Below are 70,183 nucleotides of genomic sequence, written 5' to 3' on the forward strand. Positions count from 1 at the left end.
GGGCGCGGTGGCTCACACCTGTAATCCCAGCACTTTGGGAGTCTGAGGTAGGTGGATTGCTTGAGGTCAGAAGTTTGAGACCAGCCTGGCCAACATGGTGAAACCCCGTCTCTACTAAAAGTACAAAAATTAGCCAGGCATGATGGCTTGTGCCTGTACTCCCAGCTACTTGTGGGGCTGAGGCAGGAGGATCACTCGAGCCCAGAAGGCAGAGGTTGCAGTGAGCCGAGACGGTGCCAGTGCACTCCAGCCTGGGTAACAGAGTGAGACCCTGTCTCAAAAAAAAAAAAAAAATCTTGAGATGGAAAGATTATCTTGGATTATTCAGGTGGGCCCAATGGAATCACAAAGTCCTTATAAGAGGGAGGCAGGACATTGGGAGGCCGAGGCGGGCAGATCATGAGGTCAGGAAATTGAGACCAGCCTGGCTAACACGGAGAAACCCCGTCTCTACTAAAAATACAAAAAATTAGCCGGGAGTGGTGGCGGGTGCCTGTAGTCCTGGCTACTTGGGAGGCTGAGGCAGGAGAATGGCATGAACCTGGGAGGCAGAGCTTGCAGTGAGCCGAGATCACAGCACTGCACTCCAGCCTGGGGAACAGAGCAAGATTCTGTCTCAAAAAGAAAAAAAAAAGAGGGAGGCAGGAGGGTCAGAGTCAAAGAAGGTGTGACAATGATGAAAGCAGAGGTCAGAGTGATGTGGCTATGAGTCAAGGAATGTAGGTAGTCTCTAGATAATGAAAAAGGCTGCCCTGGAGCCTCCAGAAGGAACACATCTCTGCCTACTGCTTGATTTTAGCTCTGTGAGACCCATTTCAGTTGTGTGTGTGTGTGTGTGTGTGTGTGTGTGTGTGTGTGTGTGTGTGTGTTTTAACTAAATTCCAGACTTCAAGGAGACCATTTCAGATTTTTAACCTCCAGAGCTCTAAGATACTAAATTTGCAGCCGGGCGCAGTAGCTCATGACTGTAATCCCGGCACTTTGGGAGGCTGAGGTGGGTGGATCACCTGAGGTCAGGAGTTTGAGACCAGCCTGACCAACATGGTGAAACCCCGTCTCTACTAAAAATACAAAAATTAGCTGGCCGTGGTGGCAGGCACCTGTAATCCCAGCTACTTGGGAGGCTAAGGCAGAAGAATCGCTTGAACCGGGGAGGCAGAGGTTGCAGTGAGCTGAGATCATGCCACTACACTCCAGCCTGGGCGACAGAGTGAAACTCCATCTCAAAAAAAACGATACTAAATTTGTGTTGTTTTTAAGTCGGTTTTAGTTACAGCAGCAACAGAAAACTAATACAAGCACCAACGCACTGAGCTTCATATTGTGGGAGATACAAAGATTAATAAAACATAACCTACCCTCTCAAGGTGGATACAATTTAGTAGAAGAGATGAAACACATTACTAAATATGCTAGAACATATCATAAAAGCAGCAAAAAGAATGGCTATGGGAGTCCAAAGGAAAGAAGTCACTCTGCTTCTAGGGTTATTCATACTGGAGGAGGAGGTTTTTGAGCTGATCTTAAAAGGATAATGTAGATTTTCTTTTTCTTTTTGGAGACATGGTCTCGCTATGTCACCCAAGCTGAAGTGCAGTGGCGCGATCTCAGCGCACTGCAGCCTCCGCCTCCTGGGCTCAAGTTACACATCCACCTCAGCCTCCTGAGAAGTTTGGACTACAAGCGTGAGCCACTGCACACCGCACCCAGGCGGGATAAGTAAATTTTTTTTTTTTTTTACATGGAGTCTCTGTAGCCCAGGCTGGAGCAAAGTGGCGCCATCTCGGCTCACCGCAACCTCCGCCTCCTGGGTTCAAGCAATTCTTCTGCCTCAGCCTCCTGAGTAGCTGGGACTACAGGCACGCACCACCATGCCCAGCTAATTTTTGTATTTTTAGTAGAGATGGGGTTTCACCATGTTGGCCAGGATGGTCTCGATCTCTTGACCTAGTGATCCACCCGCCTCAGCCTCCCAAAGTGCTGGGATTACAGGCGTGAGCCACCCTGCCCTGCCAGGATAAGTAAATTTTAAGAGACGAATAAAAAAAGGTGGGGAAAGTGGCACACTTTTACAAATTAAATCACAATATAAGGCATTTTAAAATAAACTTATTATTAGTCATTTGATAAAGGAAATACTCCTATAATAAAAAACAATCATGCCCTAACATATCTTTTGTTTTAAGGAAGACACGATTAGATTTGCCCAAACCTAAATAATGACAGCATTGTAATTACAGTTTTAAAAATTATAAATGTCACTGGGTCTAGTGGCTCATGCCTGTAATCCCAGCACTTTGGGAGGCTGAGGCGAGAGGATTACTTGAGGCCAAGAGTTCAAGACCAACCTGGGCGACAGAGCAAGGCCCTATCTCTACAAAAATAAAAATTAAAAAATCGCTGGGCATGGTGGCACCTGCCTGTAATCCCAGCTACTTGGGAAGCTACGGTGGAAGGATGGTTTGAGCCCAGGAATTTGAGGTTGCAGTGAGCTATGATTGAGCCACTGTACTTCAGCCTGGCAACAGAGGGCGACCCCGTCTAAAAAAAAAAAAATTATAGTTGTAATATATGCTCATGGTACTAAAAAAACATAAACTGAACAGTAATGTGTCAAGCAAAAAGTAAGTTTTCTGGCCGGGTGCGGTGGCTCACATCTGTAATCCAGCACTTTGGGAGGCCAAGTGGGGGCGGATCACCTGAGGTCAGGAGTTCAAGACCAGCCTGGCCGACATGGTGAAACCCTGTCTCTACTAAAAATACAAAAATCAGCCAGGCATGGTGGCACACGCTTGTAATTCCAGCTACTTGGGAGGCTGAGGCAGGAGAATAGCTGGAACCTGGGAGGCAGAGATTGCAGTGAGCCAAGAGCGTGCCAATGCGCTCCAACCTGAGTGACAGAGCGAGTCTGTCTCAAAAAAAAAGTAAGGTTTTCCTGTCTGTTTCCCATTTGCACTCCCTATTAGAGGAAATCACTGTTTCCTTCTAGAAAAGTTTGATTGAAATAATTATGTATAATACATATTTCTCTGCATAAACCTACGCATGTAGCCATCCATTTTTTTTTTTAATACAGAGATGGGGTCTTACTATGTTACCCAGGCTGGTCTCAAACTCCTGGGCTGAAGCAATCCTCCCACCTCGGCCTCTCAAAGTGCTGGGATTACAGATGTGAGCCACCATGCCCTGCTTATCCATCCATTTTTTTTTAATTATTACTATTTTTGAGACAGAGTCTAGCTCTGTTGCCCAGGCTGGACTGCAGTGGCACAATCTTGGCTCACTGCATCCTCCGCCTCCCGGGTTCAAGCGATTCTCCGACCTCAGCCTCCTGAGTAGCTGGGATTACAGGTTTGTGCCACCATGTCCAGCTCATTTTTGTATTTTTAGTAGAGATAGGGTTTTGACACATTAGCCAGGCTGGTCTCGAACTCCTGAGCTCAGGTGATCCGCCTGCCTTGCCTTCCCAAAGTGCTGGGATTACAGGCATGAGCCACTGCACCCGGCTTACCCCTCCATTTTTTCACACAAACAGGACCTTGCAAATTATAATGATCTTTGAGAATCTACAATATATAAACATCTTTGTATACTGGTGCACAGAGATCTAGAGACTTCATTGTTATTGCTGTTTTTCACTAATGTCATTTTGTTACAGGAAGGGGGTCCCGATCCAGACCCCAGGAGAGGGTTCTTGGATCTCACACAAGAAAGAATTCAGGGTGAGTTTGCAGTGCAAAGTAGAAGCAAGTTCATTAAGAAAGTAAAGTAGTGAAAGTACAGCTATTCCATAGACAGAGTAGAACGTTCCCGAAAGTAAGAGGAAGAACGCGTCCACCCTAGGTACAACACTTGTATATATAGAATAAAAAGAGATCATGGGAAGATGTGCTGTGCTCAAGGGTTTGTGATAAAGGATTAATTTTCTTAATTACTGTATTTTGCAAGAATCGATATTATTATCTTTAAAGCAAAATTAGGAATGCCTTTGTTCTCAAGATACCGGGATAATCAGGACACTCCCAAGTCTGGGTCTGTTTAGTAAACATTATCAGTTTGTTCCCTTAGTAAACATCTGTACCTTTCTGGTACAGCAGCCCAGCAAGTTCCAGCCTCATTTTCCTAGCCCTCACTCAAGATGGAGTCTGTCTGGTTAGAATGCCTCTGGCAATTCTATTGTACCAGTATTCACTCTAGGAGGCCATATTACATTTAACAATCATTCTCTCTCTTTATTTTATTTTTTTGGAGACAGAGTCTCTCACTCTGTCACCCAGGCTGGAGTGCAGTGGCACGATCACAGCTCACTGCAGCCTCGGACTCCTGGGTTCAATCAATCCTCCCACCTTGGCTTCCTGAGAAACTGGGACTACAGGCGTGCACTACTATACCCAGATAATTTATTTTTAAATTTTTATTTATTAACTTTTATTTATTATTTTTTATTTTTTATTTTTTGAGATGGAGTCTTGCTCTGTCGCCCAGGCTGGAGTGCAGTGATGTGATCTCGGCTCCCTGCAAACTCCCCATCCTGGGTTCAAGTGACTCTCCTGCCTCGGCCTCCCGAGTAGCTGGAATTACAGGTGCACATCACCATGCCCAGCTATTTCTTATATTTTTTAACCCCTGACAATCACTACTGTTTTCTATTTCTATAATTTTGTCTTTTCAAAAATGTTATATCATGCAGGAGGTAACTATTTATTTATTTATTTGAGACAGAGTCTCACTCTATCACCCGGCTGGAGTGCAGTGGTATGATCTCAGCTCACTGCAACCTCCGCCTCCTGGGTTCAAGTAACTCCCCTGCCTCAGCCTGTCAAATAGCTGAGATTACAGGTGTGCATCACGAAGCCCATCTAATTTTTGTATTTTTAGTAGAAATGGGGTTTCCCCATGCTGGCCAGGCTGGTCTCGAGCTCTTGACCTCAAGTGATCCACCTGCCTAGGCCTCCCAAAGTGCTGCGATTACAGGCATGAGCCACCGCGCCTGGCCAGGGGGTAACTTTTTAGCATTGACTTAAAATTCAGCATAATAATCTGGAGATTCATGCAGGTTGTGATATGTAATAATAAATAGACCCTTTCTTTTTATTACCAAGTAGTATTCCACAGTATGAATATATCACAGTTTACCCATTCATCCATTGAAAGACATCTGGATTGTTTTCAGTTTCTGCCTATTATAAATAAAGCTGCTATGAACATTCATATCAGAGTCTTTGTGTGAACATAAGTCTTCATTTCTCTCAGCTAAATGCCCAAGAGTGAAATTGCTGGATCACATGGTATGGTGGTGGTTACCTGTTTAGCTTTTTAAGAAACTATTACTGCAACCAGGCATAGTGGCTCACGCCTGTAATCCCAGCACTTTGGGAGGCCAAGGCGGGCGGATCACCTGAGGTCAGGAGTTCGAGACCAGCCTGGCCAACATGGTGAAACTCTGTCTCTAAGAAAAATACAAAAATTAGTCAGGCATGCTGTCGGGTTCCTGTAATCCCAGCTACTTGGGAGGCTGAGGCAGGAGAATCGCTTGAGCCTGGGAGGCAGAGGTTGTAATGAGCTGGACCATGAAACTGCACTCCAGCCTGGGCAAAAGAGCGAGACTCCGTATCAAAAAAAAAAAAAAAGAAAAGAAAAGAAACTATTACTGCTTTCCAGGTGGCTACACCTCACTTTACATTTCCACCAGCAGAGGATGAGAGATCCAGTTTCTCTGCATCCTTGTCAGAATTTGTTGTTGTCACTTTGTTATTTTAGCCATTCTAATCGGTGTACAGCAATATTTCATTGTGGTTTTTATTTGCATTTCTCAAATGGCCAATAGTGTTAAATATCTTTTTGTATGCTTGTTTAACATCTGTATATCCTCCTCAGTGAAATGTTTGTTTTCTTTTTTAAATTTTGTTTAATGTTTTAAAAATATGCAACACTTCATGAATTTGCATGTCATCTTTGAGCAGGGCCCGTACTAATCTCTGTATCGTTCTGATTTTTTAGTATATGTGCTGCAGAAGTGAGCACAGAATGTTTTTCAAATCTTTTGTTCACGCTCTATTAGGACTGTTTTGTTTTTGCTTTTGTTTTTGAGACGGAGTCTTGCTCTGTTGCCCAGGCAGGAGTGCAGTGGCTCGATCTGGGCTCATTGCAACCTCCGTCTCCCAGGTTCAAGAGATTCTCCTGCCTCAGCTTCCCGAGTAGCTGGGATTACAGGCGTCTGCCTCTACGCCCGGCTAATTTTTGTATTTTTATTAGAGACGGGATGTCACCACGCTGGCCAGGCTGGTCTCGAACTCCCAGCCTCAGGCAATCTGCCCGCCTCGGCCTCCCAAAGTGCTGGGATTACAGGCGTGAGACACCGCGCCCGGCCAAAACTGTTGTTTTTTTACTGTTGAGTTTTTTGCGAGTTTTTATCTATTCTAGATACCAGTACTTTGCCAGATATGTGGTTTGCACATATTTTCTCCTCTATTGCTTACCTTTTCTTCCTTATTTTACCAGGGTCTTTCAAAAGCCAAGGCTTTCCTGTGCGCTCGGAGGAGCCATAGCTGCCAGCTAGGCTGGCGGCGGGTGCCCCCAACCCCTGTGGCCGGCAGGGCGAGCTGGCCTGGGGGCGGGGTCCTGTGGGGGGTCGCGCAGGCAGTGTGCCCGGAGCGCCCCCCGGCGGGAGCGCAGGCTGCGGGGCGAGAGGGAAGAGGAGGAGGCGGATAAGGTGATGGCGAGAAGATGGAGGAAGAGCAGACGAAGGAGGAGAAAGGAGATGGAAGAGAGAATGTCACCAGAGGAGACCGAAGGAACAAATTTTGACGCTGCAGGAGAAGCTGTGGGCCCGGCAGAAAGACAAGAACCAGCTTTTTCTGCAGCTCAAGAAAGTTTCCATGAGGAAGAAAAACGGAGGCGAAAGGAACAGAGCGATCTGACCTTCTGACATCCGCTGTGAGCCGGTGGAGCCCGATTATTCACGCGGGGACTCGCCTCCTCCTCGGCATGCAGGCAGCGCTGGAGGGCACGATCGCCCGGGCATTGTCATAGCAGCTGACCCAGCCAAGCAGATGTTCAGACCCCACGTGCTTACGACCCGGAAGTCCGTGGGTTCAGCGGCGGCTTTTGCAGGGACCCCAGAGCAGGCAGCCTGGGCGGTGCCGCTGGGACTGCTCAGCCCCTACCTCAATGTGGGCCCACACAGCTAGCCTATGGCCCTAGTCGGCAGCTCAGAGCAGTTCAGTGCTCCCTGAGGTGCATTCAGGTCCCGGCCACGACCTTATTTTCTGCTGGGCCACTTTGAGCACACCCACACAGGCTTCCACCTGTGGTGGCGCTCTGTCTTTGAAACCGCAGATAGACCATGCTAACCAGCACACAGGTTTCCCTGGTCCATCCTCCCTGACCCCCACGCATCCCCAGGCTCTGCATCCAGGCCCTAGACTCCTTGCCTAATCCCAGCTCCCCGCGAAGACGCAGCCAGCAGGAATATCTGGGTTTTGCAGCTACCAACCAACCAGGCCTTCAGCAACTCGTCATCCAACACAGCCAGAACCTGTTATGCTGCAAGCGACCGTCAGATAGCTTCAATCTCGCCCTGCCCACACACACACCATGGGTGTGGGTTCCCCCCGAGTGTCCCAGCCCAAGGCCAATATAATCTACTTGCCATTGGGAGGAGAAGGAAAAGGAGGAGATGGAGAAGGAGGAGGAAGGAAGAAGAGAGCAAAGGGTTTTAAGGATAAGTCCAATTTATCAATTTTTCCTTTTTATTTTTTCATTTGTCTCAAGCATGTTCATAATTGGTCACCAAAGCATTTTCATCATGGCTGCTTTACAACCTTGACCAGTATAATAATTCCAACATTTCTATCATCTCAGAGTTGGCATCCATTGTCTTTTTCATTCAGTTTGAGATCTTCATGTTTTTGCTTTTTGTTTTTTTTAAGACGGAGTCTCCCTTTCTCACCCAGGCTGGAGTGCAATGGCACAATCTCGGCTCACTGGAACCTCCACCTCCCAAGTTCAAGCGATTCTCTCACCTCAGCCTCCCTAGTAGCTGGGATTACAGGCACCTGCCATCATGCCTGGCTAATTTTTTTGCTATTTTTGTGGAGATGGGATTTCACCATGTTGGCTAGGCTGGTCTTGAACTCCTGACTTCAGGTGATCCTCCCACTTCGGTTTCCCAAAGTGCTGGGATTACAGGTGTGAGCCACCGTGCCCAGCCACGATTTTTGGCTTAAGTGATTTTCTATTGAAATCTGGAGACTTCTGTATTGTTACGTGACTCAAGATCTTTTTTTCTCTCTGTTTTTTTTTCTTTTTTTTCTTTTTCTTTTTCTTTTTTTTTTTTTTTTTTTTTTTTTGAGATAGAGTCTCACTCTGTCGCCCAGGCTAGAATGCAGTGGCGCCATCTCGGCTCACTGCAAGCTTTGCCTCCTGGGTTCATGCCATTCTCCTGCCTCAGCCTCCTGAGTAGCTGGGAATACAGGCGCCCACTACCACGACCGGCTAATTTTTTGTATTTTTAGTAGAGACGGGGTTTCACTGTCTTAGCCAGGATGGTCTCGATCTCCTGACCTCGTGATCCGCCCACCTTGGCCTCCCAAAGTGCTGGTATTACAGGCATGAGCCACCGCACCCAGCCCTCTCTCTGCGTATTTTTCTTTCTTTCTTTTTTTTTTTTTGAGACAGAGTCTTGCTGTGTTGCCCCGTCTGGAGTGCAATGGTGCGACCTCAACTCACTGCAACCTCCGCCTCCCAGGCTCAAGTGATTCTCCTGCCTCAGCCTCCTGAGTAGCTGGGATTATAGGCACGTGACACCATACCCGGATAATTTTTGTACTTTTAGTGGAGATCGGGTTTCACCATATTGGCCAGGCTGGTCTCGAACTCCTGACCTCAAGTGATCCACCTGCCTCAGCCTCCCAAAGTGTTGGGATTACAGGCATAAGCCACCATGCCTGGCCTGTTTTTTAAATCAGTAGACTAACAACTACAATTAGGTGGGAAAACATTCTAATGGATTAACTTCATTCTAACTAGATTACCTGGCTAGGAATATATTTTTATTTTTGTAAAATAGGCATAACATAAAAAGTACCATTTTAACCATTTTTAAATGTATACTTCCGTAGCATCGTGCATATTCATGATATTGATACAACCATGATGGCTATTCATCTGCAAACCTTTTTCCCCAAATTGGAACTCTGTACACATTAAACAGTAACTCTTCATTCTCCCCTCCCGCAGTCCCTGATAACCCTCCTACTTTCTGTTTCTATGCTCACATAAGTGGAATCATATACTACTTGTCCTTCTGTCTGGTTTATTTCACTTAGCGTAATGTCTTCAAAGGTGCATTCGTACTGTAGCATGGAATGGAATTTCATTCCTTTTTAAGGCTGAATAATATTCCACTGATGCATAAAGCACAATTTGATTTTTTGTGTTGTTTGTTTTTTGGAGACAGGGTCTTGTTCTGTTGCCCCCAGGCCGGAGTGCAGAGGCGTGATGATGGCTCTCTGCTGCCTTCACCTCCCAGGCTCAAGCAAGCCTCCTGCCTCAGCCTTCCCCGAGTAGCGGGACCACAAGCACGTGCCACCACATCTGGCTAATTATTTTATTTTTTTGTAGAGATGGGGCCTCCCTATATTGCCCAGGCTGGTCTCAAACTTCTGGACTCAACTGGTCTTCATGTCTCAGCCTCCCAGAGTGCTGGAATTACAGGTGTGAACCACCGCGCCCAGCCACACTTGTTTTATCTACTGATCCATCAATGGAGGCTTGGGTTGCTGTCACCTTTTGGCTATCGTTAATAATGCTGCTATGGACACTGGTGTACAAATAATCTGTTTGCATCCCTGCTATCAATTATTTTAGGTATATACTCAGAAATGGAATTGGTGGATCATACGATAATTCTTTAATTTTTGGAGTAACTGCCATACTGTTCACAGTGGCTACACCATTTTACATTTCTACTAGCAATGTACAAGGATTTTGGTTTTCCACATCCACACCAACAATTGTTATTTTCTATTTTTAAAATAATTAATAGTCATTTTGGTCAGCCGTGCTGGCTCACACCTGTAATCCCAGCACTTTGGGAGGCCAAGGCAGGAGGATCGCTTAAGCCTAGGAGTTCTCGACCAGCCTAAGCAACAATTGAGACTTGCCTCCCAACCCTTCCCACCCTCTTCTCTATTTAAAATAATAATAGTCATCTTAATGGGTGTGAAGTGGTATCTCATTGCGGTTTTGATTTGCGTTCCTCTAGTGATTAGTGGTGCTGAGCATTTTTCACATGCTCATTAGATCTTACTTCAATCTCTGGCTCTGGCTGGCTTTCTCTGATGCTGCTCTGGCAGGGGAAGGACAGCACAGCCTTCCTACTGCCAGCAGGAGGTGGAAGTCCAGATTTCTCACTCACACCAGAGGGGATGATCCTTGTTACTGCTGGGTGGGGGCTGGAGTTCCTCATGTGGTCTCCACTGACACTACAATGAGGTGGCCTCATGACGACTGTGTGATCAAGTCCTGATTTCCCAGCAGGCCTTCTATGACACCACCTTAGTGGAATCTGAAGGATCACCTTTGTTCCTGCCTGGTGGGCCTGGAAGTTGAAGCTGCTCCGTGGTCTCCCCTGACAATGTGGTGGTGTTAGTGGCGGGGGTCTGGGGGTGGAGGTTGTCAGAGAACCTCATTACAGCCTCCCAAGGGTAGAATCATGGGCTCCCCAGTTGGCTTTTGCTGGCATGGCTGTGGGTAGGACCACAGCTGCTTCTGTGATATTTGGCTGAAATAATAGAATTACTGTCTAAAACTTTTCTATCTTCCTAGAATGCCTCTGTCCTGGGTAGAGAAAGCAACCTTTTGCTGGAGCTTTGCTAGTCTATGCCTGTTGGCTTTTCTGGGTTGCTAGCTTCTTCAGTTTCAACTCAGGATATGTGAAGGAAGAAGAAAACCCAGGGAATTCACTGTCATGTGTATCTTGAGGTTCCTACCTGTCTGCCTTCTTTTCCCCACCTCCCAGAGTCTTCTCGTGTTTGTTTTATATATAATGTCCAGGGTTTTTAGTTGCACTTAGTAGGAGGAACAGGAAAAATTTTGCATACTCCATCTTTCCAGAAGTAGAAGTAGACCTCATTGTTTGTAATGACTAATACACACAGCATACAATTTACTAACCAATCTCCTTTTGACAGCCATTTAAGACGTTTATAGTTTTATTATTTTAATAGTTTTTTTTCCTATTAAAATAATGAAGGGCCAGGTGCGGTGGCTCAGCCTGTAATCCCGGCACTTTGCGGGGCCAAGAAAGGTGGATCACCTGAAGTCAGGAGTTCGAGACCAGCCTAGCCAACATGGCGAAACCCCGTCTCTACTAAAATAGAAAAAATTAGCTGGGTGTGGTGGCATGCACCTGTAATCCCGGCTACTTGGGAGGCTGAAACAGGAGGACCACTTGAATCTGGGAGGTGGAGGTTGCAGTGAGCCAAATCGCACCATTTGCACTCCACCCTGGGCAACAGAGAGAGACTCTGTCTCAAAAAACAGAAACAAACAAACAAACAACAAAAAAGAAAAAAAAAAAAGAAAAAATAGAGGAAAAAATTTTTACCTAAATTATGATTTCCGTTATGTTTAAAAACAAACACACATTCTTGGGGTTGGTGATTGTTTTCTGTCATTTCCAAAAAACGATATAACTATTATTTTTAATGAACTATAGGAATATATAGCTTATATAGGAATATATGTATATATATACAGTTTATATATAAGTATATATACAGTTTATATATACATATATATAAACTTTATCTCATATATATGATAAAGATGAAAGATGAGGCCGGGCAACGTTATGAGAATTAAAAGAGATAAATTCTTGGCCAGGCATGGTGGCTCACGCCTGTAATCCCAGCACTTTGGGAGGCTGAGGTGGGCGGATCACCTGAGGTTGGGAGTTCGAGACCAGTCTGACCAACATGGAGAAACCCCGTCCCGACTAAAAATACAAAATTAGCCGGGCGTAGTGGTGGATGCCTGTAATCCTAGCTACTCGGGAGGCTGAGGCAGGAGAATCGCTTGAACCCGGGAGGCAGAGGCTGCGGTGAGCCGAGATTGCACCACTGCACTTCAGCTTGGGCAACAAGAGCGAAACTCTGTCTCAAAAAGAAAACAAACAAACAAACAAACATGAAAGATGAGTTGGTTGTGTCACATGAAGAAGGTAGTATAGAGCCCCAGGTAATGGGGCATAGGAGTGGGATTCCAGATACCAGGCCCACATTTTTGGGGTGAGATTGCCAATCACGGTCTTTCTTCCATCCCTCACAGAGGCGTAGGTTTGTCCTGAAGACAAACCTAATTCTGGAGACTTCATGTAATCTAGAAGAGATGTGCAAACTGATGAAAAATAGTGATTTTTTTTTTGAGACAGAGTCTTGCTCTGTCACCCAGGCAAGAGTACAGTGGCGCGATCTTGGATCACTGCAACCTTCACCTCCTGAGTTCAAGCAATTCTCCTGCCTCAGCCTTCCGAGTACCTGGGATTAGAGGCGCCCACCACCATGCCTGGCTAATTTTTTGTATTTTTAGTAGAGACAGGGTTTCACCACGTTGGCCAGGCTGGTCTCAAACTCCCGACCTCAGGTGATCCACTGGCCTTGGCCTCCCAAAGTGCTGGAATTACAGGCGTGGGTCACCATGCCCAGACAAAATAGTGAAGCTTTGAGGTAAAGTAAAGATGTTGCCCAGGCTGGAGTGCCACGACCATGCCACTGCACCCTCTGCCTCCCAGATTCAAGCGATTCTCCTGCTTTCTTGCCTCAGCCTTCCGAGTAGCTGGGACCACAGGTGTGCGTCACCATGCCCAGCTAATTTTTGTATTTTTGGTAGAGATGGGGTTTCACCATGTTGGCCTGGCTGATCTCGAACTACTGATCTCAAGTGATCCGCCCACCTCGGCCTTCCAGAGTGCTGAGATTACAGGCATGAGCCACTGCTCCCAGCCTTATTTTTCAAAATCAAAAGCTGGCCCCACGTCAGTTCAGATCCAGTGAATCTGGGTGAGAGGGCAGAATCCACAAGTATCTGCATTTCGAATAGACGTTCCCATTGATTTTTATGCATACCACAGTTTCTGATCACCTGATTTGAAGTACAGCAATGTACTTGTATTTTAGTCTTCCTCTATAAAGGTAGAAAAACTTCTGTATCTTGGCTGCACAAAAGAGTTTAATAACCTTGGATCAGCAGAGTCAAAACTAGTTCTTAGCTAGTTTAAAAGTCCTTCTGTGGTCCTCCTCAGTTTTCCCCATTTTCTTCAACTCTATTAATATCTTTACCTATCTTGATGCAAATTATTATTATTATTATTTTGAGACATAATCTTTCTCCATCACCTAGGTTGGAGTGCAGTAGCTGGATCTCAGCTCACTGCAACCTCCGCCTCCCAAATTCAAGCGATTCTCCTCCCTGAGTAGCTGGGATTACAGGTGTGTGCCACCACAGCTGGCTAATTTTTGTATTTTTTACCCCCCAAGACGGAGTCTCGCTCTGTCGCCCAGGCTAGAGTGCAGTGGCGTGATCTTGGCTCACTGCAACCTCCGCCTCCTGGGTTCAAGCAATTCTCCTGCCTCAGCCTCCCGAGTAGCTGGGATTATGGGCGCACACCACCACATCAGACTGATTTTTGTATTTTTAGTACAAAGGGAGTTTCACCAGGTTGGCCAGGCTGGTCACAAACTCCTGACTTCAAGTGACCCGCCCGCCCTGACCTCCCAAAGTGTTGGGATTAGGCATGTGCCACCATGCCTAGCCTAATTTTTATATTTTTGGTAGAGACTGGATTTCTCCATGTTTGCCAGGCTGGTCTCAAACTCCTAATCTCAGTTGTTCAGCTTGCCTCAGCCTCCCAAAGTGCTGGGATCACAGGCGTGAGCCATCACGCCCAACCACAAATGTTTTTTAAGTTATAGTGGAAGAACATGGCAGTAAGTGCAACCCTCCAAATTTCGTCAGGGGTCACAGGCAAGCAGAACCTAGCCTCTAATTTCCACAGAAACTGTGTAATAAAAAGTTACAGAGATTATCCTGGGTTTGCCAAAAAAGAAAAAAGAAAAAGAAAAACAAAGAGGTGAGTAGCACCACCATCTCTATCCAGCTCCAGGCAGTTCTTTTTTTTTTTTTTTTTTTTTTTAAGGTGGAGTCTTACTCTGTCACCCAGGCTGGAGTGCAGTGGCACGATCTCTGTTCATTGCAACCTCCATCTCCCGGGTTCAAGTGATTCTCATGCCTCAGCCTCCTGAGTAGCTGGGACTACAGGCGCGTGACACCATGCCTGGCTAATTTTTTATATTTTGAGTAGAGATGGGCTTTCACCATGTTAGCGAGGATGGTCTCAATCTGCTGACCTCGTGATCCACCTGGCTTAGCTTCCCAAAGTGCTGGGATTACAGGCGTGAGCCACCGCGCCCAGCCCAGTTATTTTTAAACACTGAAATTACAGATGTAAGGACAGCGTGTACTATACTTTGTGCTTTATACTTTATTATTACTAAATAACAACATTAATAAGTAATAATTAGATCCAAAACACATACCTTAACAAATGTCTATGTATCAATAGATATCCAGACACCGCTTTAAATGTGCACTATCACTTAAAATCAATTGATGGGGCCGGGCGCGGTGGCTCACGCTTGTAATCCCAGCACTTTGGGAGGCCGAGGCGGGCGGATCACGAGGTCAGGAGATCGAGACCATGGTGAAACCCCGTCTCTACTAAAAATACAAAAAATTAGCCGGGCGTGGTGGCGGGCGCCTGTAGTCCCAGCTACTCCGAGAGGCTGAGGCAGGAGAATGGCGTGAACCCGGGAGGCGGAGCTTCCAGTGAGCCGAGATTGCGCCACCGCACTCCAGCCTGGGTGACAGAGCGAGACTCCATCTCAAAAAAAAAAAAAAAAAAAAAAAATCAACTGATGGGTTCAAAATAATGTAAGAATCTCAAGATGGCATACAAATGCTCCCTGAATGATGAGAGTACATGGTACCTTTTATAGGAAGATGTCACTATCAACACAAAGCATATTATTTATTTATTTATTTATTTATTTATTTTAGACAGAGTCTCGCTCTGTCACCCAGGCTGGAGTGCAATCTCCGCCTCCCGTGTTCAAGCGATTCTCCTGCCTCAGCCTCCGGAGTAGCTGGGTCTACAGGCGCACAACACCACACCCAGCTAATTTTTGTATTTTTAGTAGAGACAGGGTTTCACCATGTTGGCCAGGATGGTCTTGATCTCCTGACCTCGTGATCTGCCCATCTTGGCATCCCAAAGTGCTGCGATTACAGGCATAAGCCACCGCGCCTGGCTGAAAGCATATTCTTTTAAGGTTTTGTTATTGTTTTTCCATGTAGCACTGACAGATTTGTACTAATTCTTTGCTTCTCTGGTTGCCAGATAGCTTTAGAATTGTCAGCTGAGGCTCATGAAGAGCAAAATTAAACTACCTTAGTTGGCTTAGATAGGGAAATAATCTGACTTTTAGGATTATTTGCAGTATAAATGGTTTCAAACACTAAAGGTTGACAAAGAAGCATTTACAGTCCACTGAGAAGGCTATCTAATTTCAGATTCCAGGTAAGCAGAATCAAATTTAAAAGAGCACGCTCTGTGTTGATATGCAAAACTTTGTTAAAGTATACGTTTTGATCTTTAATTCATTTATTAGTTACTAATGTTATTTACTATTTAGTAAGCACACGCAAATGTGGTAAGGACTGCATTTATTAGGAATACACTGTAAGGTTACAGGCAGTGTGGGTGTGGATTTTGACTGTATTTGAAGTTTTCTTACCTTGAAACTTACTTAGCACTTGTAAACCTATACCATAGAGTTTAGCCCTTATTTCCTCTTAAGAGACGTGAAAATCCTACACCATCTAGTGTAGTGCTAATCCTAAAGAAAACAACCAACGATTAAGTGTTAATTGTTGATTGGTGTCACCCTATGATCAATTGTTTTCACCCTGAGGCTCAAGTAAAACCAAACGGTTGGTCACTTTTTCGATTTAGTATTTTTTCAATTTCTTAGATCTCAGGATATTTTTAGATTTTGGATGAGAGAACAAGGATCTCTGACAACCATCATTCTCAGAAAATGTCTGGCATCACCTCAAATCTGGATTTCGAACATTACAGAGGGATGAATGAGGAGCAGTACCACTAGACTGAGGTCCAGGCCCACTTTGCCATCTTCGTATTCTTAATCTTTGTCCTAGTTCCTGGCACGATAAGAATTTTCAAATAAATAAATAATTTTTGTATTAAAAAAGTAGTATTTAGAACCAAATATCTTCCATAATATAGAAAATTTAGTCAGCTTTCCCAGTAATGATTCTTTAAGTCGGCCTTCTGAAATATGAGAAAAGGTTTCCCTGATAGTCTCGATGATATTTTGCACCATGGGTAGGGTTGTATTTTAAAGTTAAATGACTACATATATTGTTTTTTGTTTTTGTCGAGGGACCTGAGATGGGGCTAATTGAAAACGTCTGGAGCTTAAAGACCCGTGCAGTTTCCGCAGCAAGGATATTATTGCTCTGAATTTCAATAAATCAACATTTCACTATATATCGGCAAAGTTTACAGCCTTTAAAAAATGACCAATATAGACGGAATCAAAACCGATGTAGTCCTAAAGCGGCACAGAGCTGTATCTGCCAAAGCGTCCATTTAAATTCGTGCGTTCCAAGGAAAATTACTGCTCCTTAGCTTCTATCCATTTGCAAAAGTTTATGATTTTTTCAGGCATTCCTCACACCTGTTAGGTTAAAATCAGTAACACTCTTAAAAAGAAAGCGAGAGACCGGAAATGATATGAGAATAGAATTGGCCACTCCAGAGACATCTGCAAATGACACTCCATTTTTTTTTTTCTCGCGCTGCAAAATGTACCGGTAAACCGGACTTTCCGGGACTCGCTGGGTGGCCGACATTTTCCCTAGCAGGAGTTTTACGTTTCCAAGGTCTGAATGGATGTTAACGGTCGGGCTAAATGCCAGGCAGGTCTTCATTGTCAAATTAAACAGCGGTGGGAGCAAGCGGAATAACTGAGTTCCCCTCCCGCACCTGAGTGCCGGCAGCGAGCCGCGAGCCGGGACACCTCGCCGGCGGGAAGCCCCGGCCGCCCAGCGAGCAGTGCCTCCGGCTCCCGCTCGGCTCCCCCGGCCCGCCTCTGCGTCAGGGACGCGGAAACCCCGTAGGAGCAGGGCGGGCGGGGAAAGCGAGGTTTGTCTAACGCCGCAGCGATATTCTTCCGCCTCGAGGTAAAGAGTCCCAACACAACCCCGGGCCCTAGGATTTCCAGCGACCCTGTAATATCGAGAAATTACCACATTTGGATTTTCCTACCGACTTGCTTCGGATTTTATCCGAGGTAACGACCCCAGGATCACAATTTTGTGGCTGACCGAAGCACGGAGAGAAAATTGCTCCGCAAGAAACGGGTTCCGGCCACGAGCCTATAAAAAACGGGTGGCGGGGCGCTGCTGTCTTTTCAGTCGGGCGCTGAGTGGTTTTTCGGAACATGTCTGGTGGGTCCGCGGATTATAACAGGTATGGCGCGCTGTTGACAGTCGCGGTCTGTAGTGAAGGTCATAGGGCGCCAGGGGAGATGATAGTGGATGGCATGGAGGCAAAACCTCCAAATTAATGGACGTTTTCTTAGGGTACAGCACCCCTGTGCCCTTCCAGAAGCTTCCATGATGGGTAGGGCCCGGATTTTGGGGAGACAGGACGATGGTGCGAAAGCAGTGGCTAAAGGGCGTTTTTCCTCCCTAAGACATTACGAAATTTCGGCTGCTTCCCTTCCCAGTGTAGAGGACGGGAAACATGCAGTAAAAAGCCATGGCGCAGTCCGCGTTCGGTACAGTGTAACCAGGACCCGAAGCTTTATTTTCGGTCAACCACACGAGTTGGGGGGTCCTAGGCTTTACTTGGGGAAGGGTTGGAGGCGGCGGTTTCCGCTCGGCCACGGCGCGGAGGCGATGGGACAGGACCGGCGCGGGTGCCGGTGAACCGTTGGCATCGCCCTCGCCAGGCCGCTCCGCCCGCGTCAATCACCCGGCTTGCGCATTGTTGGGGGCGGAGTTGGGCTCTCCGAGCTCTCGCGAGATGCTCCGCCGCTGAAACGGGATCGCCATGCGCTCGGGCCCGGGGGGCTGCCTTTCCGGGCATCCGCAGCCCCCAACCTTTAGGGAAGGCGTACAGTGTGATATTCGCCCTGCAGCTGCTGCTTTAGCTTATGCAGGGGAGGCTAACGTGCTGAGACGGGTTGCAAAGGGCTATCCCTTTAAGGTGTAGTTGAGGTGGCTTGGAAGGGATGTCTGACTGCAGTATTCTTGTCAGCAGAGAACATGGCGGCCCAGAGGGAATGGACCCCGATGGTGTCATCGAGGTAAGAAACGTTGTGGATCTTGAAGGTTTGGAAAGGTGAGTGTGTTCACCTCATTTATGCGTGCCATTATTTTTTCTAACTTACAGAGCAACTGGAATGAGATTGTTGATAACTTTGATGATATGAATTTAAAGGAGTCTCTTCTTCGTGGCATCTATGCTTACGGTTTTGAGAAGCCTTCCGCTATTCAGCAGAGAGCTATTATTCCCTGTATTAAAGGTAAAAGAAACTGGCATTTTTAGGAAATTGTTCTACATACACATGAACCATAAAAGGGAAAGTAACCTCTGGGGGACTAGCACCTGTTTGTATTCCTTAAAGTGAAATGATGGCAATCATCTTTCGGGACTGACCTGAAATGTAGAGAATACTCATTGCTGATCACTTGATTATTTGGGCATAATTCATGTTCCAAATGGAATACGTGGTGTGAAGTAGAAGTGACAATTTGATGTGGGATCGGTAAATATGTATCCTACTTTTTTTAGGGTATGATGTGATTGCTCAAGCTCAGTCAGGTACTGGCAAGACAGCCACATTTGCTATTTCCATCCTGCAACAGTTGGAGATTGAGTTCAAGGAGACCCAAGCACTAGTATTGGCCCCCACCAGAGAACTGGCTCAACAGGTATTGATAGTGTAGTTCAAAAAAACTGCTTGCGTGTTGCATAGGTTTCAGGTTTCACAACTGTGAAGAATTTAAAACTTAGTATAAATTGGTCCTACCAGATCCATTGTCCATGCATGCAGGGAGTTTTTGTTGAAAGTTTTAAAAGAACTGGGTATGCAGGTATGGTTTGTAGGGTTGTATACTAATAGATTGAGAATCCGAAGCGCTGTCTTGGATGTACTAGATCTGTCCCCATTTTTTAAGTTTGAATGCAGTTGTGCAACATGAAAACTGCAGTGACATGTTACCATTTGACTGTCTCCGTAGTTTGTGATGCATCTGTTGCATGCTATGTTTTCAAAGCTCACTGCTATATTGGCTTTGAAGTAAACCTTCCTAATAAAGCTGTAGGCTTTATTGAGGTCAGGATTATATAAGGCACGATACCCTCTGGGGGAAAAAATCATTTGCCCTAGCTGTGATTACAGAACATAAATTTCCCTACGTACTCCCTACACACAGTGAAGAATAATGTAGGAAACGTTATTCTTGAATTGTCTAGTTGATGCTTGGGGCAGCAGCATCCCAAGTTTGACAAGGCATAAGAAAGACATTAAGGGAATTTTACCTTGCAGCAGTTAGGTCAGTCTGCATTTTAAGCTTGGAAGTAGTATTGTGCTGTGCATGCATAAAAGCTGTTGGCAGAACAGATTATATTTGCCATTATGCTTTAAAAATTAGTCATTGATCCTGGAGTTCTGCAGGATAATAATTAAGGCTTGGTTTTTAGATCCAAAAGGTAATTCTGGCACTTGGAGACTATATGGGAGCCACTTGTCATGCCTGCATTGGTGGAACAAATGTTCGAAATGAAATGCAAAAACTGCAGGCTGAAGCACCACATATTGTTGTTGGTACACCTGGGAGAGTGTTTGATATGTTAAACAGAAGATATCTTTGTAAGTATTTGAGTATTTTTTTTATACTGTTAATAGTTGAAAAGTCAAATCGTATCACTGAGTAGATCTAGAAGTGACAGTATGACTTTGTTTCTAACAGCTCCAAAATGGATCAAAATGTTTGTTTTGGATGAAGCAGATGAAATGTTGAGCCGTGGTTTTAAGGATCAAATCTATGAGATTTTCCAAAAACTAAACACAAGTATTCAGGTAAGCATTACTTCACCCCCCTCTTAAAGGTAGAGATGGGGTTTAATGCAGGTACTGTTACAATACAACTGACGTGTTTTATTGTCGTTCCCCCTGCTTAAAGCACTTGATGCATAACTATCTCTGTCTAACTCCATTCCGTAGTAAGACAGAGACGCTTGGCTTCAAACATTTTCCCTTGGGTATTACTGTGTAAGTTGTGCTACAACATAATTTTCTCTTTTTTAGGTTGTGTTGCTTTCTGCCACAATGCCAACTGATGTGTTGGAAGTGACCAAAAAATTCATGAGAGATCCAATTCGAATTCTGGTGAAAAAGGAAGAATTGACCCTTGAAGGAATCAAACAGTTTTATATTAATGTTGAGAGAGAGGTAACTGTCTGATTGATAGACATTATTTTACCTTCTTGTATAAGCACTGTGCTAAAATTGCAGACACTAGGACCATGTCTTGGTTTTTGCAATAATGCTAGCAGAGTACACACAAGAAGAAAAATAACAGCACTAGATTGTAAAGACTGGGGTGGACCTCTTTCTTAATGTCCAATGTCCTTTGTCTTAAGATTTGGTGCAATATCTCATTAGACCTAATAGAATGAAGTTAATTTTTATAATTTCTACGTTTTGAGACTGGGTTATGAGACTGGCTAAGACTGGCCAATTTTGGTATTTTGGGTAGAGACGGTTTCACTATCTTGAAACCCTGGTCTGGTTGGAACTCTGGGCTCAAGTGCTGGGATTACAGGCATTAGCACTGTGGCTGGCCCAGAATGAATTTTTAACTGAAGAAAGTTGGAAAAACTAAACGACTGTTAACTTTCTCTTCTAAACATTACAGGAATGGAAGTTGGATACACTTTGTGACTTGTACGAGACACTGACCATTACCCAGGCTGTTATTTTTCTCAATACAAGGCGCAAGGTGGACTGGCTGACTGAGAAAATGCATGCCAGAGACTTCACAGTTTCTGCTCTGGTAAGAGGTGATGTAAAATGTCTGGATTTCCACTAAAGCAGGATTCAGACTACAATATAGCTGCTAAGTGCTGTGTTGTCGTTCCCCCTGCTCAAAATAAAGTTGTTTCTTAACTATTCCTGTCTGCTATTCTCCTGTAGCAGCCAGGGACGCTTGGTCTCATACATGTTGATTAAAATTAAATACTGACCTGACTGGTGATTCTTGAATTAAGGTTTATTAATTTGCAGCATGGTGACATGGACCAGAAGGAGAGAGATGTTATCATGAGGGAATTCCGGTCAGGGTCAAGTCGTGTTCTGATCACTACTGACTTGTTGGTAAGTCTCTTAATGCTTTTTAAAAATCTACCAAAAGTTAGCTTTTTGGGGGGAAGGTTTTTAAGTAACCTTTGCCAACTTGGGCTGTTTGGAAGAGTAAAAGGAAGACCACACTCCACAGTGGGCTATACCACATAGTATAGTTCGCTACTATTTTGTGGCCTACATGATAGGTGTCAAGTTTTTTTGAATCAGAATTTTTAAAACATGCCATTGTGTTTCAGGCTCGTGGAATTGATGTGCAACAAGTGTCTTTGGTTATAAATTATGATCTACCTACCAATCGTGAAAACTATATTCACAGGTGAGAAGCCAGCATCTTGGCTGTATTGAAAAAATTCATACGTTTTTCTACTGTGGTTTGTATGAAAGGTAACATCAAATCAAGGAATAGATTCAGTAAAGTCAGTAGTGTTCAGTAAGATGATGTAATTAAACTTGTACTAGGGAAGGTTGATGAGAACGAAGTGGGAAAACTTGTAAACATTGTCCAGATTGTGGACATAGGTTTTTTTTCCACAATTGTTGGTCTTAGCTTATGCTTGAGCTTTTAGTGATGTTCTTTGTGTCCATGTGTTTTTCTTCGTGATTTTTTCTATAGTTGGGATTTTCTTGGTGTCGCCTGGTAGCAATTTGAGTGAACCCTGGTTTAGTTATAGTGGCTTTATCCCTAAATAAATTGAATTGTACTTTGTTATATGATGTAAAAAAAGACTTTTTAAAAAATACAGGAGTCGATAGCAGCAGTTGATGACGAGATGGCACTCAGAAACGGCGTTGACGTAATTTAGGACGTGGAATCATAAGCGAAACAGCACACTGTTTGAATAAAGAGCGAGTCGGTATTTATATTTGTTTTTCTTTTGTCATGATTATTTGATTATTTTTAAGTTGCTCCAGCTAAGGCATTTTTTTGTATTAGTATTTCTATTAGGGAACCTTTCTTATTAGGTGGTTTGTATTGTCTGGTTTCTAACATGAAGGTAGCTGTTTGGCAGTTAAACACGTTTTGAGTAATTTGAGTTACAACGTGTGAAACTGAGCAAAAAAGCAGTGATAAGTTTGGGTTACCATACCAAATATTTGTTTTCCCACTGGAAAAAAGTAAGTTTTAGAAAATAGTTAACCTTTGCAGCATTTGTTTACAGTTTACAGTTCCAGAAGTGCGTCGAAATGGATTCATAACTGCTCTTTGTTTTATTCCTGGTGTTCACATCTGTCCCAGGCTGACACCTGCTCTTGGCTGGCCCACTTTGGTATGGGCTTTAATTTCACTACCCCAAACACAGTACTGTCATCTGCTTTATAATAATGCTCAAGATGCCTGATAAAAATCTCATTTTGCAGCCAGACAAGCCTTGAATCCTTTTGGCACTAACTGCAAAGGAAGATTTTTTTCTCTAGATATGCATTAGCAGCTAGTGCTCCAGTTAGAAGCACGAACTATAACCTTGATAAGTAAACAGCAGCTGATGGTTAACAAGTGGATCGTCATGTTCAGTAGTTTATACATTATGTAAGAAGTAACATTCTGATTGTTTCTTTTTCTTACACAGAATTGGCAGAGGGGGTCGATTTGGGAGGAAAGGTGTGGCTATAAACTTTGTTACTGAAGAAGACAAGAGGATTCTTCGTGACATTGAGACTTTCTACAATACTACAGTGGAGGAGATGCCCATGAATGTGGCTGACCTTATTTAATTCCTGGGATGAGAGTTTTGGATGCAGTGCTCGCTGTTGCTGAATAGGCGATCACAACGTGCATTGTGCTTCTTTCTTTGGGAATATTTGAATCTTGTCTCAATGCTCATAACGGATCAGAAATACAGATTTTGATAGCAAAGCGACATTAGTCGTGAGCTCTTGTGAGGAAAGTCATTGGCTTTATCCTCTTTAGAGTTAGACTGTTGGGGTGGGTATAAAAGATGGGGTCTGTAAAATCTTTCTTTCTTAGAAATTTATTTCCTAGTTCTGTAGAAATGGTTGTATTAGATGTTCTTTATCATTTAATAATATACTTGTGGACTAAAAGATATAAGTGCTGTATAAAATCAGCCAATTATGTTAAACTAGCATATCTGCCTTTATTGTGTTTGTCATTAGCCTGAGTAGAAAGGCCTTTAAAATTTTTTTAGAAAGCATTTGAATGCATTTTGTTTGGTATTGTATTTATTCAATAAAGTATTTAATTAGTGCTAAGTGTGAACTGGACCCTGTTGCTAAGCCCCAGCAAGCAATCATCCTAGGTAGGGTTTAATCTCCAGTAAAATTGCCATATTGCACATGTCTTAATGAAGTTTGAATGTTAAATAAATTGTATATTCACTTTAAAGGTGCTGTTGGTCATTTTATTTTTACTACAACCCCATTATTTACAAAACCCCCCATCCAAGTATATTCGCTTTAACAATTCTGGGATAACTGCTGCATCACAGTTGCGCAAAGGCTGATGAGCTGCAAATGTTCATCAGCACCATCTGCTAGGCATTTGTCAACTTCCTACAAGAAAAATTTAAGAAATTAGCATCCTTGTAGTTAAATGTTCCATTGACATGTGCAAAGTACCTACTTACGGCAAGTTTTTCTGTAATGATGGACTTCTGTTTATCAGATAAGTTATTTTCTACAACCACATCATGGAGTTGATTGACGAGCTGAGTTGCTGCATGACCCTCATCTATTAAATCCTATAATAAAAAAAAACTTTTGGTATGACCCCTTAATATTCCTTTCCCCAAAGTTAGTAAGCTGACTTTACCTTGACCACAGCTTCTAGTTTGTCAAAAGAGCCACTCTGACAGGCAGCAAATACTCCATCAATTTTCTCAGCTGGTATTACCTAGGTAATTGAATGTTCAGTATTAAAGATGTTTCGAGGTGAGACTAGACGTACACTCCTGCCCCCAGTCCTTTCTGTTCCACACCCAAGTTCCATACTTCCCTGGGAAGGCTTTGAGAGAAGGGAAAGGGCCAGAGTAACTCCAGTCACCACTAAGCAACCAAGGTGCTAACAGCTGTGCTTTTAAAGCCCTTTAATGGCTTTGTGAAGTATATGAAACTCCCAAGTTTGGGCACATGGATTATAGCTTGTTCTGGTCAGTGGATGAAGATTAAGTTTTCCCCTAGTGGCTATAACGATTCCTCAGAACAGTGGCCAAGATCAACCAAAAAGACTGATTTCTTTAAAGAGGAAGTACCCTTTCTCTAAAAATCTCTCCATGTAAAGATGCCACTAATGAGATCGGTTTAAAAAGTCCACAATATCCAGAAAAGAGGATTAGTGGTACCAGTCTTGTCATATGGAAGGCCTACCGTGAAGGTGAAAAACGTCATAGAAACAAAGTAAAGAGGATTAGTGGTGCCAGTCTTGTCATATGGAAGGCCTACTGTGCAGGTGAAAAATGTCATAGAAACAAAAGGTTTTTAAGTAGTAGTGATTCTGAAGTGAGTTTTGACATGGGAGTATCCAAAGACAAGTGCGGTACTCCATTCTCTTTAATAAATGATTACTGTTAAGTTGGATATGCCTTTTGTTTATATACAACTGGCAAAATAGTTTTCATGTATAAGAACATCTGCTAAAATTGATTTAACTGCCAAAGGCATCTCTTATAAAATCTAAAAGCTGAAGGCTGGGCGCAGTGGCTCCCACCTATAATCCCAGCACTTTGGAAGGCTAAGTAGGGGGCGGATCACCTGAGGTCAGGAGTTCCAGACCAGCCTGGCCAACCAACATCGTGAAACACCGTCTCTACTAAAAATACAAAAATTAGCTGGGCATGGTGGCAGGTGCCTGTAATCCCAGCTAATTGGGAGGGTGAGGCGGGAGGCGGAGGTTGCAGTGAGTTGGTATTGCGTCACTGCACTCCAGCCTGGGCGACGCAGCAAGACTGTCTCAAAAAAAAAAAACAAAAAAAACTAAGAACTGAAAGTGTCCTTTTCTTTTGTGAAATGTCTATTACATGCCTGACAAACTGAAAAGTCAGTGTTATCTCCTCACCTGAAACACTGATACCCCCAGGTTATTCCCTTATACTTCCTAGTGCAGTACTTGGCACTTGCTAAACATTATTTGTCGGATGAAAATTTCCTAAAAGCCACAAAAAAGCCAACTAAAAAGAAATTCAGAATATCCAGTACTCTTACCCCAGCAATGTCTGTAATCACTTTCTCTGTGATCTCCTTTCCACCTGTTAATCGAGTAGCGCTTTGAAGAAATGTAATGGCTTTTCTTAAGTCTCCTTCTGACACTTTAACAAGATAAGCTATTCCCTGAAGAGAAAAGAGTTGTTTTTAACCTACGATGGCCAATTAAGGATTTATAACTTTAATTTTAAAATGTTTAATAAAAGTGAAAAACCCTATGTTTTAGTCTAGAGTTAATGAGAAAAAACATTTCTGTTTTGGGAGAAAATATGATCAGTCTAGGGGCCGGGTACAATGGAAGGATAGAGATCTCTTGCTTCTGAAATAAATTTGCAGAGATGAAAAAATGTTCCATGTTTATCCCATTTTCTTGCTCACATAAAGCAAATTCAAATTATGGTTAAATTCTGTTATAATGAATAAGGGCCTTATGTTTCTATCAATTTTAGGGAAGTACTGAAGTATTAGAAGACAAATCTTGTCATCATGCAGAGATTTATGTTGCAGAATTTGCATTATATGTATGAAATCCACCTCAGTTTCAGGTCTCTGATATATTAAAAGATAATTAACTCAAAAAGTAATAAAAAAGCTAAACCTTGTAATTCCTATACATTTCAATTGTTGCCCCTTTAGCTTAAGTTTGTCTGAAGAACTGGCATCAGGATTGAGGCAACACACATTTAAATCTTTCAGGGCCTCTTTATATGCATTCATCAAAGGAATTAGTAACTCTAATAATTGTAATAATTAGTAATTACCTCATCACTAATTTTGACATTTTCCTTCTTGGCAATGTCTAGTAATCGCTGCTGTTGAATTTTATCTGACAGAGGCTTGAAGCGGAATTTTGAACATCTAGAGGTCAGGGGTTCAATTATTCTGTGGAAGATGAGAAAAATCAAGTTGGTGTCTAAAGAAAGAATTTCCCCAAAAGAACTCATTTTTATCAAGAACAAATCAAGATTTGATGGAGGAAAAATTAATGTAGCCTTGAAAATTCTAAATTTCCTTTCCCTAACTGGGTTATGAAAATAAGGCTGCCTAGCATCTGTCTTCAGGGCAATATACATACCGACTGACATAGTTACAGATAAGACAGAATCGGGTGGTTTTAGACTCCTTCTCCATGGTACGTCTTAAAGCTGCCTGAGCAGCTGAGGTCATAGAATCTGCTTCATCCAGAATCACAATCTTAAAAGGTGGACACGGCTTCCCACTGATTTCAGAGAAACACGTAAGAGTTGAACATTAATATGTATATTGGTTTTAACAGCTTTGTTGAAATATACACATACCATACAATTCACCCATTTAAAATGTACAATTCAGTGTTTTTCTGTATGTTCACAAAGTTGTGCAACCATTACCACAATCTAATTTTAGAACATTTTTATCACTCCTAAAAGAAACTTTGTATTTATTAGGAGTCATTCTTCTTCCCCCAATCATTCCCAGCTCTAGGCAATCATTAGTCTACTTTCATCTCTATATATGATTTGCCTATTCGGGACATGATATGAATGGAACCATATAATATGCAGTCTTTTGTGGCTGACTTCTTCCACTTAACATATTTTAAAGGTTCATCCATGTTGTAGCATGTGTTTGCTTCATTCCTTTGTATTGTCAAATACTATGGCAAATAGATATACCACATTTATTCATCCATTAATCGGTTGGACATTTGGGCTGTTTCCATGTTTTGGCTATTAAGAATAATGCTGCTATGAACATTTGTGTACATGTTTTTGAGCAATATGTCTTCCAAGAGGCTGCATCATTTTACATTCCAACCAGCAATGTATGAGGTTTACCATTCCTCCACATCCTTGTCAATGCTAGTTATTTTCTGTATTTTTTATCATAGCCATCCTAGTGGGAGTTATGTGGTATTTCAATGTGGCTTTGATTTTCATTTCCCAAATGGATAATGATGTTGATGAGCATCTTTTAATGTGCTTATTATGCATGCATGAAATGTCTATGCAGATCCTTTGCCCCCCTACCTTTTTTTTTTGAGACGGAGTCTTGCTCTGTCGCCCAGGCTGAAGTGCAGTGGCGCAATCTCGGCTCACTGCACGCTCCGCCTCCTGGGTTCACGCCATTCTCCTGCCTCAGCCTCCTGAGTAGCTGGGACTACAGGCACCCGCCACCACGCCCAGTTAATTTTTTGTATTTTTAGTAGAGATGGGGTTTCACCATATTAGGATGGTCTCGATCTCCTGACCTCGTGATTCACCCGCCTTGGCCTCCCAAAGTGCTGGGATTACAGGTGTGAACCACTGCGCCCGGCCTTTGCCCATTTTTTAATTGGGTTATTTGTTTTTATTACTTTGTTTTTAAAGTTCTTCATATGTTCTAGATATAAGTACCTTTTTAGATATATGATTTGTAAATATTTTCTCCCATGTTGTGGGTTATTACCTTCTGTACATTGATTTTTGGTAATCTGCCATTAAAGTTTTTCTCCCACCAAAAGTGGCATTAACATAATTGTATGAAAATTATACCAAGAAAAGAGATTTCAAGTATTAATGGTAGAAGGGATCTCAGAGTCTTTTAGTCCACCTCCCAGTCTTCATTTCACATAAAAATAAATTAGGTGCTATAGCGGTTGTGACTGACTGCACCATCAATTCAAGGTGGATATCAAAAATCAGTCATTCACTTTCACAAATTTTGAAATGTGCTCATGTAAAATGTACATATATGTCTAGGTACCACCAATGTAATCCTGGACCTTTACCACCTAAGGAGCGTAAGTAGTTGATTAAATCCCTGTTTACCTCAGGCAGGATAGTCTTCTAACATGAAAAGGAAGTTGACAATTTGGCAGAAATACATTTGATCTTAGCCAAAAGGCTGAGGAGCGATGGCAGAAATACATATTTAAAATAATACATGCTATGGAGGAAGGAGGGCAAATTTACTTACTCTGAACGACTTCCTGACACAGTTAATTGAGCAAAATTTTTCACTTTCTCTCGAACTACTTGTATTCCACGTTCATCAGATGCATTTAACTCAAGAACTCTTAATCGGAAAAGTTCAGGCCTATCTCAGAATGAAACAAATATGAAACACAGAGCACAAGTAGGCTTAAATCACATTTTAACATTTGCACACTTTGCAGACGTTTAAAATCCACCTAGTAAACGATATGGATAGAAGGCACACAATCACTTTTGTATTCTCTCTTCGGCAGAGTGCTGCAGTTAACATTTTGGCTTTTTTCCATGCATTTAAAAAAATGTAGACATTACATAACATATACAATTTCTTTTCTTTTTATTTTTTTGGAGACAAGGTCTCGCTCTGTCACCCAGGCTGGAGAACAGTGGCATGATGATGGCTCACTGCAGCCTTGAACTCCTAGGTTCAAATGATCCTCCCACCTTAGCTTCCCAGCTAGCTGGGACTATAGGCACATGCCATCACACCTGGTTAATTTTGTTTACTTTTTGTAGAGGCAGGGACTCATTATGTTGCCAGGCTGGTCTCAAGTGATCCTTCCACCTTGGCCTCCCAAAATGTTGGGATTACAGGTGTGAGGCACCACACCTGGCCCCACATATAAAATTTTAAATCGATTTTCCACTTTGCATTTATAATAAGTATCTTGGCATATTATCAAAACCACTGTAAATAACATTTTAATAGTCATATGATATTCCATCCTATGACTGTACCATCATTTACTTCACATTCTTCTATTGTTAGACATCTAGATAGTTTTAAATATTGTAATTTTAAATAATGTTACAATATAGCACATTTTAAATTATTTCCAGCCGGATGTGGTGGCTCATGCCTGTAACCCCAGGAGGCCGAAGTGGATGGATCACGAGGCCAGGAGTTCGAGACCAGCCTGACCAATGTGTTGAAACCCTGTCTCTACTAAAAATACAAAAATTAGCTGGGCATGGTGACAGGCGCCTGTAGTGCCAGCTACTCAGGAGGCTGAGGCAGGAAAATCACTCGAACCTGGGATGTGGAGGTTGCGGTGAGCCGAGATCGCGCCACTGCACTCACCAGCCTGGGCGACAGAGCGAGACACCGTCTCAAAAATAAATAAATAAACAAATAAATAAATAAATTCCATAGGGTAGTTTGCTATAAGGAAACCTACTGGATTAAGGAAAATTAATGGATTAAAACATGAGCAGGTTTTTAAAGTAAGTTTTAATAAAAATTACTAAAAGTAATATATGCTTACTGTAATTTGAGAAATCAAAAGAAAATGGGCACACTGTCAAAGCACTGTTTTGAAAATTCCCTCTAGTCTTTTACACACACACACACACACACATTTAAATAAAAAACAAGAGTTGTGATTTAGTTTCGTCTCTATTTTTCCTAATCAGCATGGTATCCTAAGCATGTTTATGGACATAAACATTTACATGCATCTATTTTCTATTTTAAAGCCACAATATTAAATATGAAATTCACTGTTAAAGTAAGTTCTTTAAAGACAAACATTATTTTATAAAGGATATAGAAAAAGTTGTATAATCTGGACTGACCTACTCTAAGTAATAATAAACAACTGTTAAGGCTGATTCAGATTGGTTCTATCTGATTGAGTTGTGGAATAATCAAAAAAGTTCTTTTATAATTTTACTGAGAATCAAAAGTTGCTGTCAAATAAAATATTAGGCACATAGCAGCTTCTCCCTTTGTCTTTTACATTTTGACATAACTAATAATCCTTACACATTTGGTGATTTCAGTGGCATCTTTTTTTTTTTTTTTTTTTTTTTTTGAGACGGAGTCTCCCTCTGTCACCCAGGCTGGAGTGCAGTGGCGTGATCTTAGCTCACTGCAACCTCCGCCTCCCGGGTTCAAGTGATTCTCCTGCCTCAGCCTGCTGAGTAGCTGGGACTACAGGTGCATGCCACCAGGCCTGGCAAATTTTTGTATTTTTAGTAGAGATGGGGTTTCACCATGTTGGCCAGGCTGGTTTCGAACTCCTCACCCCAGGTGATCCACCCGCCTCTGCCTCCCAAAGTGCTGGGATTACAGATGTGAGCCACCGTGCCCGGCCTATTTTCATATGTAGGATTTCAGATATTTTTATCAGTTGTATGTCTGATATTAATTCTGGATAAACTCAAAACAGCCTTTGTTATGTTGGTGCATGTTTCATGTATATCAGACCCAGCTCACTACACATCTTTTAACTCTAGGTAAAGGGCTCCTCTAGAATGGCTGGTTAAGCCAAGATGGTCAATCTAGGAAGAGGAACATAAGAAGGTGACTCACAGGAAGATTTTCTGGTGTACCTGGAATCATACTACATCAACCACCACTTATGCTCAGCTGGCATGGCCACTTCAGAGTCAGAGCATAGGAAGTCCAGAGCAGGATTCAAGAATGGATGGTGCAAATAGTACCATCAGAAACAGCAGATTCTATCATGCAGCCACACAGATGTGAACACAATCATTAAGAGGGTGATAAAACTATCAGCACAATTGGACATTAAGTTGGGCCCTCTGGACGCCAAAGTTATAACAGAAAATTTAAAGAAAGTGATAGAAAAAATCATAGGCTCCCAGTGTTGTAGTACATTCAAACACTTGAACAAGATTCAGAATGAAGGTCACAAAAGACGCAGGCAAGCTGATTTCTTCAGGGGAGTGAGGGAGGAACAAAATGGCTCATGGGATTTTTAAAAATCAGAAATAGAAAACTATCCTACAGAAAATGAAATGCAAATTTTTAGAGGAAAAAAAGCAGTATCAGAGAATTTTGGTGTCAAATCTTTAAAAAAAGAAAAACAGACTGATTTCAACGTACCCAAAGAGTTCTCTAGCTGCTGCCAAAATAGTGGATGTTTTTCCAGTTCCAGGTGGTCCATAAAACAAGAGATTAGGAAGCTGTAGAAATTAAATTTTAGTTTTTAATAAATGGTATTCTGGCACAAATAGATGAAAAGGAAGATCGAAAAAAATGTCTGTGGAATAGTGCAATGACTTCTCTAATAGGGCACATAATTTCTAAGTATAAAGTTTTCTTAATATAACTGATATCATAGTACTGACAGATTTAAATCCTGCTTTTTCATATACTACCACTTTTTTCCCCAAGTGTCTTTTTAATCTCTTAAGCTGAACCAATATTTATGCTTGCTCTATAGCTAATCCACTTAGGTGAAATTTTCAAAGCTGGAATGAGAAACCTTTTATTTCTAAAGGGAATCTCAGTTTCCTATCCCACCTCTATGCTCAAGATTAGGTAAGATTTTATATTACACAAAATGTCGGCTGCTTCAAAGGGGAAGCAGACCAAAAGAGTAATGGGATTTGACCAAAACTGAGGAAAAAGGACTGAAAAAGACATAATTAGGGCTTTGGATGAGCAGAAGTATCAAGAACAGAAATATTAACAAAAAATCCAAAACTAGACATATATTAAGTGCTAGGCACTGTTCCACATCATGATTATGTACTCTGTAAGGATGCTTGCATGTATCAAGAAGAATTCATTAGAAGAGGAAAGGATAAGATTAAATCACTAGCTACCTTCTTTTATACCTTGTATCTAGCTAGTTTGGCTCCTATCAAGCAGTCGACTGATCCGTGGTGAAAATTATAAATTCTAATGAGCTCTGTTATGATACTGTGCAATCTTCAGTATGTCCTTTCACATAAGGAAATCAGTGTACACAGGAAACTAGGCATTAGAGTTTGTTTCCACTCTTGCCTATCCCTCCCTCTTCCTGTCCATTCATTCTTCACCTAAATCAGATACCACTTTGCTTGCTACTTAAAACTATTCCACTTAGAAAAACAAAAACAAACAAACAAAAAAACCCTCAGCTTTTTACCATGGCCTAAAGGACTTCCATGATCTGCCTACCACCTCCTTCACCTTCCAGGCTCCAGCTTACAATGGCCTCTAATAGCTTGGCACTTTCTGGCCCGAACATATGTTGTTCCCATGACCTGGAGTCTGATCCTCTTCTTTCTGCCTGGCCAACTCCTAATGCATTACAAATCAGAAACCATTCAGTCTAAAGTAGGTCTCCTCTCCTATTCTCTCATTAGTCTTTGTTGCATTTTGCATTGGTATATTGTTATTTAACTGTGGGGCTTAATTGTAAAATGCCTGTCTACTTCATTAAAAGACCAAGAACCTTATTTGTTCTATTCACATCTGTATTCTAGCATCTACTACAGTAGTCAATGTTGGCCAAATGAATGAATAAACCAATACACAGACAAATATGTTAATCAGAAGACTATTACTGTTACATTCATAACATATAGCTTACAGTACAAACTATGAGATTCATAACTTAAAAACCTCCTAGGCTTCTTAGTAATTAAGGTCTACAACTATTATTCTGATCTGTGCATCCCTTAACAATGTAACGATTCATCCAGGTTAACTATCAGATACAATAATTTAAATTCTTTGAAACAGGGTAAAATTATTAAACCTTAATTATACACTAGTCTAATATATGTAGTTCATTCAAGAACTGTATGTGGAATACCAGTTCTTAAAATCAATTTCTGAAAAAATTATCTTCTTATAATTCTTTAAAACCTTTCAAAGTAAATTGAATGAATTGTTTTCCTTTACTCTTTTGAATTAAACAAATGATTTCACCTCTTTACAAAACTTAGTCTGAAAAGATGCACAAAATATTAAACTGAAGTTCTTACTTCAGCCTCATAAATTACGTGGCATAAAGTCAAGAACTAGATCTTAGGCTGGGCATAATGGCTCATGCCTGTAATCCCAGCATTTTAGGTGGCCAAAGCCGGCAGGTCACTTGACACGGCTAAACACCATCTCTACTAAAAATACAAAAATGAGCTGTGTGTGGTGGTGCATGCCTGTAGTCCCAGCTACTTGGGAGGCTGAGGTGGGAGGATCACTTGGGCCTGGGAGGTGGAGTTGCAGTGAGCTGATACCACACCACTGCACTCCAGCCTGGGTGACAGAGCAAGACTCTGTATTAAAAAAAAAAAAAAAAAAAAAAAAAAAACTCGATCTTAATCTCACTAGGTTTGCTGAAGATACTAGTAATTACATTAGATATCATCCTGCAATCTGTGTAATTACTATGCAACTGCAATTAATATAACTGTAATTACTATGCAACTGCGATTGGTATATACTGTTACCAAGATATGCAAGCAGAATATATCAAAAAATAAAATGGTATACTATTATAAAATTAAAACGTATAAGAGTATTTGTGTTATTTATTTTTTATTACTTATTTATTTATTTTTGAGACCAGAGTCTCACTCTGTCACCCAGGCTGGAGTGTAGTGGCACTATCTTGGCTCACTGCAACCTCTGCCTCCCAGGTTCAAATGATTCTCCTGCTTTAGCCTCCTGAGTAGCTGGGACTACAGGTGTGTGCCACCACGCCTGGCTACTTTTTCTAATTTTTGGTAGACATGGGGTTTCACCATGTTGGCCAGGCTGGTTTCGAACTCCTGACCTCAAGTGATCTTCCCATCTCAGCCTCCCAAAATGCTAGGATTACAGGCGTGAGCCACTGTGCCCAGCCAAAAAGGTATGAGTATACAAGTCAAATCAAAACACATATTGGTAAAGAAAAAGATTCTAAATAGTTTTATAAATCTAACTTCTTTCAAAATGTGTACTGTAGTAATATAATTTCAGCAAGAGAATGATGGCAGCAAAACCCAAAAGAACCTCTAATTAAAAGCAGCCAGATTGAGGAAGGAAACAAATCTTGAAACTAAAGCAAAAACCACATCCCACTTCACTACTTCACTGAGCTGTTAAAGCACTTTGGGCATTCATCGTAACACAACTTTAAGTTGCTAAGTCTTCACATGGGTTTATCTTATCTCAGAATAATTTACAATGCAAGTTATTCATGGATATTTTATCCCCCATATCACAGGAGAAGAGAGAGCTATAAGCAGAATTCAAAGCTCGATTTTTTTTTTTGTATTATAGGTCAATCCAAATCCTAAAGTTAGTAAGCAATTATACTTTAGAGGAATCTCTGGCTCTTCTTTGTAGCACGTATTACTACCTATAATTATTTATTGGTTTACTTGTTTATCTTTCCTTACCAATAAAAACCCATGAAAAAAGCGGCATAGTTTGTCTTGTTCTATATTTTATGTCTTGTTCTGTCTATGTTTCATAGCTTGTCTTAATTACTATGACTTTTACTTGAATACTAGGTTAACACTGTTATGTAAGGTTAAATAGGAGATGCTCAATAAATATTTGAACGAATTATCATTGTACAAATAGTTATCAAGGACCTACTGTACATAGAGCATGATATTTAATGAGGGCTAAAAGTTATAAATGAAGAAAGAGGGTGAATAAATTAAGTCTTAAATATCCCAATGACATTAAACACCATTTGCAACTCACATCTGCTCCTTCTAAAGATTTTTTCAGCACTGCAACCACTTCTTCCTGGAAAGCAACTTCATCCACACATTTTGGGCGACTTGCGGGGTGGGGAGGAGGAAAGAGGTTATTTAGTATACTATAGTAGCCACAGAAAACTCTCAAGTGTTCCTTCTACTAAAATACCAATGACAATTCTTAAACATCAGCAATGAAATGAGAAACTTTCTCATAATTGGAAATAGGTGGAAACCCCACTTGTTTTTACCATAACTAAACACATTCTGAAAGAGTGAAATAATGTTTTACTTCCTATCTGCATTGCTTGAATCTGTTATACCCACAAAAATTAAGCAAAAGGATTTTATTTTATACGCTACAAACACTAATTAGAAAGTAAAGTGGGGTATCAAGACCATCCTGGCTAATACAGTGAAACCCCATCTCTACTAAAAATAAAAAAAATTAGCCGGGCGTGGTGGGGGGTGCCTGTAGTCCCAGCTACTCAGGAGGCTGAGGCAGGAGAATGGCGTGAAGCCGGTAGGCTGAGCTTGCAGTGAGCCGAGATTGTGACACTGCACTCTAGCCTGGGCGACAGAGGGAGACTCTGTCTCAAAAAAAAGAAAAAAAAAAAGAAAAGAAAAGAAATTAAAGTGGGGCTGGGTGCGATGGCTCACACTAATCCCAATACTTAGAGAGGCTGAAGCAGGTGGATCACCTGAGGTCAGGAGTTCAAGACCAGCCTGACCAACATGGAGAAACCCTGTCTCTACTAAAAATATGAAATTAGCCGGGCATGGTGGCACATGCCTATAATGCCAGCTATTCGGGAGGCTGAGGAAGGAGAATCGCTTGAACCCTGGAGGCAGAGGTTGTGGTGAGCCGAGATCGTATCATTGCACTCTAACCTGGGCAACAAGAATGAAACTTCATTTCAAAAAAAAAAACAAAAAAAAATTAAAGTGAACACCTGCTTAGAAAGCATTATTATTGGCTGGATGCAGTGGCTCACGCCTATAATCCCAGCACTTTGGGAGGCGGATCACCTGAGGTCAGGAGTTCGAGACCAGTCTGGTCAACATGGTGAAACCCCGTCTATACTAAAAATACAAAAAAAATTAGGTGGGCATGGCGGCGCACAACTGTAGTCTCATTTGAACCCAGGAGGCGGAAGTTGCAGTGAGCCGAGATCGCGCCACTGCACTTCAGCCTGGGCGACAGAGCAAGACTCTGTTTCAAAAGAAAAAAAAAAAGCATTGTTACACTTTGACAAAATAAGATCATGAACCTAAGATGAAAAGGGAAAACCATTTAGTAACCTTAGTATAGGTAACTATTTTGGTTAATGCCAATTTTTTCCATCATCTAACTGCATAAAAAAATGAAGACCTATTCATTTCATTGAGGGCTAACAAAAACAACAAGCTTAACCAATACGAAGTATAATATATAATTTTCATCTTACACCAGTGATTTTTAAGAGAAGCTAGAACAAAGTTACACTTTCAACTCTAAGCTAAGGCTTTGTGCTTAGTTAAATAATCAAAAGTTCTTTGATCCATACTTTTCGATATATCAGGTTAACACTAGGTAGGAATTATGATTTTTTTTTATGTCTTCTCTTGGAAATCCAGTATATGTTATAAAGCAGGGACTCATATTCAAATACCTGCAGAGATTAAGCAGATAACAAGAGTGAGGAAGGCAGAGTGTGATGCAAGATAGAGTAGGGACCACGGCAAATTGAGGAACACGCGACCTTTCCAAAAGGAGAAGCAGTACACAAGTCCATATAATTGTCGTCATGTGAGAACCTGCCTCCAGTGTTGCCTGATCTCCTGAGAAGCTGAAAATCCAGACCCTTCTCCACATAATTTTAAAAATCTAGATTTTCATGAGGTTGATTGGTGCCAAACAAAACATATGAGGGGGCTGGGCACAGTGACTCACGCCTGTAATCCCAGCACTTTGGGAGGCCAAGGCAGGCAGATCACCTGAGATCAGGAGTTGAAGACCAGCCTGGCCAACATGGTGAAACCTTGTCTCTATTAAAAATACAAAAATTAGCTGAGTGTGGTGGTGCATGTCTGTAATCCCAGCTACTCGGGAGGCTGAGGCAGGAGAATCACTTGAACCCGGGAGGCAGAGGTTGCAGTGAGCTGAGATCGCGCCACTGCACTCCAGCCTGGGTGACAAAGTGAGAATCCGTCTCAAAAAAAAACAAACAAAAAAGCAAGCAAAAAACAAAAACACAAAAAACATATAAGGGCCTTACTCAGCCTATAAGAAATCTATAAACACTGGTAATTACCGAGGCTACATTCAACCAATAGTTACAATTACTTGTGGTAATACCACTTAGGTGACTGACAATTTTATTTATTTATTTGTTTATTTATTTGAGACAGAGTCTCGCTCTGTCACCCAGGCTGGAATGCAGTGGTGTGATCTTGGCTCACTGCAATTTCTGCCTCCCAGGTTCAACTGATTCTCGTGCCTCAGCCTCCCAAGTAGCTGGGATTACAGGTGCCCGCCAACACGCCTGGCTAATTTTTTTTTTTTTTTTTTTTTAGTAGAGAGGGGGTTTCGCCATGTTGGCCAGGCTGGTCTGGAACTCCTGGCCTCAAGTGATCCTCCCACCTTGGCCCCCCAAATTGCTGGGATTACAGGATTACAGGCATGAGCCACCATGCCAGGTGGTGACTGACAATTTAAATGCCAATTCAAGTGTTGTTTGGACAAAAATGTATGAGCTAACCAAAACTGAATTTCCAGGGCTGGGCACGGTGGCTCATGCATGTAATCCCAGCACTTTGGGAGGCCAAGGCAGGTGGATCACTTGAGATCAGGAGTTTGAGATCGACCTGACCAACACGGTGAAACCCTGTCTCTACTAAAAATACAAAAAATTAGCCAGGTGTGGTGGTGGGCACCTGTAATCCCAGCTAATCGGGAGGCTGAGGCAGGATAATCGCCTGAACCCAGGAGGGGCGGAGGTTGCAGTGAGTCAAGACTGTACCACTGCACTCCAGCCTGGGCAACAGAGTAAGACTCCGTCTCAAAAACAGTAATAATAATAATAATTTCCGCCTATTGTAATGAAAAGGGGAACAGATTACATACTTGGATTTAAGTAGAACTCCTGACCAAGTATTTATAGCCAGTTAACAGAAACTTTTGTTTTCTTCACTTCTGTATCCCAGCCCCTAAAATGGAAGCCTCTGCTTGTAGAGATCTCAGTTTATCTACAAAATAAGGGAATTAAACTAGATTATTCTCAGGTAACCTTAGTTCCAGGCTTCTATGACTTATATAACTGAGCGATTTTTCCAAAGACAACTTCTAAACAGAACAAAGCATTCCTCCATAAGTTAAAAAAAAAAAGGGGGATCAGAACTGGTTAGAGAGATAATTTATTAATTTTTTTAACAAAGACACAAGTGCTCTTACTATTTTTCAACCCAGGGAACGGGTTTGGCTTTCCTGTTCTCTCCGCTACTTCCCGCAGTGGCAGCTACTCCTCGATCCTTGGTCAGCAGGGGTTTAGTACTGATGGATGTGCCTTTAAGAAATGCCTGCATGGTTACTTCACCCTGGTCAGGTGCAAGACAGAAAAAAAAAAAGCTTTTATTGAAACTTTTATTGCGAATCAGCACCATAGGAAAGCGGGGGTGGTGGGGGGGAACGATTATGAGAAAGTACACCCTGAAAACACACTTAGCCTTGTGCAAAGATGTTACATAATAAAGGACATCACCCCATGACCTAGGACGCTCTGAATATACTGTACTGAGGGCTACAAGGACAGAAAAGTGGTAAAAGTCCTTAACAAACTTAGAATCTATTTATAGTGCGGGAGTTATAGAACAAAGATCATATGTCACAAAAATGTTTAATGAGTTCCAATAAATGCATTGATAAATATATAGAACAAAGATCATATGTCACAAAAATGTTTAATGAGTTCCAATAAATGCATTGATAAATATGATGTTGCTAATGACCAAACCACATGGGCCTCCATGGTTTCTCTCACAGTCACGGGCCTAGCTTTAGCTCAGACCCTGAAATGGACTCTTCGGCAATTAAAGGTACTGTGCTTGCACCACATATGAGAACCTTCACTCCTTTCCTTGGGTCAGAACTCAAAGACCTTTTTTCGTTGTTGTTGTTTTTGAGACAGGGTCTCACTCTTTTGCCTAGGATGGAGTGCAGTAGCACAATCATGGTTCACTGCAGCCTTGACATCCCAGGCTCCTGTAATCTTCCCACTTCAGCCTCCCCAGTAGCTAGGGCTACAGGTGCGTGCCACCACCCCCAGCTAATTTTTTAAATTTTTGGTAGAGACAGGGTTTCACCATGTTGCCCAGGCTGGTCTGGAACTCCTGGGCTCAAGTAATCCTCCTGCCCCGGCCTCCCAAAGTGCTGGGATTACAGGTGTGAGCCATCGCGCCTGGCCAGGGACCTATTTTAATGGCAGAGTCAATGCTTACCTACCTTCAGAGACTTTCTGTGGGGAAGGGAAGGTGAGGGACTCTTATCCCTCATGCTTTTCTGCATTGTTTTGATTTCTGCAAGTGAGCGTGTTATGAGAAAAACAGCTGTTTCTATTTTAACAACAAAGCAATACAAAATCCCACCCAAAGGTAACTATTTCTAACATGCAGGTAAACATTCTTCCAGGCTGTTTTCAGGGATAAAAAGCATCTTTAGCTTGCCTGAAAAAATCTCCAGTTAATTCTATTTTTTTCACTGCTACATGCCCTGGTGCCTAGAACAGTGCCTGGTACACGGTAGATGCTCCATAATATTTGGTGACTGAATTACCATCTATGATACCCGGTTTCCTTTTCTGTTAAAGGAGCTAAGGCCTATTCCATAGGACAACTGAGTTAAATAAAAGAATGTATGCAAATACATAGTTCCTTCCTTGGCATATGGGGATATGCTCAATAAAATAAAATAAATTTTTAATATCTGTTAGCAGCCAAGGTTTTTATAACGTTATTGGATTAGTCCATCCTTGCCTCGGGCTGTTAAACATTAATACAGCCCAAAGCCGGGGTCTGCAAGATGCTGTCCGGAACCACCATTTCAACAAAGGGCGCGGCCAGGGCATGAAAGGGCGACTAGGCTGGGGCCCCGAAGGAGGTGGAAGACCTCACAGGGGTATCAAGGGCAGGAGTGGGGAAGGCGAAGCGGGCTTGCAATTCCTCCAGCAAGTTACCAGTTGGCCTGGCTTCTCGTGCAGGTCACCGCCGCCGGCTCGTTCCTCAGGTTTCCGCGACACAAAAAGGACGAGATAGTCTCGAAGTCTTAGCTCCGTCACCTAATCTGAGAATAACGGGCGCAGGAGACTTACGATCACTGATGTCCCCACAGTCGCCTCAATTCCCGCCACGGAACTGCGGGCGAACAGCAGGGCGGGAATACGCCGGTAGGAATACGCGGGCACGTAACGCGTCACTTCCGGTGACGGCGGAAGAGAGTTTGCATGTATACGGTTTTATTTAAGCAGGTGATGAACCAGCCGGACGTTCAGGGAGAACTGGACTGGAACAGGCATGGCCTAGGAGGTGTCCCTGTCCCGGTGCATTGCTCCCACTTGAGACGTGAGCGCGACTCTTCCCGAAGGAGTAGAGGTCGCGCGGGCACGGCGCTGGGGCCGCTTACCTGGCAGGCTCAGCAATGAGGGCGGGGCGGCGGCGCGCGGGCCTCTGGAGCCCTGCGGGTCCACCGACGGTCCCGAGCCCGCTATCTTTGTAGGTGCGGGCCTCCGGAGGTGCAGGTCCCTGTCCTCCTTGTCCTGCTTCGTCGCAGAGCAGAACGCGTGTGCTTTAAGGGCAGAGACATCTGAAGATGCCTTGCCTTGCCCTTTTGAGGGCACGTGGCTTTTACTTCTAATAGTGTCTGCCTGTTGTGGAGAGGGAGGACCATGCAGCTGTGGACATCCATTATAATTCCTGAGCCCCACTTAGAAATCTGGAAGTGAAGGCGTTCAATAAAAGTTAAAGGACTGATAATCATGTTTAGCCCCACCAAGGTTCATGCACTGTGGGTTCTAGGCTGGTGTCTGAGCCCACTGCTTTTATTTCTTCCAAGTACTTGGTTTAGCTCTGAAATGCTCCTTAATCCTGTTGAAACATGACCCTTCTCAAAGGCCACCTTGTCTACAGGTCTTTACTAATTACTAACCCATAAGGTTGTTCCGGGTCTTCTTCAAATGACTGTTTTGTTTGGCACAAACTCAGCATGATATCCATTGTTAACTTTGTACGTTTTTTTTCATTTATCTTGCAACAAATGCTTACGGAATGTCCACGCACTGTGCTAGATGCCTGCAGATACAGCAGGGCAAACGCTAGAAGATGCCCTCAAGTAGCTTTACAGACTAGGAGAATGACAGACAATGTGATGTGTGGTTATGCAGAGGAAGTAGGGGGCTTTTCCAGTTATTCTCAGCCACCTTCTTCCCTCACCTGCCCTAGTGTCGGCATAATAAGTTCATGAACATGGTAGTCATGGTGGCAAAGATGGACACTATACATGAATATAACAGAATGAATTGTTATAGCTACTGCACTACTGATAGTCTAACCTGACAGAAGGTTACACTGTATATGTTAGAACTTTCACTGCTAGCTGGGCACGCTGGCTCACACCTGTAATCCCAGAACTTTGAGAGACCGAGGTGGGTGGATCACTTGAGGTCAGGAGTTCGAGACCAGCCTGGCCAACATGGTGAAACCCTGTCCCTACTAAAAATACAAAATTAGCCGGGCATGGTGGCATACCCCTGTAATCCCAGCTACTCGGGAGGCTGATGCAGGAGAATCGCTTGAACCTGGGAGGAAAAGTTTGTGGTGAGCTGAGATCATGTCATTGCCCTCCAGCCTGGGCAACAAGAGTGAAACTCCATCTCAAAAAAAAAAAAAAAAAATTAGCCACTGGGGAAGCTGAGGCAAGAGAATTATGTGAACCCGGGAGATAGACGTCACAGTGAGCCGAGATCGCGCCACTGAACTCTAGCCTGGGCAACAGAGCATCTCAAAAAAAAAAAAAAAAGAAAGAAATTTCACTACTGAAATTCCTAACATATACAGAAGCCAGTGATGACCACTCCTCTCCCCCTGTGGCATCACCCCTCAACGAGATCAACCAACCTTTTCCACAGAAAGAAAATTTTAGTTGTTTCCTCCAAAAACAAAATTCTGCTGTCCAGATTATTTTTTAAAATCCTTACTTCCTAGTTTTTCTCAAAGAATGGTTTAGGGCCACCGCAACAGAATCACTTATGGGGCTTGTCACAAGTGCAGATTTCCTGTCCCCGCCTAGAAATAATGAATCAGAATCTGTAGGTTTGGTGTCTGGGAATCTGTATTTATGCAATGTGGAGGTTTTGGGTTAGTGGCTACTATGGTTTAAATGTTTTTGTCCCCTCCAAAACTCATGTTGAAACTTAATTCTCAATGCAACAGTGTTGGGAGGTAGGGCTTAGTGGGAGGTGTTTAGATCATGAGGGCTCTGTCTTCCTGAATGGATAATGCTGCAATAAAATGGGCTTTGGGGAGTGTTCTTGCTCTTGCACACTTGCCCTTCCCCCTTCCATCATGTGATAACTAAGCAAGAAGGCCCTTGAAAGATGCTGGTTCCTTGATCCTGAACTTTCCAGCCTCCAGAACTGTGAACCAATACATTTATGTTCATTATAAATTACCCAGTCTCAAGTATTCTCTTATAGCAGCACAAAATGGACTAAGATTCAAGATTCCAACTAAATTTCTCCCAGAAAACAATTCGGTTGTTATGAGATGGAAAAGGAAAATATAAATTAGTTACATGCAAATGGAAAAATCACCTTACCATATCAGTAGGTGTGTTGAAAAATCACCTTACCAGGAGATCGAGGCCATCCTGGCTAACAGGGTGAAACCCTGTCTCTATTTTGTACTAGATACAAAAATACAAAAATTAGCTGGGCGTGGTGGCGGGTGCCTGTAGTCCCAGCTACTCAGGTGGCTGAGGCAGGAGAATGGCGTGAACCCAGGAGACGGAGCTTGCAGTGAGCCGAGATCACGCCACTGCACTCCAGCCTGGGTGACAGAGCGAGACTCCATCACAAAAAAAAAATCACCTTACCATATCAGTAGGTGATATGCTTGCATTGCTATAAAGAAATAGCTGAGACGGAGTAATTTATCAAGAAAAGAGGTGAATTGGCTCACAGTTCTGCAGGATATATAGAAAGCATGGCACCAAGATTCGTTTCACTTCTGGGGAAGCCTCAGGGAGATTTTACTCATGGCAGAAGGAAAAGGGAGAGCTGGCATCTCACATGGCAAAAGCAGCAGCAAGGGGGTTGGGTTGTAGGGGAGGTGCCACACAATTAGATTTTGTGAGAACTCACTCACTATTTTGAGGACAGCACCAAGCCATGAGGAATCCGCCCCCATGACCCAGACACTTCCCACCCGGCCCGACCTCCGACACTGGGGATTACATTTCAACATAAGATTTGAGCAGGGACAAATGTCCAAAATGTATCAGTTGGACAAATCCACTATTCATTTACCAATAGAGAACCTCATTTACAGGGTCCCATGTGAGCCTGGCATTGTGCTCTAGGTTGTGGGTAGAAATCAAAAGCATGAAGTTTAGATGAAGAGGAAAAGAAAATCGATATATGGTAGTCCCCCCTTGTCTGTGGGGGATGTGTTCCCAGACCCACAGTGGATGCTGAAACCACGGCTAGTACTGAACACTGCATATACTATGTTGTTTCCTATACGTACATACCTCTGATAAAGTTTAATTTAGAAATTAGGCACAGCAACAGATTAACAACAATAATAATACAACAGAACAATCACAACAACATCCTGTAATAAAAGTTCTGTGAATGTGGCCTCTCTCTCAAAATGTCTTACTGTACTGTACTGTACTGTCCAGTTAATATTTTTTGCTTGTTTGCTTGTTTTGAGATGGAGTTTCGCTCTGTTGCCCAGGCTGGAGTGCAATGGCATGATCTTGGTTCACTGCAACGTCCTCCTCACAGGTTCATGCAATTCTCCTGCCTCAGCCTCCCCGGAAGCTGGAATTACAGGCATGTACTACCATACCAGGCTAATTTTTGTATTTTTGGTAGAGACGGGGTTTCACCATGTTGGCCAGGCTGGTCTTGAACTCCTGACCTCAGGTGATCCACCCGCTTCGGCCTCCCAAAGTGCTGGAATTACAGGCATGAGCCAACGCGCCCAGCCGCATTTAATATTTTTGAACTGAGGTTCACTGAGGGTAATTAAAACTGCAGAAAGTGAACTGCGGATAAGAGGAGGCTACTGTATGTAAATCATTGTAACTAAAAGGCCCAGAGGTATTGTCCCAGTCCCTTCCTTTTACAGAAGTGCAGGCAGGGGATCAATTTCATACAACTTGTTGACAGCAGAGCTGAGTCTCCTGTGCCTGGTGCACTAGCAGGGTCTGATGATATGTCGTGGTGAGTGATGCAAACAGCGAGGGCTCTAAGAATTCTGCAGGGATCCACAGTGGTTGGCGAGGGAGCAGGAGCCAGTGCCTAAAAGGGGATGAGACTCTAGGAGCAGAATGCAGTCTCAGGGGTATCCAGGCAATGGTGGGAGGGTGGTGTCCAAGATTCCAAGATCAGGAATACTGGGAATATCAGTACCTCACATCTGTCTAGCACTTTACAAAGCTCTAACATATAAATATTATCACCTCAGTTCATTCTTACACCACCCTACAATACCTATCAACCTTTGGGAATTGTTAAGCGTAATAATCCTATACACTGGGCAAAGCGTACAGGGACCGCAGGGCCATGGGTGAGAGGAAGGACACTGGGAGCCAATGAGGGATGTAGAGAGAGGGCCTTTCAGAGATAACCAGGTGGAAGAGGACATTGTACTAGATGTATGGAGTCAGCTAGGGCTTGGGCAGGGAAGAGAAGAACGTCACTGATGGGTGAGACACAGCAGCACAAGAAGCCGAGGAGAGAGGCAGGCACTGAGGTTTGGGACAAGCTCCTCAGCTGTGGCATGACTACCTGTGATCGGGAGGTGTAGGGATACTGAGGGGAAAGATCAGGCCCCACCCAGAAGAGTGCAGGGGCAGGCAGTGGGGTGGGTGGGAAACAAGGCAAAGCCTCAGTCCTGGCAGAAATCAAGACCACTGTCCCATCCTAGCAACGGGGCAACACGTGGCAGTCACATCGGTAGTAAAAGGTGGGCCCAGGAACCTTGAAAATCACAGAGCTGCTTCGAAGTGAGCACATTCAGTGATGATCTGGAGCCTAGCCTGGGAGAGTCAGGGATAGGGTGGAAGGAAATAAGACTGGGGGCAGGTAGGCCTCAAATATTGGGCTGAAGGGTTTGGCTTTTGTGCCGTTGTAGGCAATGCAGAGCCCCTGGAGGCTGAGGTCACAGATGGCTTTCTTTGTAGACCTGAGACAACACGCGAACAAAGAATATGATCTATGATCACTGTCCTGGGGATGTGGGAGTTTTCCTCCACAAACTTACACAGTTTGGGCTCATTTCTCTTCTCTTTGCGACACATAGAAGATTGGAGAATTTGGTGGGCATACTGATACTGCTTAACTCAATATTAACAGAGCTGGCTGTTAAAACTTGGTTGGACCCTAATCAAGGCATGCAGAGAACTCAGCAGGATGGGCTGGAGAAGTGGGAGAGGATGCCAGGACCCAGTGAGCCAGGGACTGAAGCAACTTTCTCTGAATGTATGAAAGAGAACAGAAGACCAAATATATACATGTAAATACGTGGTAACAGCATTTTATGTGTGTGGTGGCCTAGTTCCTTTAATACTTGCTACTCAAATAGGTGTATATATAAAATAAGTTAAAATTGTTTTCCATTTGAGTGCTGATTTTTTTTTTCCTTTCAGCCTGAAATAAGTCTCTGTGTGAAACATGCAAAAATTGCTGGCTTGAGTAGACACTACACACACACACACACACACACACACTTTAGAGACAGGCTCTTACTCTGTTGCCCAGGCTGGAGTGCAGTGATACAATCATAGCGACTTGCAGCTTTGAACTCCTGAGCTCAAGCAATCCTCCTGCCTCAGCAAAATGTTTTGAGAGTTCATGCAGATTACTGATTTTCTAAGCTTACTACAAGGTATTTTTAATTTTTTTTTTTAATTTTAGTTTTGTTCTTTTTGAGAAAGGGTCTCACTCTGTCACCCAGGCTGGAGTGCATGAGCACGATCTTGGCTCACTGCAGCCTCTGCCTCTCAGGTTCAAGTGACTCTCCTGCCTCAGCCACCCCACCCAAGCAGCTGGGATTACACCATGCCCGGCTAAATTTTATATTTTTAGTAAAGACAGCGTTTTGCCATGTTGCCTAGGCTGGTCTAAAACTCCTGAGCTCAAGTGATCTGCCTGCCTCGGCGTCCCAAAGTGCTGGGATTACAGGTGTGAGCGACCACGCCCAGCTGGTATTTTTTATTTTTATGAGAAAGATACTTGGCCGGGCATGGTGGCTCACACCTGTAATCCCAGCACTTTGGGAGGCCAAGGCAGGCAGATCATGAGGTCAGGAGATCAAGACCATCCTGGCCAACATGGTGAAACCCCATCTCTACTAAAATACAAGAACTTAGCTAGGCATGGTGGTGTGCGCCTGTAGTCCCAGCTACCCGGGAGGCTGAGGCAGGGGAATCGCTTGAACCCGGGAAGTGGAGGTTTCAGTGAGCCGAGATAGCACCACTGCACTCCAGCCTGGTGACAGAGCAAGACTCCATCTCAAAACCAAGCAAAAAAAAAAAACAAGACAAAACAAAAAAAGAAAGATACTAATTCTCTCTCAGTGATTACTAGCAACTCTGATTCCTTTTGGCCCTACACTGGTTTGGAAAAGAAATACACACTTCAGAGATACACCAGTCTAAATGTACAAGTTTAAACTCTGGTTCACAGAGCAAAACTTTGCAAAAGGTCCCGATGTAGCCCAGTAACCTAGATTAATCTTGAGACTCCTCCTTTCATGAGACCTAGTTTGCTAGTGGGGCAGATTAGGCAGAAATTAGCCATGCAGTTCACCACCCACGAGGCAGCAGCAGTAGCATGGTGGTGAAGTGCTTGACACCCTGCAGATCCAGGCTCAAGACCAGCTTTGTCCCTTTGGATAAGTTACCTTATTTCAGTGCCTTAAATACTATTTATTTATTTATTTATTTAGAGACAGGGTCTTTCTCTGTCACCCAAGCTAGAGTGCAGTGGCATGATTTCCGCTCACTGCAACGTCTGCCTCCCAGGCTCAGGTGGTCCTCTCACCTCAACCTCCTGAGTAGTGGGGGCCACGGGTGTGCGCCACTATGCCTGGCTAATTTTTTGTAGAGATGGGGTTTTGCCATGTTGCCTAGGCTGGTCTCGAACTCCTGGCCTCAAGCTATCTGCCTGCCTTGGCCTCCCAAAGGGTTGGGATTACAGGCATGAATCACCGCGCCTGGCCAAATATTTAATCTTTTGTTTTAAAAAATGGAGGTGACACCTTCTAGTCTCCATATGAAGAGTAAATGAGATGGGAGAAGCACAGCACCTGGCTCAGAGTAAAGTTTCACTAATGTTAGGACAATGGTACTGGCCAAGTTTTCTCTAAAGGATAAAGCCCGAACTCAGCCCCTCAGACAGTGAATAAGAAGTTTCTTTTTTTTTTTTCTCGAGACGGAGTCTCGCTCTGTCGCCCAGGCCGGAGTGCAGTGGCGTGATCTCGGCTCACTGCAAGCTCCACCTCCCAGGTTCACACCATTCTCCTGCTTCAGCCTCCCAAGTAGCTGGGACTACAGGTGCCCACCACCACGCCTGGCTAATTTTTTGTATTTTTTTAGTAGAGACGGGGTTTCCCTGTGTTAGCCAGGATAGTCTCGATCTCCTGACCCCCTGATCTGCCCGCCTCAGCTTCCCAAAGTGCTGGGATTACAGGTATGAGCCACCATGCCCGGCCAAGAAGTTTCTTTTCTGTATTTTTATTTATTTTTTTTTTATTTTTTGAGATGGAGTCTCACTCTGTCACCCAGGCTAGAGTGCAGTGGCCCAATCTTGGCTCACTGCAACCTCCGCTTCACGGGTTCACGCCATTCTCCTGCCCCAGCCTCCCGACTAGCTGGGACTACAGGTGCCCACCATCACGCCTGGCTAATGTTTTGTATTTTTAGTAGAGATGGGGTTTCACCATATTAGCCAGGATGGTCTCGGTCTCCTGACCTCGTGATCCGCCCGCCTCGGCCTCCCAAAGTGCTGGGATTACAGGTGTGAGCCACCTCGCCCGGGCCCAAGAAGTTTCTTTAAGGCAGCTCCAGCTCTTTCAGTCAAAATGAAATGGTCCTGAAATTTGCATATGCAATGTTTACCTTTCTTTTTCATTAAATGAGAGAGGGAACCAAAACAAAAATGGAGTTTGACCATTTAAAATGTTGGGAGAAGAGCTGCCGCCTTGCTAGCACTATCTAGAGTGGCTTCATTCTGCCATCTAGTGGAAGGGAAAAGACAAATTTAGACCAAAATACTTCCATCTTTAATTTAGAAAAAAGTGTGTTCTTTTGTTTTTTGTTTTTTAAAGTTGGGGTCTTGCTCTGTTACCTAGGCTGGAGTGCAAGCAGTGTGATCATAGCTCAACAGCCTGGAGCTCCTGGGCTGAAGCCATCCTCCCACTTCAACTTTCCCAGTCACTGGGATTACAGGCAGGAGCCGCTGCACCAGGCTGTGTTTTCTGATTAGCATAATTTAAATTATCTACTAAATTTGCTCGTTAATAGATTCACTTTGTAAAGAAAAATCACACAGTATTCTAAACACTAAGCAGTAAAACTAAATTTCCCAAAACATTTATATTTATAAACTATGAATTTCAAAGATCTGCAGAGGAAAGAAAGAACGTTCTTGAGTTCTTATTATCATAAATTTTCCTGCCCCTCCCTTTCCCGTTTATATTATCCATTTCTACACATACTCTTTATGTTTATTTTGGCACGTAGACTGGGAGTAGCCCAGAGTCTCTGAGGATTATGTCTCTCCCAAAATACTGAGCAAAATCAGTGGGGGAATAAGATCATTCCATCCATTTCTCAAAAATGTCCACTCATTTAAAATGTTGATGTAACCGGGCATGGTGGCTCAAGCCTGTAATCCCAGCACTTTTAGAAGCTGAGGCAGGCGGATCACAAGGTCAAGAGATTGAGACTATCCTGGTCAACATGGTGAAACCCCGTCTCTACTAAAAATACAAAAATTAGCTGGGCATGGTGGTGCGTGCCTGTAGTCCCAGCTACTCGGGAGGCTGAGGCAAGAGAATCGCTTGAACCCGGGAGGCAGAGGTTGCTGTGAGCTGAGATCGTGCCACTGCACTCCAGCCTGTCGACACAGTGAGACTTCGTCTCAAAAAAAAAAAAAAGTTGATGTAACCAAGGTGAGTATTTGTTAGGCCTGTGTGCTTGAATTTGTTTTTTGCTGGTGTATGTGTGCGTGTTTGCTTTGTTTTGATTTCTGTGGACATTATGTAGGTATTTATGATGATTTCCATTGTCTAGGATGAAGACATCGGCAGCCAAAACTCCCTGAAAAGTTAGTAACAGTAGCATACCTGAAGTGATTGGTGCTATTCTGAGGCTGTTACTCTTTTTTTTTGAAACAGGGTCTTGCTCTGTCGCCCAGGCTGAGTGCGATGACATGATTTCAGCTCACTGCAGCCTCGACCTCCCAGGCTCAGGCAATCCTCCTGCCTCGGCCTCCCAATGTGCTGGGATTATAGCATGGGCCACCAGACCCGGCTAATTTTTGAAGTTTTTTTTAGAGATGGGGTCTCCCTATGTTGCCTAGGCTGGTCTCAAACTCCTGGGCTCAAGAGATCCTCTTGCCCTGACTTCCCAAAGTGTTGGAATTACAGGTGTGAGCCAACACATCTGGCTGGTTATTACTCGTATTACTAGCAAATGTTATTTATTGAGCTTCTGTGGTGTATTAGACACTGTTCTTTTTTTGAGATGGAGTCTCGCTCTGTCCCCCAGGCTGGAGTGCAATGGCGCAATCTCGACTCACTGCAACCTCCACCTCCCAGGTCCAAGCGATTCTCCTGTCTCAGCCTCCCAAGTAGCTAGGTTTATAGGTGTCCGCCACCATGCCCAGCTAATTTTTGTATTTTTTTTTAGTACAGACAGGGTTTCACCATGTTGGCCAGGCTGGTCTTGAACTCCTAACCTCAGGTGATCCACCCGCCTCGGCCTCCCAAAGTGCTGGGATTACAAGCGTTAGCCACCCTGCCCGGGCCAGACACTGTTCTTGATGTACATTTTGCTAATCCTTCCACTATATCTCTGAAGTAGGTATCATTGTCTTCACTTTAGAAATAAAAAAATGATGCTTATGACCACCTACCAGCAAATCTTGATGCGCCAGGGCCTGGTGGGGATAATCATTGACTGGCTGGCTGACCATTATGAGTCACAGTTTCCATTCCTGCAAAATGAGAATTTTTTTGACTTAGGGGTGGGGTGTTCTGTAAGCTTTTTGCCTGATTCTAATCCTTCTGCTAGAAGCTGTGGGTTTACAGAGGTGAAAAAGATAGCCCTTCCACCAAACATATATTCTATTATATATATCTTATCTATATATATTATATATATTCTATTATATATATCTTACATCTATATATTATATATATTCTATTATATATCCTTTCCACCAAAAATACACTCTATTATATTAATAGAATATAAACCCAGGGTCCAATGGAAAAGACTTAAGGGCAGACACAGAGTGGGATGTGGTTTACGTTAGGAGAGGCCTGAAGGGACATCATGGCAGGCATTTGTGTGACCTCCCACAAAACACCCTCCTCCACTCTGACCTCACGTTCTCTGTTCTTCCTTCCCTTTCTCCTTATTTCCTTTCTGCTTCTCTTTCTCTTCTGTCTCCCTCTGCCCTGCCCTAGAACGGTGGCTTTCTAATTGTGGGTTATAACACATTATTAGTAGGTCATAAAATCAATTCAATGGATGTGGACCAGCATTTTAAAAAGTGAATTAATAGAATATAAACTCATTAAAAGGCGTCATTCATACTCAGGATAATACTGTTGTGTAAAATTTGTTTTAATATGTGTCAGCATGTGTACACTGTGTCAAGATGTAACACTTATATCCTATTTTAAGACCCTGCTGTAGACTAAACCAGGACCCCCATGGTGTTCCAGGCGTCCCCACCCTCACCTGTGGCACCAGGAGCTCCTGCTGTCACTGGCCCAGCTGAGTCCTGTGTCTTTCTCTGCGTTGTCAGGGCCTGCGCTAACAGTCCACCCACAGGGAGGTGGAATCCGGGGCTTGACAGCACTGGAAGGATCCTTCGTCTTTCCAAGCTCAGGCAAATCCTCACCTGGAGGCGGGCAATGGGCTAGATGACCCCTGAAACAGTCCAGTCCAGCATCTGAGAGCCCCTCTGTGCCCAGCGCTGTGCCCCCTCCCCTTCCAATGCTTCCCTGCAGGGCCCGCGAGAGAGCGGGGAAAGCAGCTGCCAGCTCCAGGCAGTCATTTTACCCCAGGTGCCACTTACCCTGCGGAGTGGCTGGAGCTTCTCAGGTTTTTCAGTTCCTGTGTCACCTCCCAGCCCTGCCTACCACATGCTGTGGGTGTCTGTGGCTGACGAAGGCCCCTGAGCCAGGCCAACCCCCAGCCTCCCAGTGGGTGGCTCTGTGGCCCCTGGCAGCCCCGGCATCATCCGCAGCGCAGAGGCCATGGACACTCAGAGGATGGTCAAGGTCGTAGCATCCTCCGTTCTTCCGTTCCTCCCTCACAGAGCTTTCAGCAAGATAGATGGTCATTCTTCTGTCCTCACTGTTTGCTCCTGGCATAAGGGGACCCCAGGGCTGGATGACTTCCCTAAAGAGGAATCTCTCGGGGTTTCCTGCAGACGCTCCCAAGTCCCGTCTGGAGGATGAAGGTGGGGGGCACATCCCTGACGCAGTTTCTCCTCTGCCCTCCACCCCTCACTCCTCCCACCTCCTGGACTAGGAACTCAGCCAGGACTTGCTTCAACCTGAGAAGATGGTGTCCAGCCCCTTCGGAGCCTGCCAGCATCCGGCGGGATTTCAGAGGGGCCTCCAGGGAGGCGCTGCCCAGCTGCCCCCCCCGTGTTGCTCACATAGCCCCCACTGATCTGCTCTGAGGAGGCCCCGGCCCCAGAATGCGCTTGTGGGGGCCTGGGGCAGCAGGCCGGGAGACGTTACTTGTTTGCTGCCTGCTCACGTAGATAACTGCAGCTCCCTCCACTGCCACCTACTGCCCTCCGGCCATGCCTCTGCCCAGAATGCCCTCCCTCTCCAGTTCTGTCCGCCCCTCAAGGCCTGCCCAAATCTCCCTGAATTCTCGCCTGAGCAGACACGCTCCTGCACGATTCCCGCCGCGTGGATTACTCAGCTGAGCCTCAGTCTGGGGCTGCCCCGTGCTGGGAGCTTTATGCAGATGCTCGGCTCCCTACCCTGGCTTGTGGCGCAGAAACTGCATCTCACTCCGAGCGAGGATAAAGAGTAGCAGTGCTGGAGAAGCCAGCTGCCCTGCCACAGGCCAAGAGGACTTGGCCAAGTTACCATTGCTGTCTGTTTCCCCAACTGTAAAGGGGGCTGAGACCCTTACAGGGTTGTGAGGCTTAAACTTTGCCTACCATCCCACCAGGCACAGGGCAGTTGCTCAGTATTTGGCGGTGGCTGCTGTTCCCCACAGTGTCCAACACCTCCCGGGGATGTAACAGGTGCACCACGGACAAGACTGATGGGTTTATCAGTTCACTGCGGAGACAGGCAGGATGGATGCACTTGCTTGTTCCTCTGATTTTCCCTCATGGGGAGCAGTGACACTTGGCAGAGGCTGCCAGGGAGATGGGAAATGGACATTAATTACGGGAAAGAAAAGGAGGCAAGAAGGGGAGGAGGGTGGGAAAGAGACAGGGGAGGAAGAAGGGAAGGAGGCATGGTTAGAAGACTGGCAAGCAAAAAAGACAACTGTTTTCTTGGAGGAACAGGGAGGTAGGGCCATGAACAGCATGCGGACGCTTCTTCTCAGTGAATTAAGGCATTTCAGCGCTGGAAAGAGCCTGAACAATCACAGACCCCTTCACAGCCCAGCGCAGTGCAGGCCCTGGGAGAGCAGCAGTTAGAGATGGGGAGGACTCTGCCTGCGACAGGCACTGCCTGCTACACCCTGCCATGGGCAGAGGGGGTGTCCTCCCACCCCAGAGAGGCCCCATCCTTCCCTTTCTTTCCCCAAGGCTACTCCAGCAGGGAGTTTAGCTCCATGGACAGCTTTGAAGGCTATGAAGGTGCAGAAGACATGGAAAAGGTGAGCAGCGCTCTGAATGTAATTTCTTTCTTTCTTGTTTATTTCATCTTCTTCCTCCTTCCTATTCATCAGCTCCTCCTGCCTCCTGTCCCTCGCCTCCATCCCTCTCCTCCTCCTCAGGATTCTCCACCCATAAGGACCTAGCTAAGCCAGGGAACCGAGGTCACTAGTCCTCAAAGTGGCTCTGACCCTGCTAGCCCGGCATGTCCCCAAGTGGCTGTCTCCTTGGCGGTGCGCTGGTACCCGTGGCCCAGGTGGGAGGGCTGGGGTGGGCCTCAGCCTGCCAGCGGGAGTCACCACCTTGCCCGGCCTGGCCACAGCCTCCAGCAGTAACTCTGAGGGTGCACCCGTCCCCTCCCTTCCAGCTCGCGGGGCCTTTTCCAGTCGGACCACAGTCACGAAACCTATTCCTCCAAATCCGCTTTCCTGGAGAGGAGAGAAAGCAGCCAGGGAGAAAAAGAAGAACGCGATGAGGAGGAAACGTGAGTGTGAGCGAGGAATACTAAGCGCCTCTGTGGGCCACGGCGTCTCTGACTTTCTTCTCGGAATTGCAGGGCGACCCGCAGCACCGAGAAGGAGCGCGCTGGGGTGTCCACGGCCGGCTGGCTCCTGCGGGGGCGACGGCTGGTTTCCAGGCGAGGGCTCGGCGCCCGAGGACCTCCGCCCCGGAGAGCTGCTCTCCCTGCGGACGCCCCCGCTCCTCGGCTCCAGAGCGCCCGCATTCCGGGGAGAGGCGGTGTGGGGGCCCGGGCCCTGCCCAGCTACGCAGAAAGCAGCCGCGGCCGCGGCGGCGGCAGAAAGGGGACGCCCAGGGCTGCTTCCTGGGAGCCCGAGGGGGTGCCCTGGGTGCTCGTCTAGCTCCCGCCTGCGGAGCCCACTCTTCCCCTGCCAGCCCGCGAAGGACCTCCCGGGAGCGGGACCCCTAGTGCGCCTGCGCGAGCGCGGCGGGCTGAGGTAGACGCTCGCGGAGGCCACGCCTCCTAGGGCTCGGCCGAGCCTAGGAGGAGCCGGAGCTGGGTCGGGGCTGCTCCCAACCGCCAGCGCCGGCTGCCCAGCCTGGCAGTGGACCGGGTGCGCAAGCCACTTAGCACCTGACAGGTTAATTCAGAGGGCGTGGTTCCAAGGTAACTGCTGAGAGATTTACGTTTAGATTTGTTAGTTTGAAAATTAGTTTTCCAGTTCTTTATTTTTTTTGAGACGGAGTCTCGCTCTGTCGCCCGGGCTGGAGTGCAATGGCGGGATCTCGGCTCACTGCAACCTCCGCCTCACAGGTTCATGCAATTCTCCTGCCTCAGCCTCCCGAGAAGCTGGGATTACAGGCATGTGCCACCATGCCCGGCTGATTTTTGTATTTTTAGTATAGACAGGGGTTTCACCATCTTGGTCAGGCTGGTATCGAACTCCTGACCTCAGGTAATCCACCCGCCTCGGCCTCCCAAAGTGCTGGTATTACAGGTGTGAGCCACTGCGGCCTGCCGATTTTCAGAAATTTTCGTCAGAGGTTTGCACCTATTTAGTTTTTTAGTTATCTTCAGACTTGTCATGTTTTCTTTTTATAAGTTGCAAATTAACTTTTCTGTTTTTAATTTTTACTTATTTAGTTTTAAGGTGTATTTACTTTCAGAATTTCTTAGGTTTAACATTGCTGTCAGTCAGGGTCCAATCACTGAAATAGACCCCACACCAATTATTTTAACAGAAAATTTAATATAAGGAATTGTCACGCAACTATTGGAGAACTAAAAAGGCAAAAAAAAAAAAAAAAAGGATGATATTGAGATATCATGGAGATTTCCACTGCAAGAAGCAGCTACTACCTCAAGAGCTAAGGGAACAAAAAGAAGTTGGAATGATCAAAACTCAGAAGTCTGAAGACGGCCCCAGGGCTGGGGGTTGTTCTCTGAGGAGGAGACACTGCTCAGAGCCTGGGGTCTGGGAGCTGGATGCAGAACTCGGGAGAGGACATGGCCAGCCCGTGCTGGTGTCTCTGAATGGGCATCATCAGGCTGGTTATGGGAGTGCTGGGAAAATGGCAAGCTGGAACCAACTGCTGCTACTGACACCACCTGTCATTCTCAGAGTGGAGACCTGTTGCTAAAAGAACGCTGATAGGAGCCCAGGAGCACAAGAAGGAGCCCATTGTGACCCTGCACCACAGAGCAGGGGCGGGGGTGGGGGTGGTGGGTAGGGGGGGTGTAAAAGCTGAGGACCATGACTTAACTACCCAGCACACTTAGCTTTGGAGTTACTTAGAGCTCCCTTAGGATTCAGTTAGTTTTGGAATGGTTAGGGGTGATTTCACTTTTTCACTACATGCGGGATCTGGCAGAGTCTTCAGTCTCCGGGTCTTGTTTCTGGAATGGAGTGGGTCACGAACACCTCACAGGAGTCTCTCCCAGGAGACTTGAGACGATAACTTTAGAATTCAAGGAAACAAAAATAGTGTGTCTCACTTTGTTTATAAAGAAGCCCTTTGACAAAGTGGCCAAAAAGGGGCAGAGCCTAAGGAACAGACTCTTAGGGAGAGGCCCTTGGAACAGTGTCCTGCAGAGTGTTCTTCTTTCAAATTCTTTAGAATTTTATGCTGTTTTGTGGGGCCACCCTCTCCCACTCCCTTTCCTAACAACGCAGTGACTTTCTTGCTTTGAAGTTGTAGACTGTTTTATTTTTTTATTGTTTGCACAATAAAATAAAGTTCCTCCCAATAAGGGACAGACTGTTAGGAAGGGGTCCTTGGAACAGTGTCCTGCAGAGTGTTCCTCTTTCAACTTCTTTAGAACTTTACCGTGTTTTGTGGGGCCACCCTCTCCCACTGCCCTTCCTAACAACACAGTGCCTTTCTTGTTTTGAAGTTGTAGACTGTTTGCACAATAAAATAAAGTTCCTCCCAAATCAATAATCTGTAATCTTAGGTTGTTCTACCTGCATTATCCTTCAGCCCACATTGTTCCATTTGACCGTCAGAACGTTTACATATGTATGTACGTATGTATGTATGTATACATTTCCTTTATTCATCACCTATTTCCTGAGCACTCCCCTGTCCTGAGGACGGGTCTGGCACCAGGTAGAGACCAGGGAGGTATGAAGATGAGTGAAGCTTTCAGTCCAGTGGGGGAGACAGATGTGGAAACAGAATCACAACACATGTGGCAAATTCTCTGGGGGCACAGAACACCATCACTGACTCTTCCTGATACAGTCAGGAAGGAGTGACACTGGAACTGGGTCTTACAGGCAAGTGTCTTCTCCCAGTGGAGGAGGAGAAGGGCACCCTGGTGGAGGGAATAGCATGAGCTCAGGTACAGGAGCACGGAGGAGCTGTGCATGGCAGGTAGGACAAGTTGATGGGGGCTGCAGGGTTGCAGGGTTCAGAAAGGCACTAAGCTTAAGGGCTGACCCTGGTGCTTGACAGATCCTGCCTCATTTGTTCCTGAAGCAAGTCTGCAAGATAGTAGGCAGCAACCTCAGGAGTCCCGTGCTTCTCCTAACACAGCTGGCATTTCCGGATATCTTAAGCTCCTTCCCAACTTTCTCCTTCTCCCACCCTTATTTTCATTTGTCTATTGAAGATGAGTCCCTCCTTCCTTCACCTTTTGACTCCTGCTTCTTAAACATATGTGGAGATGGAGGAGGGTTGAGACCAGCAAGCTGTGAAGCACAGGAGACTTCAGCTGAAAAGGGAGGTGGAGAAGAGCAGAGCAGAGGAGACCAGCTTGTGGGATTGGCATTCATAAGTTCTGCAGACCAGCATGGTGGGAGTGGGTTCTGGGCATCACCAACCATGACTGCCTTCAACTGTATTCAGCAACCATTGTAAGGTCATGAGGATGCCTTTCCCAAAGGGGGAACCTGCTTTAGATCCAACCCAGGCTTGTGAATGTAACAGACTAGAATTTTTAAAAGCACACAGAGCCCTTTGCTGCACTGACAGCAATGGACATGTCTACCAAGTCAAAAAAAATATATGGTCCTACACAATCTGCAGTGGTGTATTTTCACACTTTTAATAATACATACCTATGCATTCAGTCTTGATATGTGTGTGTGTATGTGTGTGTGACTAACTTACACTGAACGCATGACAATGCATTGAAAAGGTTTTCAGCAGACTTCTCTGCTTTAGCCTCTGCTATGGTCTAAATGTTTATGTCCCTGCCAAATTCACTTGTTGAAATCCTAACCCCCAGGGTGATGATAGTGTTAGAAGGTGGGGACATAGGGAGGTGATCGGGTCATGAGGGCAGAGCCTTCATGAATGGGATTATTATCCTTATAAAGGAGGCCTGAGAGACTCCCTTGCCCCTTCCACTGTGTAAGGACACCATGAGAAGGCACCACCTGTGGACCAGAAAGAAGGCCCTCGCTAGATGCCACATCTACTGGTGTCTTGCTCTTGGACTTCCCAGCCTCCAGAACTGTAAGCAATAAGTTTCTGTTGTTGCTGTTATTGTTGTTTTTCTGAGACTGAGTCTCGCTTTATCACCAGGTTGGAGTGCAGTGGTGCGATCTTGGCTCACTACAACCTCTGCCTACCAGGTTCAAGCAATTCTCATGCTTCAGCTTCCAAATTAGCTGGGATTACAGGTGCATGCCACCACACCTGGCTAATTTTTGTATTTTTAATAGAGAGGGGGTTTCACCATGTTGGCCAGGCTGGTCTTGAACTCCCGACCTCAAGTAGTCCACCCGTCTTGGCCTCCCAAAGTGCTGGGATTACAGGCATGAGCCACTGCATCTGGCCAGTTTCTGTTGTTTGTAAGCCATCCAGTTTATGGTATTTTCTTACAGCAGCTCAAATGGGCTACGACAGTGTCTCTGATTATCCTATCACAATATATCCATTTTTCTATGAGAATCCATTTCTGTGTGAGAATATGTAAGAACCTCAGATGTTTACTGCCATTGCTGAACAGAGGAGTCTCCTGGGTTCTGGCGACTTGCCTTGGGAGGCACATCACTTGGATCTTCTCAAACACATTTGACCATTGAACAGCCAGCCACTCAGTGGAAACACAGCCCAAAGCATTCTCAATCTTTTGGACCTCAGCCCTTTTCTGGATCTATGAAAATGTTCATACTAGATGGTGCTGGCAGAGTGCGAAGTGCCCAAACCTCCCACGTTTCATAGGAGGAACCCTCTGCAAATCTTACATGGCAGGTGGGTGACCAGAGGAGCCATTCTAATACCAGTCATTGCTGGATGTTTCTGGGGTGCTGTCCCAGGTGCTATGGAGCATATCTACTCTGTCTACTCTGTCTTTCCATTCCAGTCCAGTGGATATTGTGTCTTCTTCTTCAGGTCCTTGTTCACTGTAGCTGCTCAGGAAATAGTCGTGAAATGGATTGCTGTTGTGGTGCATTCTTAAAGTCCCTTGAAAGTCAGAAAATAAATGAATGACTCTTCTGTGGGTAAAACTTTGGTCATCTTTTCACTTGTTTAGATGAGAAAGAATACAGAACAATGAGATTATAGTCTCCTAAAACTTTTGGAAAAATTGTTCATATCCTCTATAGTGTTATAATTTTGCTATTGTCCCCTGAAGGGACTCAGGTAACATGCTTTGGATGGAATGGTGGGATTAAAGGCAGCTTTGATTCTGTACAATTTGGTGGTGGTGTGAATACAAACTAAACACTAGCTGTGCATTATGCAATATTTAAAGGAAGTAGAAATCATTCAAATCAGCATTTCCAGAGTGTTTTTCAGAACAAGCAAGAGAATACAAGAGATCAGCAGTTTTCTCCCTCAAGTTGTTCTATAGGAAAAAAAAATTATCCAGGCTCAAAGAAATTCTATAGAAAGGAAATCTGCATACTTTTGCTAACCCCATCATTTCCCAAACTCTTTGAATTCCGAAATCATGGTGGAATGCCACATGGCATGTATGTTAGTAAGGTGCTATACCAGAGACTCAGCCGTATAATGACTTAAATAGTAAGTTTACTTCTATCTCATGTCATAGTCCAGGGCAGATAGGAAGACTGCTTGCTCCACACAGTTATTCAAGATTCCCAAGATTCTTCCATCTGGGTTCCCATCATGCCCTAGAACAATGTCTTTATCTATATAGTCAAAACTGAGTTACAGGCATATCTGTGTTCACAGATAGGGGAAAGAGACTGAGGATTACATGTGCAATATTTTAAGACTCAACCTGGAAGTGGCACACATCACCTTCTCTCACATTCCATTAGTGAAAACTTAGTCATGTGGTCACTCCTCCCTTCAAGGAGGGGTAGGAATTATGGTCCCTAATGGGGAGGCCATTTCTACATTATTTCTGACAGCTACAAGTCTGTTCATGTGTATCATGGTTTTCCCACCAGCCTGCAACAGAGCAGGGGCTGGAAGCCAGGTCTTCCAACTCCTAGTCCAGAGTTCCCATTACCACACTAGTATTTCTGTATAGTAAGTCCTCATTTAATGTTATCAGCAAGTTCTTGGAAACTGCAATTTTAAGTGAAATCATGTGTAATGAAATCAATTTTGAAATCTCTCATCAATGTTGTAACTAAGTAACGTTATTTGAGGACCTGCTTACATAATTTTGCTTGAAGTCCAAGTTTCCAAGAACCTATTGATGACATTAAGTGAGGACTGACTGACTGTGTTCAACCAACATATATGGAGTCCTCCTGTGTGCCAGGCTCTATGTCAATATGAGAGTGGAAAGTCTTACAAAACAGAATCCCCTAATTATATATTTACTCTAGTGTCAAGCCTTATTAATGGATAAACGTTCAGATAGCTTTGTAAAGCTATCCCAAATTATCTGATAGCTTTGCATGATGTTCATTTCATTTGCCAAGAACATACATATTCTTGGTGAGGGATTAACACATATAATGAACAGAGTAGAGAATCCTGAAAGAGATCCCAATGCATTTGAAAAATGGGTCTATGAAAAAGTCATTTAGAAAATAGAACCAAAAAGATAAATATGCATTAAAAAGGAGGGTGTTGGGTCCACTAACTAAGGAAAGATAGATAGATAGATAGATAGATAGATAGATAGATAGATAGATAGATTTCCGTTCAATTCCCTCTTGAAAAAGGAATTGCTTATGCAAGACTCCAAAGCTGAGAACCAGATTGTCTTTCAGTTGTCATGCAGCCTGGAAAGCCCCCAGCTTATGTACCAATAGATTGTGAAGCAATCAAAAACTACTACATACACTTTAAAGCTAACCAGAAAGACTCCCTCACTTCCAAGTATCTTTTACCCGATTGGAACTAGAATATCTCACCCTGAAAGAACACTCACCGAAGATTGGCTTAAGTCTTCCTCCTTTTAGTCTGTAAAACTTACTCTTCTAGGCTGGCGCAGTGGCTCACGCCTATAATCCCAGCACTTTGGGAGGCCAAGGCAGGTGGATCACCTGAGGTCAGGAGTTCGAGACCAGCCTGGCAAACATGGTGAAACCCCATCTTTACTAAAAATACAAAAATTAGCTGGGAGTGGTGTTGGGTGCCTGTAGTCCCAGCTGCTCGGGAGGCTGAAGCAGGAGAATCGCTTCAACCTGGGAGGCGGAGCTTGCAGTGAGCTGAGATCGTGCCACTGCACTCCAGCCTGGGCAAGAGTGAGACTCCATCTCAAAACAAACAAACAGTAAGGCAAAAAAACTTACTCTTCTTTCAAACCCCTTCCAACCTCTACTATAATGAAAATGATGGTAGCTGACTCCCTTATAACAGTGAGTTTTGAATAAACAGCCTTTGATTAATTCTATTTTGTTTGCCAAAGAAAGTAAGTTTGATCAAATAAAATAATTAAAAGAAAAAGAAATCATGAACATTCTAGAAGAAAACTTTTATTTGTGCTTTACTGCTGAAAAAGAAAATATATTTTAAAAAGTAACCTTGATTGCACAGCAAAAGAAACTATCAACATAGTAAGCAGACAACCTACAGAATGGAAGAAAATATGCACAAACTATGTATCTGAAAAAGGTCTAATATTCAGAATCTATAAGGAACTTAAATCAACAGGCAAAAAACGAATAACCCCATTTATGTCCTTTGCTTACTTTTTGGGCAGTCCTCAAAAGAAGACATCCAAGTGGCAAACAATCATATGAAAAAATGCTTATCATCACTAATCATCAGAGAAAAGCAAGTCAAAACCACAATGAAGTATCATCACACACCAGTCAAAATGGCTATTATTAAAAATAACAGATGTTGGCAGTGCTGCAGAGAAAAGGGATTGCTTATGCACTGTTGGTGGGAATGTAAATTCATTTAGCTACTGTGGAAAGCAGGAGATTTCTCAAAGAACTAAAAATATCATTCAAACCAACAATTCCATTACTAGATATATATCCAAAGGAAGATAAATTGTTCTACCAAAAAGACACATGCACCTGTATGTTCATCACAGCACTATTCGCAATAGCAAATACATGGAATCAACCAAGGTGTTAATCAACAGAGGAGTGGATAAAGAAAATGTGGTACATATACACCATGGAATACTATGCAGTCAGATAAAATAATGAAATCATGGCCTTTGCAGCAACATGGTTGCAGCTAGGACCGTTATCCTCAGTAAACTAGCACAGAAACAGAAAAGCAAATGCCACATGTTCTCACTTATAAGTGGGAGTGAAGTGAGTACACATGGACATGAAATGGGAACAATAGACACTGGAGACTACAAGAGAAGGGAGGGGGACAGGGATTGAAAAACTACCTATTGGGTACTATGCTCAGTACTTGAGTGATGGGTTCAATCATATCCAAATTTCAGCATCATGCAATATACCCTTGTAACAAACCTGCACATGTACCCCCCTCCGAATCTAAAATAAAAGTTGAAAAAAAAAAAAAAAACCCTTGGAATGGGAGGAGTCTTTTCAGACCAAACATAAGATCCAGAAGACAAAAAGTAAAATGTTAATAAGTTAGGCTGCATAGCAAGCCAAAAATTTTATATGATACATTTTTTAAAGTGAAAAGATAGCTAAATTTTCAAAACATATAACAAAGAATTAATTTCTTTGGTATACAGTGAGCTTTTAAAAATTAATAAGAATAATTCAATGAGAGGTTGAAATGGGTACAAATATAGAGTTAGGTAGAAGCATAAGACCTAGTGTTTGATAGATCAGTAGGGTGACTATAGTTCAAGACAATCTATTGTACCTGTCAAAATAGCTAGAAGAGAACAATTCAAATATTCCTAGCATTAAAAAAGATAAATATTGCAGGTGATGAGTACCCTAATTACTTTTTTTTTCCAGACAGAGTCTCGTTCTGTCACCCAGGCTGAAGTGCAATGGCGCAATCTTGGCTCACTGCAACCTCCGCCTCCTGGGTTCCAGTGATTCTCCTGTCTCAGCCTCCCGAGTAGCTGGGATTACAGGTGCCCACAGCCATGCCTGGCTAATTTTTGTATTTTTAGCAGAGATGGGGTTTCACTATGTTGGTCAGACTGGTCTCGAACTCCTTATCTCAGGTGATACACCCACCTCGGCCTCCCAAAGTGCTGGGATGACAAGCGTTAGTCACTGTACCCGACCTCCTTAGATCTTTACACATGATATGAATGTGTCAAATTATTACATGTATCCCAAAAATATGTACATTATGTGTTAATAAAAAGATTTTCAAAATTAATAAGAATAATTCAATAAGGAAAATGGACAAGGGAAGAAACACACAGTTCCAGGAAAAAATACAAATAATCAATAAATATATGATGCATTTAATCACATATAATAGAAGAAATACAAATACAAATAAGGCACTTTTAACACAGTCTATTAGAATACCAGATATTTAAATTTGACAGAATTATTGGTGAGGATATAGAGAAATGCGCACTCTCATCCTACATTGGGAGAAATATAAATCAATACTAGATTCTTGAGGTTCAGTTTACAATAAGTATCAGTTTAAGAAGTGCATATCTCTTTACCCTGCAATTCCACTTCTAGAAATTTATCCTAAATATTTACTTACAAATGAGCAAAGACGTATATGTACAGGGATGTGCAGATTTTTATGTATGGGTTTTTGTATGGACATAGTTTTTTTTTTTTTTTCGAGATGGAGTTTCACTCTGTCGGCCAGGCTGGAGTGCAGTAGCGTGATCTCGGATCACTGCAACCTCCATCTCCCAGGTTCAAGCAATTCTCCTGCCTCAGCCTCCCAAGTAGCTGGGATTATAGGCATGCACCACCACACCCAGGTAGTTTTTATATTTTTAGTAGAGACAGAGTTTCACCATGTTGGCCAGGCTGGTCTCGAACTCCTGACCTCAGGTGATTTGCCTGTCTCGGCCTCCCAAAGTGCTGGGATTACGGGCGTGTGCCACCGAGCCCAGCTATATGGCCATAGTTTTTAGTTATTTGGGATAAATGCCCAGAAGTGTTACTGCTATTTAATCTTTAAAAAAATTGCCAAACTATTTTTCAGAGTGGCTGCATTATTTTCCATTCCCACCAGCAAAGTATGAGTAATCTATTTTTATGCATTCTTTCCCAAATTTAGTATTTTCACTTTTTTTTTTGAGGCAGGGTCTTGCTCAGTTGCCCAGGCTGGAGTGTAGTGGCACTATCTCGGCTTACTGCAACCCCTGCTTCCCAGGCTCAAGCGATCCTCACATCTCAGCATCCTGAGTAGCTGGGGCTACAGGTGAGTGCTACCACCCATGGGTAATTTTTTTTATATTCTTAGTAGAGGTGGAGTTCCGCCATGTTGCCCAGGCTGGTCTCAAACTCCTGGCCTCAAGCGATCCACCTGCCTCTGCCTCCCAAAGTGCTGGGGTTACAGGCGTGCACCACTGTGCCCGGCCATTCTCACTATTTTTAATTCAAAAAAAGTTTGTGTTCTCTATTCTCCACATCTTTTTGTTCTTTTTAATCATCTAAAGTCCATAGTTTGTATTAGGATTAACTTAGTGTTGTACATTCTCTCTCTCTCTCTCCCTCTCTCTCTCTCTTTTTAATGAGATGAAGTTTCTCTCTTTTTTGCCCAGGCCGAGCGCAATGGCACGATCTCGGCTCACTACAACATTTGCCTCCTGTGTTCAAGTGATTCTCCTGCCTCAGCCTCCCAAGTAGCTGGGATTACAGGCGCACGCCACCACACCTGGCCAATTTTGTATTTTTAGTAGAGATGGGGTTTCACCATGTTGGCCAGGCTGGTCTCCCACTCCTGACCTCAGGTGATCTGCCCGCCTCGGCCTCCCAAAAGTGCTGTGATAATAGGTGTGAGCCACCGTGCCTGGCCTAGTGTTGTACATTCTATGGGTTTTGACAATTATATGCATCTACATGTATCTACCATTATAGTATTCCTATTTTTAATTTTAGCCATTCTAGTAGGCATGTAGTTATATCTCATGGTGATTTTAATTTGCGTTTCCATAATGGTTAATAATGCTGAACATCTTTGCATGTGCTTGTTTGTCATTTGTGTTTCCTACTTGGTGAAATAATTGTTCATGTCCTTTGTCCATTTTCTAATTGAATTTTTTTTTACCGTTTAGTTTTGAGATTTCTTTATATGATCTAGATCCAAATCTCTTGTCTCAAATATGGTTTGCAAATACTTTCCTCTAATTCATATATTGCCTTTTCCTCCTCTTAACAGGATGTTTCACAGAGCAAAAGTTTTAGTTTTGTTGAAATCTCACTTTTCATTTTTTTCTTTAGTGGATCGTGCTTTTGTTGTCACATGTAAGAACTCTTAACTGGCCCTAGATCCTTGTATTGGTTTCCTAAGATTGCCATAACAAATCACCAGGAACTTAGTGACAAAAAGACAGAAATTTATTTTCACCTCCTACTGTGGGCAGACTAGACATTAATTATTTTCATGTACGCTCATTCCTATCACATCTTTCTGATATAATAATTATAGTTATTTTTAAGCTTCACCCTTTTTTCTATTAGCTTTGTTACCTTGGGTGTCACTTTTTCTTTTTTGACATTGTGACCTATGCCAGATCATGTCTGTTAGTACTTAGCCCTCCATTCACCTCTCCATAATCCCTTTTGTATTCCTGGAGCTTGATGCCTGAAATGACACATCCTACATTCCTTTGCCAGATGGATACCAGTTAGCTTGTCTACATGGGAGACAACCGTGAAAACACTGAAGTGGGGAAGAAGGGAGGAGCTATTGTGTTTCAGTGAGTGCCCTTGGCAGTGGCAGTGACAGTGGCTCCTGTTCAGTGGCAATGGTGAAGCAGCTAGCAAGACATGCAGTAAGCGCAGGCTCATAGGCTACGGTCCGGGAGCAGTCACCGATTCCTGGTCTTTAGGCAATATCATCTCCCTTTGCTTCTCCAGCCTTTCTAAAATTATTATACCTTGACTAGTACAATTTTTTAGTATCGGGGGTGGTCCAAGGACACAGGCTTTAAAAAGTATGAATGCAGGGTTGCCTACCTGCATTGACTGCACTTGAATCATGATGGCCTCTGGTCGGTGGCAGGAGGTGACAGTCCAAATCATGCAGTAGCAAACCAGATACTTAAATTATCATCTGAGATACTACGGAAGAAGTACAGCTGTAGCCATATCTTCAGAAGAGATAAAGAAATGTTCTCCTGGCCAGGCGCGGTGGCTCACGCCTGTAATTCCAGCACTTTGGGAGGCCGAGGGGGTGGATCACCTGAGGTCGGGAGTTGGAGACCAGCCTGACTAACAGGCGGGTGTGGTGGCACATGCCCATAATCCCAGCTACTTGGGAGGCTGAGTCAGGAGAATCGCTTGAACCTGAGAGGCAGAGGTTGCAGTGAACCAAGATCACGCCATGGTACTCCAGCCTGGGCAATAAGAGTGAAACTCCGTCTCAAAAAAAAAAAAAAAAAAAGAAAGAAAAAAAGAAAAAGAAGTGTTCTCCTTTCTTGCCATTTCTAGGGGTTTGGGGATGGTGTACATTGCTGCAGGGTGTGCTCACTCTACCATCTTGCTCCAATCTTTATTTTTCAAAATACAGTGCTTATGCTTGGTTACTTCAGTTAAGATTGTTTTTAAAAATCATAATTAAGCAAAAATATATGGCAATGCTTAACCATACTTAAGATAAATTAAGTGATTTGGCCTGTTTCAGTATTCCAACTCACATGCTAACAGGGGCTTGACCTGTAGCTATGGTACCCTGGAGGAAATGATTGCATTTATTTGGTTATTTCGGTCTAAGTAGTAATAGTTCTGTCCTGGGAAAAAGACTAGCCTCAAGGCATTTCTGATTGAATGTTTTTCAATTACAGTCTTCAAACCAGTATGCCACAGAACTGCCTCTTTCCACATGATGGCCTTTGTGGTGAGTGGCAGATTGCCCTGAGGCCTCGCAAAATGCTAGGCTTTCACAATGTCACTGACTGACAGCCAGGCCCAGCACAGTCTTGGTGTGATTGTGGGGCTAAAGTTATTCCACCTTGTGCAATAGCTAAAGCCTTCTCTAACCAGCTGCATTCTTATAAAGTTAGAAGAAAGTACCTTTTTTTTTGAGACGGATTCTCGCTCTGTCACCCAGGCTGGATTGCAATGGTGCGATCTTGGCTCACTGCAACCTCCGCCTCTCGGGTTCAAACGATTCTCCTGCCTCAGCCCCCCGAGTAGCTGGGATTACAGGTGCCTGCCACCATGCCTGGCTAACTTTTTTGTATTTTTAGTGGAGACGGGGTTTCGCCATCTTGGTCAGGCTGGTTTCAAACTCCTGACCTCAAGTGATCTGCCTGCCTCAGCCTCCCAAAATGCTGGGATTACAGGCATGAGCTACTGTGCCCGGCCAAAGAAAATACCTTTTATGCCAGCCCTGAAACTACCCTGAAGCACATACATCAACCTTGAGGCCTCACAGTCCCTCAAGAGGGGTGAAGGACATGAGGAATTAGAAAGCATAGGGATTTTGTAGTTAGACAGATCTGGTTCAAATCCTAGACTTGTGCCTTGAACAAATTATTTACCCTCATTGAACTCTAGATTCATTATTTGTAAAATGAAAGACAATAATAGTTATCTCCAAAGGAAAGCTGAATATGATCATTCATTTATTCATTAATTCAACATTTATTATTGCCTACTTTGTGTCAGGTTCTATTCTAGGAACTAAGGGATACAACTTTGAATAGGCAAAATCTCTGCTCTCCTGAAGTTTACTTTTTTTTTTTTTTTTGAGATAGAGTTTCACTCTTGTCACCCAGGCTGGAGCACAATGGTGCTCTCGGCTCACTGCAACCTCCACCTCCTGGATTCAAGTGATTCTCCTGTCTCAGCCTCCCAAGTAGCTGGGACTACAGGCATGTGCCACCACGCCTGGCTATTTTTGCATTTTTAGTAGAGGTGGGGTTTCACCATGTTGGCCAGGCTGGTCTCAAACTCCTGACCTCAGGTGATATGCCTGTCTTGGCCTTCCAAAGCGCTGGGATTACAGGCGTGAGCCACTGCACCTGTCCTGAAGTTTACATTCTAATAAATAGCAACAGACAGTAACATAAACCAAAAATAAATAGGAAAACACCATAACAAAAATCAAACAGTGATATAATTGAGAGTTGCTTCTATTTCTCTTTGTTGTCTTCTTGGTTCAATCAGCCTGCTAAACTATATGGAACCTCATTTTCCTGGGCCACTTATCTAAGCCGGGGGACCTTGGAAAGTCTCTCATGTCTGTAATCTCAATGGGCTAATGTGACTTCTCTTGAAATATTTGGACATTAGCAGGAAGCTGAGGCTTTAGATCAGATCTTTACTTTAATGGTGGACTTGACTTTACTGGTAGATTTTTGGGCTCTGTGTGGACCGTGGAGATTATATTTGGGGGGCAGGCAGACACTTGCCCTGTCTCTGTCTGAGAAAATTCTGTTTTGGATGTCTTGTTGAAGTTGCTGCTGGCATCCTAAGCCCTTGCTGGGGTCATAATTTAATTTATCAGAATGTGTGGCCTGCAAGAACCGGCTCAGATCCTGCCCTTCAGAAATAAAACGAGTGTGCCAAGAAAGTCCAAGGTGTTGAATGTTGCCACTTCAAGCCTAAACTTTCTAAACCACTTAGGTGGTTGGCAGCTTCCAGTTCTCCAGGCTGCTTCTAGGCCACAGCTGGGTTCCACGAGAGGCAGAATAGGCATATATATGCTTAAGGAACTGGCAAAACAAGCTCTCTCTCTCTCTGTCACACACACACACACACATACACACACACACACACACACACACACACCCCAAGATAGCTGTCAAAATCTTATCCTAAATTTTGGAACCAAAAAATCTTGAAAGATGGTATTCCAATATCACATTTTATGTAAGTTTTCTATTATATTATATTCGAATTACGATTTGAGGCCACAAGCTTTAAGAATTCAGGGCCTTTTTAACCTGCCAAGCCCCACACCACTCCAGGAACTTCCCCACACCCCAGTTCTCAGAATTCATGTGCAAGGTCTTTCCTAAATCCAGGGTCCAGGTCAGAGAGTGGAGGATATGCTCTATTTCTTACCTGATTGCAGACCCCTCTGACAGTGCTCCCTTCTGAAGCACTCACTGCCTGAACTTACACAGTCTCACAATTAATCATGCACAGTGAGCAAGATTGTGATGTGATAATTGGCGTCCCTGACTTATTAGGGCAAATCTATGGGAGGGAGAGACCTCCTGGACCACTGAGCAATTCGTTTACATTAGGAAGTTTCTCTGTCAGATGCAGAAGAAAAAACTTGTTCTCCTGCTGTGGTTTTGACTTTTGCCCCATCTTCTGTTGCTGTTGTAGAAGGCAAAATAAGGGTCAAGGCCTGGAAACACAAGTGCTTGGACTGAAGCTCCACTTGGCTTCCCAAGCCCAAGCTGGGTTGCACCAGGTTCCCTAGGGTGGAGGCTGTGGGCAACTGCCAGGCACATGTGCCTGCCCACTGGCCTCTGGCCCTCACTGAGTTGGCCAATGGGAAATGACAATTGTGAGGTGGGGACTGCCTGCCCCCATGAGTACCAGGCTGTTGAGGCTGGACCATCACCTCCTCACTTCCATTCTGACTACAGTCTGTCGTTCCGATTCCATACCAGAGGGTAAGAGCAATTCTGTGAAGTTCCAGGCTGGGCGGGGGGTGCATGCATAGCCTCTGGCTGGGATCACCCAGGCTCTCCTGTCCATAGCGGTGTGGGAGTGGATACAGGTGGATACTCTGGTCAGAGCAGCACTGGTGGAGGCAGATACGCACTGGGATTCTTCCTCAATTCTCCCACAGCCCCAAGAGAGAAAGGGTTATTTCAGGCATTCCTTCTAAGATGCCTGGAACCATTCTGAATTTTGCCCAGTTCGCTCTGTAGCAGAGTACCTATTCAGAAAAAGTTAGGGTCAGTAAGGTGGGAGGGTTTGTCCACAGATGAAGTCCAATTCGATTAAGGGGGATAAGGGAATACATTGCCTCTTAGCTCGACCAGGTAGGGCGGAGGAAGAAGCATATATGAAGGTAGCTTGAGAAAAGTCAAGCTGAGTGCTGACTTCAGACTGGAATTTGGAATTCAGCTCTGCCACTTTATTCTATTCAGCAAATATTTACTGAGCAAATTCTATGGGCTAGACAGTGGGTTGGGTTCACAAGATACAATGATGAATGTGACATGGTTGTTGTCTATGGATTTGGGGATATATGTAGATATGGGGATATCTTACAAGGTAATCAAGAGGTTCTAATGAGGCCAGGCATGGAGGCTCACACCTGTAATCCCAGCACTTTGGGAGACCGAGGCAGGCAGATCATCTGAGGTCAGGAGTTTCAGACTAGCCTGACCAACATGGTGAAACCCTGCCTC

At 43.9% G+C, this 70,183-nt stretch overlaps 3 protein-coding genes, 6 non-coding genes and 1 pseudogene across 17 annotated transcripts in view; 8 read left to right on the plus strand and 2 right to left on the minus strand.

Moving 5' to 3' along the window:
• Positions 1-5,918: 5,918 nt before the first annotated feature.
• On the minus strand, positions 5,919-6,024 carry LOC115837382. Its single transcript, XR_004032431.1, has one exon. It is a non-coding gene; the product is annotated as a U6 spliceosomal RNA (small nuclear RNA).
• Positions 6,025-6,748: 724 nt separating this feature from the next.
• LOC101178111 lies at positions 6,749-7,190 on the plus strand (annotated as a pseudogene).
• Positions 7,191-17,524: 10,334 nt separating this feature from the next.
• On the plus strand, positions 17,525-23,865 carry EIF4A2 (eukaryotic translation initiation factor 4A2). 2 transcript variants are annotated; one of them, XM_003256619.4, is made up of 11 exons: positions 17,525-17,617; positions 18,413-18,458; positions 18,545-18,677; positions 18,947-19,086; positions 19,859-20,027; positions 20,128-20,237; positions 20,466-20,609; positions 21,076-21,213; positions 21,444-21,533; positions 21,758-21,837; positions 23,090-23,865. In XM_003256619.4, the coding sequence occupies exons 1-11, from the start codon at positions 17,589-17,591 to the stop codon at positions 23,232-23,234; spliced, it is 1,224 nt and encodes a 407-aa protein (XP_003256667.2). In that variant the 5' UTR covers positions 17,525-17,588; the 3' UTR covers positions 23,235-23,865. The 2 variants fall into 2 exon arrangements, with proteins under 2 accessions (XP_003256667.2, XP_030678812.1); XM_030822952.1 differs by having other exon boundaries at positions 17,532-17,617; positions 18,410-18,458.
• LOC115837451 lies at positions 18,777-18,845 on the plus strand. The gene has a single exon (XR_004032490.1). It is a non-coding gene; the product is annotated as a small nucleolar RNA SNORD2 (small nucleolar RNA).
• Positions 20,283-20,409, plus strand: LOC115837404. Its single transcript, XR_004032447.1, has one exon. It is a non-coding gene; the product is annotated as a small nucleolar RNA SNORA63 (small nucleolar RNA).
• LOC115837447 lies at positions 20,639-20,816 on the plus strand. Its single transcript, XR_004032487.1, has one exon. It is a non-coding gene; the product is annotated as a small nucleolar RNA SNORA81 (small nucleolar RNA).
• LOC115837403 lies at positions 21,249-21,380 on the plus strand. Its single transcript, XR_004032446.1, has one exon. It is a non-coding gene; the product is annotated as a small nucleolar RNA SNORA63 (small nucleolar RNA).
• On the plus strand, positions 21,561-21,702 carry LOC115837420. Its single transcript, XR_004032464.1, has one exon. It is a non-coding gene; the product is annotated as a small nucleolar RNA SNORA4 (small nucleolar RNA).
• Positions 23,866-23,867: 2 nt separating the features above from the next.
• Positions 23,868-52,161, minus strand: RFC4 (replication factor C subunit 4). 8 transcript variants are annotated; one of them, XM_030822955.1, is made up of 14 exons: positions 51,637-52,161; positions 51,297-51,459; positions 50,464-50,544; positions 39,546-41,030; positions 38,499-38,641; positions 35,070-35,148; positions 31,485-31,564; positions 28,617-28,736; positions 26,755-26,898; positions 26,441-26,561; positions 25,680-25,805; positions 24,292-24,372; positions 24,107-24,220; positions 23,868-24,032 (listed from the first exon to the last, which is right to left on the minus strand). In XM_030822955.1, exons 4-14 carry the CDS (start codon positions 39,606-39,608, stop codon positions 23,937-23,939), a joined length of 1,167 nt encoding a protein of 388 aa, XP_030678815.1. In that variant the 5' UTR covers positions 39,609-41,030; positions 50,464-50,544; positions 51,297-51,459; positions 51,637-52,161; the 3' UTR covers positions 23,868-23,936. The 8 variants fall into 8 exon arrangements, with proteins under 8 accessions (XP_030678815.1, XP_030678813.1, XP_030678817.1 ...); XM_030822953.1 differs by having other exon boundaries at positions 51,297-51,488; XM_030822957.1 differs by having other exon boundaries at positions 39,546-40,382; positions 40,722-41,030; positions 51,297-52,161.
• A 17,210-nt stretch (positions 52,162-69,371) lies between these two features.
• ADIPOQ (adiponectin, C1Q and collagen domain containing) overlaps positions 69,372-70,183 on the plus strand; it is a 15,370-nt gene continuing 14,558 nt past the window's right edge. The window contains exon 1 of the mRNA XM_003256622.3: positions 69,372-69,436. The gene's annotated coding sequence lies outside the window, so the exon portion shown is untranslated. The remainder of the gene's footprint in view (positions 69,437-70,183) is intronic.

This window comes from Nomascus leucogenys, chromosome 11, assembly GCF_006542625.1.
Source record: "Nomascus leucogenys isolate Asia chromosome 11, Asia_NLE_v1, whole genome shotgun sequence".
NCBI classification, from domain to species: domain Eukaryota; kingdom Metazoa; phylum Chordata; class Mammalia; order Primates; family Hylobatidae; genus Nomascus; species Nomascus leucogenys.

Coding starts and splice junctions, on each gene's coding strand:
- RFC4 (XM_012510637.2), bottom strand. CDS start 38,707: ATGGTGCTGATTCGCAATAAAAGTTTCAATAAAAGCTTTTTTTTTTTC. Junction 25,806..26,440: donor ATGTCAAAATTAGTGATGAG/GTAATTACTAAT, acceptor TTTTCTCTTCAG/GGAATAGCTTATCTTGTTAA. Junction 24,221..24,291: donor AACTAGAAGCTGTGGTCAAG/GTAAAGTCAGCT, acceptor TTTTTATTATAG/GATTTAATAGATGAGGGTCA.
- EIF4A2 (XM_030822952.1), top strand. CDS start 17,589: ATGTCTGGTGGGTCCGCGGATTATAACAG. Junction 18,459..18,544: donor ACCCCGATGGTGTCATCGAG/GTAAGAAACGTT, acceptor TCTAACTTACAG/AGCAACTGGAATGAGATTGT. Junction 20,610..21,075: donor ATATTAATGTTGAGAGAGAG/GTAACTGTCTGA, acceptor TAAACATTACAG/GAATGGAAGTTGGATACACT.